The sequence below is a fragment of the Stegodyphus dumicola genome, chromosome 1, assembly GCF_044657685.1.
Source record: "Stegodyphus dumicola isolate Sdum_Otavi_A_Nest chromosome 1, ASM4465768v1".
NCBI lineage: Eukaryota > Metazoa > Arthropoda > Arachnida > Araneae > Eresidae > Stegodyphus > Stegodyphus dumicola.
The window spans coordinates 136,920,040-136,992,128 of NC_140768.1; the positions used below are offsets into that span (position 1 = coordinate 136,920,040).

Below are 72,089 nucleotides of genomic sequence, written 5' to 3' on the forward strand. Positions count from 1 at the left end.
CCAGAGTTGCACAAACTCTGCATTGCGCACCACATGGCTTTGCCCATGTGCACATCGATCTATTTTCACTTAAAAAACATCCCAGAATCAGTTTTTAAACATTATATATATATATTAAGAAAATAAAATCAGGCTCTAGTGTAGAATTCGGTGCCCCTTTGATTAGAGACATTTTTTTTTTTTTTGGCAATGAAACCTCGCTTCAGGTTACCATGATAGTTTTAACTTTGTTTTAGCTTCCTTATTTAAATGGAAATAGATTGATGTGTACATGGACAAATTTAAGGCAGTGTGCAATGCCTAGTTTGGGTAATTCTAGGATGCTTTTTTACGTGAAAACATATCGATGTGTACATGGACACAGAGTTCGTGCAATTCTTTTTTTTTTCCTTTTACTTATTACATGCTCCGCCTTTAGGCACTACAGGAAAAGGAGGAATGCCCCGTGGAGGTCTTGCTAAAATCCTAGTATACGGTGCAGCCTTGGTGCAATTTTGAAAATTATCGCCAACATCAAAATGACCTGTTTAACTGCTCATCGTATATGTCCCGTTTACTGCTCATCATAAAGTGGGCAAAAGTAGCCAAATCCCTTGTGCACCAGATACTAGGATTAAACTTTTAAAATCCTAGTATACGGTGCAGCCTTGGTGCGATTTTGAAACTTATCGCCAACACCAAAAATGACCCAAAGAACGTCTATGTATATACTATACACTATATACATAGTATATGCTATGTATAACTATATATATTCTTTGAATGACGCATTTACTACTCATCATATATGTCCCGTTTTTACTGCTCATCACAAAGTCGCCAAATCCTGTGTGCACCGGATACTAGGATTAAACCGAGGTCTTTTTAAGGTAAACTGGCTCATATCCAAGTTACACATGGGGAAAGCCACGAAAACGCCCATGCAGCCAGCCCATTTGCCGGGATTCGAACCCTGGACCGAACTACCAGTGTTCAGCGGCTTTTACCGCTTGCCCACTGGTGGGCTTGTGCTATTCTTTGACTTCTTATTTTGGTTTTGTATAGCGGCCATTTTGAAATTGTGCCTTCCTGATGCCAATCTTGGTGTCAAAAAAGAATCGCCAAAATACAAGGGACACCCAATTGTAAACTTTTACCTAAAATCACTACTCATCTTGACACTAAATTTTTTAAAATGAATTTAGATCAGTAAAATATTCAAGACTATGCAAATTGTAAACAAAAACCAATGCACGTATAAAGAATTCTTTATTTGATTGCAGTCTTAATGTGACATGTCAGAACACTTTTCATATTTCACATTTTATTTATTCATTAAAAATTATTATGCATTCAAGTTTGTTTTCATTTTAAACTTAGTTTTGAAAAGGCATAATAAATTATTTTCCAGAATATAATATCTGTTGTAATGTCCATAGATGGATTTATATTAAAATATAAAATTTTATTTGTTAGAAAATAATACAAATTTTCATAAATTCAACTGCTAAAGAAAAATACACAACAGTACATTTATAACAAATTTTATTACAGCATCTTTACACATATCATTATAACTGAAATCCGACACAATTTATTCTGTGTTGACACAAAAGAAATACAAAGCAAGAATATAAAACTCGATCATTATAAGAAATGAACATTCATAATATGAATCATTTATTATCTTCATAATAAATGGTTTTCTCTCCTTTTAATGCAATATTCAGGTATAGAATCCAGTACAGTTCTGTTATGGGGAAGCCATTGGCAAATTTTTTGCTAAACTCGCCAAGAGACTGGTTCATATGAAGTCACCAATGTTTACTTCTAAAGTCATTAGAATGTTAACTTTTTTAAGAAAATGTAAAAGAATGTCTTTTCAAAATTGGCAATGAGAATGCAAATTCCAAAGATGTAATGGTCACTTGTATTTCAATCAACAGGCCTCCAACACAAGTTTCCCATATTCTATTATAAAATCTCTGGTTTCAATGATAAATGTAAGAGAATACATGTCAATATAGAATAATGACAATACACCAATGGCATTTTAGGGGAAAAAAAAAAGTTTGCTTATTATCAATAATTAAATTTACAGTTATATGAAATAAAATAAACATACCCATTACATGTATCACAAGGTAATTTGTTTAAGAAATATTTTTCCATTCTTATGATACTCAGTTTCATAATATCCACAATTATCTGGGACATTTTTTTACTTCTTCAGCACATAAAGCTCTTGCAATAATCAAAGATCTTTCCATCTATTTTATAATACTGACGACTTGTTACACAAGACACCACACTGATAAGCACAAATGTATATTACCAAATGAAGAGTTTTTGTTGAAAATAAGGAGGATGAATTATTCCAATACTTATATTTGGAATTAAATCATGCACACAATCAAGTTCTAGATATTCCTTTGTTAATCATTTTCTTTATCATTCAGGACTGATCGATATTCTTGAACAGAGTGGTGTGACAATGGATATTGCACATATTTTTTAGTCCACAAAGCACCAATTCTTAACTTCAATAAATTAAGATATATCCTATGCATTTTTACACCTGAGAGCCATTTCATGATAAAAACACTCCTTTCTTTGTTATGAATACCTGAAACAAAGAAAGAAAAAACAGAACAAATTTATTTTTTAGTCTTTAAAATCATATATCATATAACTATTATACAGGTGAAATGTTATAAAGACCTATGTATGTAACTTTGTAAAGACTTATAAATTAATATCATAATATATTTATAGAGCTTGGGTCAAAATTATTATTATGAAATATAACTATTGCTGTATGTCTCTTTTTCTTTTTAATAAACAACAAGGTGTTAGCCGAGGTTTCCAAGCCTCGTTACCAAAGTGTACGTGGTAGAGCCTTATCATGTCAGGAAAAGTGCAATGACAGAAAAGGATACCGGATGTCCCTTGCAGTCACACTTCATCATTCTTTATTTAATTATTTCAATAACTTTTCAAACTTTTAGTCTGTTTGCTTATTTTTCATGTTCCAAAACGAAAAGTCCCTAGGCCATTTCCAAGTCGTTTTCCAGTAGAAGCAGTCCGGCTAATTCTATCTTTGGATTTCTTAACAGTGAGATTTTTTATGGGATGGGGTAGTTAGCCCCACACCCAACCCCCAACCTGGAGGACCAGTTCCCTGATATAATCCCCAGGGGCAGGGTGCCCGGCTATACCCCCAGACGCTGGGTACCCATTTTAGTCGCCTTTTACGACATATATGAGCTACATTGGGACTATTCTTTCATACCCGGTCACCACACGGGTATATTAGTAGATTGATTTGTGCTTATTCACTGTGAATAATGTGAAGAGCAAATATTACTTGAGCTGAACATGTAGTACTATCCAGAAAGAGTCCATACAATTATTGCATAAATAGAAATATTAGAGTTAGATTGTGCAGAAAGAAGACATTATGGAATTTGTCTTTTTTTTACACTACTACACTATGCCATGTAATATGTTCTTCCTACACTACTACACTATGACTACACTATGCCATGTAATTGCAGGATACAAAATCTTAAATAATGATGAACATTTTAAGAAACACAATTGAAATACAAAATAGAAACTTTGGGAACTTGAGAAGTAACTGAGTATAAAGAAAATTTTAAATAATATAAAATCTTCAGTAATACCAAAAACTTGGTTAAATAACTAAATAAGCAAAGAATAATATCTACAAGTCCAGAATAAATTATGATATTTAGCATTTAAATGTATAATAAATATGCTTCTTAAATCTCAGCTGCTCAGCAACGATGACACGTAGATATTTAGCAAAGGCGCTTGTAAATACAATATAGAAATTTCAGGACCTTGAGAAGTAACTTAGTATAAAGCAAATTAAAAATTATATAAAATCTTGAGTAATATTAAAAACTTTGTTAAATAAGCAAAGAATAATATATACAAGTCCAAAATAAATTTTGGCATAAAGCAATTTAAATGTATAACAAACATGCTTCTTAAATCTCAGCTGCTCACCAAAGATGACACGTAGATATTTAGCAAAGATGCAGTTTAAGAGAACTTTAAAAATTACTTTTAAAGACAGCATCAATGTTACTTTGCAAGTGTCTGAAGTTTTCTTTTTTTTTCTTTATTGGACTTAATATCGTCATTTTTCCTATTGCAAAGATTCTTGAGCGTGATATTTGTTGATATCCAAATTATCAGTTTGCTTATACTTTCACTTGTATGACCATTATCACAAATAATATCATCAAAGAGCATTTCTTTTAATTCTAAAATTTTAAAAGTCAAATTTGCAACAATTTTCCTCTGATTTTGTTCCAACAAAAAATCTTCATATTCTTCACTACACAGCTTATTTACAATTAAATAATTATACATAATTATATTTACAATAAATGGTTTTGGCCACCTGAGTCCACCACGATCAAGATTCTTTATAAGATCATACGTTTGATCATGATTAACTGTGGAATTTATTGTAATGTTTTGTTTGCAGGTACAGCATTTCACTTTCTTTAAAACTGCATGACAACAGTAACCACCCAAATAAGTCAGAACTGGCAGATGGCTACTAATGCCCTTCACATCACTCTCCGTAATATTTAATGATGGGTAATATACTGTATTATCTAATTCTATAATATCATGAAGATTATCATCATATTCAAATGATGTTAAAGGGACAGTAGTATTTTTAATAATCAATTCTAACTTAATACTTGATTGTATTCTTAATTTTTTTTCACATTCTAATAACTGTCTCATTGAAATATGATACTGAGAACCAGAAAGTTGTCTGTATTTACCAAACCGGGCTTCAAGAGCATCAGTCTGAATTTTTCCTGGAAGCATATATTTCATTCCAAGCTCTTCAACACAATATCTAGTCAACTCCAGTATATCATAAGTAGTTTGTTTGAGAGCTGCATGAGTTTCTTTTGTAAGCATGCCTGTTGAACATTTCATTGATTCCCATGCATCTAACCAGTTAAGAAACTGATTGAGGAAAATAACTTTTGGATCAGAATCATCTGCTGTTAATGGCTTCATAAATTCACTCTTTTGATGTATACCTTTAAACATAGTTTTAACATTCATAATATCCCACCATTTGCATATTATGGATATAAACTCAGATGTATCTGAATAGTGTGGTATTTCATGCAAAGGACCCAAATGAATCAGACCTTCAATAGTAAATTTATTGAAAATCTTAAGAACCAGTTTAATGTTTTGTTTCTCTAAATTAGAAGGTGAAAGATTTTTTAGAGTTAAACCATTAGAAAATGTAATCAGTTGGTCATTTTCAATTTCATGTAGCTTTCTCAAAGATATAAACGAAGCAGTTTTGAAGTGCTTCTTTGAAAGACCTTCAATATTTGGAAAAAACATACATGTACCAGGATTTTTCTGGTTCAGCCAATTGTTCCTTATATTTTTAAATAAATGAACTGCATCAATTATGTAGAAAAGAGGCCTATTCCCATTCATTGGATGTTTGTAAACAAATGAATTACGTGGTGGATTTGAAAACAAACTCATGGCTTTTCTATTTATTGCATTGTTGTCTGTAATAACACAAATAACAATAATTCCCATATTTTCAAGACCTCTAATCACTTTTTTAATTACATAATGTAATGTTTCAAAATTTATTGTGTTAACAGGCATAATATGTACTACCTCTTTGAATGAAGATTCCAAACTGGATATCATAAAAGCAAATGCACTGGTTGCCGGACTGGAAGAATCAAATGCAGCCCCAACGACAGAGCCTCCTTTGTAATCAAAATATGGCTGAACATAAATTTCATCTACCAAAAGAATCACTTTTCTTTCTCGATCCTCAAGGAAAGTTACACGATTTTTTATATATTTTAAAAAATTTTCATCAATAGTTTCTCTACATGGTGACAATACTAAATTGCTACAAATTTTTTTTAAAGTCGAAGGATGAGGCATAATAATACTGCTACTATCCTTTAAAAATTTAAATGCATGTGGTGATATAGTATTTAACAAGCATGCTAACACTAGTACATCAGGATTGTATCTAAAATTATTTTTAGGGCAAAGTAAAAGATTCATCTGGTCTTGCAAAAATTTAATAATGCTCTCATTTTTGTCATTAGAAATAGTTTGCGGTAATTCATTAATTATATCAATTGTTATGGTTAATTTTGAATTTAACTCTTTGGTTTGAAGATTAGCCAATTTATCTAAAACAGTCCTAATTTCATTAAAATTTGTAACTTTATGTGGGAATGTGTAGGGAGATAATTGCATAATAGATTTAATAAATACAGACATTTCTTGATTGTCATTCACAACTACAGAATAATCAATTGATGGCCCAGGACTAAAAACAATATGAATAAAGCAAACAGTTGAGGTATCTGGAACTGTGTATACATGCCAAAATGCTGATATTCCATAGCGATCAATACATGACAAAATATCATTAGAACAATTAATTTTCATATCATTATTATACATTTCATATTCTTTAAGGCTTTCACGCAATGCTTTCTGTAAATTATGGCACTCGCGGGCAGTTTTTTTTTTTTGCATCAGGATCTTCTCGTACAATGGTGCTACTTTTTGAACTGTATACAGATGGATAGTCCTTAAATATTGATGGCACTGTATTTTCTTTTAATCTACGCACCTGAAGTGGAGCAGAAATTAAAATTCCATTCTTAGAATCAAATGCTGAAGCTTCAACTTTAAAATCACTTTTCTTGAAATGCAATTCACAAACCTTTAGAGAAAATTAAAAAAAAAAACATTATGTTAATAGTAATAGTTTAAAAATCAGACGGTTCATTCTGAGCATTTGTAGTAAAGAATATTCATTTCACATATAGAACCAGAGAATATTTGCAGTGATTAAAGCTCTATTTCAATCCTTTATTTCTGTATATCCTGGTTTATGTAACAAAATATTATCAGTTAAAAATTTCTGAATGAACCCTTATATGTAATTAGAATCTACACTATTAATTAATAACTCTACTTTACTTACCTTTGAACTCTTTTTGGGTGAAAAGTCTTTCCGTTGGATTGCAGAAAGCCACTCTGTCTTCAAATCTTCATTTTTAGGAAAGGAGAATACAGACACTTTTGGTCCTGTTGAGTAGTTTCCCTTACATAATGGTACACAGCATCTACCCGGCATTTTAATAACTGAAATGTTTTTATTTAAATTAATATATAAAAGGGAGTAAATAGTTATGTATAAAATATAAATTAATTATTTCTAAATATAAAAGGGAGTAAAGAGTTATAGTGTATAGCTAATGGCATAAAATTTTAAGAATAAGCTGTGTTAGCTTATATTATAACATCAAATTTATACAGGTCCATAAAAAAATGTTTTATTCTGAAACAGATCAGGTAATATAATTATGCAAAGCCCGTTTATTCTACGATGGGCTGACACAACATTATTCAAAAAGAAATTATACATAGCACAGCAGCCTTGTCTCTACCAGAAATAACACATGTATACTAGAACATACGCCTAAAAACGTTGATATAATTAGAAAAATATAACTTTACAGAAGTAAAGTAATGTATTCTTACCTCTCTAAAATACATCCAACCTTAAAACCATAAAAAAATCAAAGTATTCTGCTTCAGCGTTCGCACAACGTAAGAAGCTAGCTTCAGCAATCAGCAAAGAGCCACTGCATGCGTTCCGAAGTTTATTATGACCAGAAGTCGTGACGTCACACGAATTTTCGAACCGCGCGCTTAGGCTTGAAGTAGAGTCGGTGTTGAAATAGCGCGATGCCCAAATTATCCCTCTCATCCCCAAATTTTCCCTCTCTCGAGATTCCTTAAGGGCTTTGTAAGTGTTGACAGACGTGAACTGATAACGCTGGCGTCTGTTTCGAGTTGATACACAAAGGAAGCCACAAGCAATGGCAATTTCAAGTATTTTTTAATGCTTTAAACTGATGAAAAATTAAGATTTATTGATTTAAAGGCACTTATTTATAGAAATTTGATTTAGTTTAGATGAAAGAAAAGTACTTATCTTAAAATTCCAGGCTTTTGGAGTATATCCTTACATTGTCCGCTGTTTTATTCTCGTCAACATCGGAGCCGAAATTCATTGGAATGATATAGGTTTTGTAGGAGAAAAATAAACATTTTTCAAAGAAATTTAATTGATAATCACCAAGAGGAAAGGAAAAATGTTCACTTTTTTACGGAGCGCAGCGATCGTGCTGCCGCTTGCCTCGGTGATCACACAGCCCTCCCTTCTTTGAATGAGCTACAATTCCGCAAATCGGAACCCGGAAGTGTGTTGTACGTCATCACCGGAAGTGTACCTACGTCATCGTTACATTATCTTTGCTGACCAATGGCATACGAGCAGGGTTAATATAGTTCTAACGGTGGTTGCCCTACTCTTTGATTTATCACTGCTTGGCAATTAGAATAGGTAAATAATATCGTAAACAAGCACAGCAGTTATCGGTAACAATTTGCTATCGCTGTTATATGGTATGCACTTGAACTTTAACGATATAGGAAAACTATTAAACTCTTGAGTTAACTATTGAACTCTTGAGTGTTTTTTAGGCAGAACATTTTTAAATTCACAGATATTGTTCTTAGTTTGTAAACATTCCCTATTACATATAATTCACAATGTTTGACAGAAAATTTACATATGATATTACTCTGTGTCTTATATTGAATTAAATTATTATAATTTGAATACTGTTGTTATTGTATTGATACGCATCTACTTGCACTCTAAGTGAAATAAATAACAGTAAGAAAAAGTAATTCAACGGCATAGAACAACATTTTGGGTCACAGTATATTTCATATTTCGGTTATTAGCAAAACAGTTATTTGTAATGAATGAAAAGGAATAGAAAATCGAACTAATTCTTAACAATATTTATATACCACATGTACGAACTGCTAGGACAATAATATTTGACTTTTATTTTTATGGATTAAAACTCTACAAGAAATTAAGAAATATTATTTATTTTTTCATAAAAAACGTACTGTTTTGCAAAAACTTATAAACATCTTCAAGTTGATTCTGTTGATATTTTCATTAGATCTCATCAAAGAGTTTCATATTTTTCTATCGGAATGTTTTAAAAATCATTTTTTCATCATAAAATGTCTGTATACATCTAGGTTCAGCAAAGAATTTTGTGTAGCTGGTACTCTTTTCATTCACACTTGGGATCTTTTGTATTCCAAACTTTTGTATACTGTAGTTCTAAATTTGATGTACTTTGAAGTAATTATCTCACAATTTTGTGCATTTATTGAATTATAATAAAATTACTGTATTATTATTTCAGTTACATTTTAATTAATATTTTCATTCTGGGATATACAGTCTCAAACCTTACCTAGTGGTGCAGTGTTCCAGATTTAGAAAACATTTTGAACAAATAAGATCTTACTTCAAAATAGCTTTCTGTCCATCTTATCAAAAGAATGTAATCTATCACTGAATAACAAATTTTCTAAAATTCCAGTCTTGTCATTTCATCCTTTCCTCTATATTCTAATTTATATTAATAACTTCTTACAATCCAAGGTACCCTTCTAATGTTTTAATCAGATGCTATACTGTAGGCTGTTTTCATATTTCAAATAAACTAATTTTCCTGTAATTCTATATATTCTTTTATTATAATTTGTCTTATCTTGATTCAGATTTATTAATTTGATTATATAATTTTATATTACTTGTCACAATACTAACAGTTTTGGCTCAGATAATTAGACTTTTTTAATTCTTTCCAGACATTGTTTAAATATTCATTGTATAACTGGAAAGCTGTAATACTAAAGGTAAATAAAGGAAGAAACTAAAGCATATTTCATGCATCTTCTTCTTGTCCCTCTTTTTTAATTCATGCAGTGTATATATTTCTCGTTGACTGTTCATTATTTGGCTCTAGTGTAGAATTGGGTGCCCCTTCGATTAGCGCAGGTGCGTAGCTAGAGGGAGCATCTATCCCCGGGCGCAGAATCCAAGGGGCTCCAAACTGATGTTGCGACATGTTAGAATTAAATGTTTTCCATCCTTGGCAAGCAGTAGGGGGCGCAAAATCTTCAGTTGTCCCTGGGCGCTGAAAACCCTAGCTATGGATTAGCGACAATTTTTTAAAAAATTTTGCCGATGAAACCTCACTTCTGGTTACCATGATAGTTTTAACTGTGTTTTAGCTTCCTGAATTTATTTAAATGAAAATAGATTGATGTGTACATGGACAAATTTAAGGCAGTGTGCAATGCCTAGTTTGTGCAATTCTAAGATGTTTTTTTTAAGTGAAAACAGATTGATGTGTACATGGACACAGAGTTTGTGCAATATTTTGACTTCTTATTTTGGTTTTGTGTAGCGGCCATCTTGAAATTGTGCCTTCCTGGCACCGATCTTGGCGTCAAAAAAGAATCCCCAAAAAACAAAGGGCACCCAATTGTAAACTTTTACCCATTATTTTTATAATTTGCATGTATTGATATGCATATTTTCGTAAATTTTGCATTGTTACTCATTTCATTCTCATATTCTGTTTATTTATTACATCAATTAATGGAAATTTATTTGTTTTGTCAAAGTTTAGTTATTGTTTATTAACTCCCAGTAAATTTAATGTGAAACAGAGTTTCTTTGAGTACTTTTCTCTAGTGCTGTAAATATTTATACATAGCTGTCTGTTTCTATACTTATTTAAGGATTTTGATTTTCCATTAAAAACAAGAATCAAAATTCAATTTTATAAAGCTAATTACTACAATTAAAATATTTGTTGCAAATAAATGCATTTAAATTTTTAAAATACTTAAAAACAGTTTAAGTAACTACAGTTTTAAGTTTGCTTGTTGGAATTTCAAATAAAAATGCAATTAATTTGAATATTTTTATGCTAACTTAATTAAAGAGTTTAAAGCATTCAATATAGTAGTATTACATTAAAAATTCTGCATTATTTAATTTCATCGAGAACACAATGAACCTTCATTACAATATTCAGTTCATTCAATATTTTCAGAAATGTACTTGTCCTAAAATTGAAAATATAATTATTTTTTAAGAAAAACTTCATTAAAAAATTTACTGATGGCTATTTTATTCATATTTCCCTAATTACTTATTTTATGAAGCTGTATTTTTTAGTCAATTTATGGCAAAGCACACAAAGGCTATCTGCTTAAGAGGAATCTTTCCTTCGTGAAAGATTATGTAACATTCATATTCACTGTGCACATGGGAAAAATTACGAAGACAAATTGTGCGCCAATAGTCTAACCTGGATTGAATTACCAATTCTTAGAGATTAATTTCGGGGTTCTTACTTTAAAGATAATTTCTGTACTAAAATTGTTGAGAACATAGGGGTTATTTAAATGTGCAGCTGTTATAAAGTAACACTTTTGTAATAAAATAGTAAAATTTATCTTTGAGATTCTTGTAAGAGATAACGTTCATCATTATTATTCTTAATGGAGGCTTTTCTTAAGTTTTAGTTAGAATCATTAATATGCATGAATCACATATATGCAGAAACCACACAAAATTTAATTTTCTTTCTGAATTTTGAATTAAAATTCTGAACAGATTTTATTTGTTTAACAACTAGTGAAGAACCTTTGGTATGTTTACAAAAATTATGCATTTTCTATATTAAGGTCTGATTAATAGATTTTTATTTTTTTTATATACTATGAGAAGTATAGACATAATTATTTCTTAAACCTGTTCATGATTTTAGCCATTAAACAAATCTATAATAATATTAGATTAGATATAACCACAGATTCTCGTAAAGTTCACTATGCGTTTCTTGTAATTATAAAAGTTGAGTTTTTTTTTTTTTTAATTTACTAGAATTTTATGTGTCAGATACCTAAAGATAAAAAATTATAGTTAATTAACTTCGAAAAATGGCAGCTCAGTATCCAAGCATGCAAAACTGAAGCATAAAAATATTTATTCATGAATACATGAAAAAATCCAAAAAGCAGTATCCATTTAGGAATAAAATATTTAAAAGAAAAAGATAGAGACTGTTAGTTTAGTAAAATCTTTTTATATTAAAAGTACCTAACCTTATATTAAAGGCAAACAGGCTGGCTGCTTGGGTGTTTTTGTGGTTTTCCCCATGTGTAATGTGTATACGAGCGAGTTTCCCTTAGAAATGCATGTCATCTCTTTCACCCAAGAACTTTCCATGTCACTGACTCAATTTTGAATTTTTAACAGGTCAACTTCATAAATTCCGTAATTTGATATTTAATTTCACATGAAAGAGTATTTCTAGCGAGTAAAAATCAAGCAGATGTCACTTCATATAAATAAGAACTTAAATTAGCACACATCATTGACTGATAATGGATGATTTTGATTGTCACTTGCTTATTGTTCAATCAATAGACTGGTGACAGAAGTACGAGGGCTATCCAGAAAGTAGATTACGTTTTGGAATAAAAAAATAAACAAAGTATAGGAAACAAATTTTATTATATACAGATGAAAGCCACACTCAAATACTACTTTTCTACATAGTCACCATACAAATTAAGGCATTTATCGTAGCGATGTACGAGCTTGGAAATTCCTTCGTCGAAAAATTCGGCCGCCTGCGCCTTCAACCACTTCGTTACCTCTTCTTGCAGCTGTGCGTCGTCATCAAAACGCTGCATAGCCAGCCACTTCTTCATTGCTGGGAATAGGTGGAAGTCGCTCGGTGCCAGGTCGGGACTGTACGGCGGATGAGGAAACAACTCCCACTTAAAAGATTCAAGAACTTTACGAGTGACATTTGCCGTGTGGGGCCGGGCGTTGTCGTGAATCAACAAGATCTTAGAGCTCAACATTCCTCTGCGCTTGTTTTGAATTGGTCTTCTGAGTTTTTGGAGAGTTTGGCAATACCTTTGAGAGTTTATTGTAGTGCCTCTTTCCAGGAAGTCCACCAAAATTACACCTTTTCTGTCCCAAAAAACAGTCGCCATCATTTTCCTTGCCGACATTGTTTGCATGCATTTCTTGGGTTTTTGGGGAGAACTTGTGTGCCCCCACTGCATTGATTGCAATTTTGTTTCACAGTTCACATGTTTCACCCATGTTTCGTCACCAGTAACGATGCGATCGAGTAAAGAGTCACCATCCTTATGGTAAGCGTCCAAAAAGTTCAACGCTGCAGCCATTCGCTGATTTTTGTGGTCCTCTGTCAAGATTTTTGGAATCCATCTTGCACAAAACTTGTGGTAACCAAGCTTTTCGCTGATGATTTCGTGCAACAAACTTCGCGAAATTTGTGGAAAACTCAAAGAAAGTTCCGTTATTGTGAAATTTCGATTTTCACGGACTTTAGCATCGACTTTTTCGAGAAGTTCGGCGGTCACTATGCTGGGTCTCCCACTTCGATCTTCGTCGTGAACATTGGTTCGGCCATTTTGAAATCTTATGACCCACTGACGCACTCCACCTTCAGTGATAATGTTGTCCCCATACACTTCACGAAGCTGCCGATAGATTTCTATCGGTTTACAGTTTTTTGCAGTCAGAAACCTTATTACTGAGCGCACCTCGCAGCTCGCGGGATTTTCAATTAACGCAGACATTTCAAACCGTCACAGTATCTGAACGGAGCACAGCACGAACCTCTCACTAGCACGGCTAGATGCAGACTGAGCTGCGCAACGCTCTGACCCTAAGATGGCCGCGCTAGCCCCGCCCCTAGCGGACACAGACGGAAACGTAATCTACTTCCTGGATGGCCCTCGTATGTTACAAAGTAGATATGAACTCTTGTCTCCCACTTCAATTAGTTGCTCAATACTATGAATGTTTATATGGAAAATAGCCTGGCTTATGCATTTTTAAAATTAAAATGTTTATTCAAATAAATTTTTCCATTCCTTTTTATTGTGAAATAGCTATAACATTTTGTGTATGGTATACAGTAAATTACATTAATGTTTTGCTCTTCATTTTGTATTCAACCAACTGTACACATACGTGTATTAATTTTCATAAATTTACTGAAAGGTCATCATTTATCATTACCCAGTAATAAAAAATTACCCATGTTTTACTGTATTAGAAAAAAAGGCTCATCATGGGTAGAATGTTGTCTGAAGCCATGGAATGCTATTAGTTTGTTCCAGATTCAATAACCAGTAGATAAATAGATTGGAAACACATGGTTTTCAAGGCTTTCCCATAAAAATACAAATTACTTAACTTCAAAAAAGCTGCATTTATTCCTAGAGAAATTTAGGCTAACTGTCTTTAAAAAATTTCTCATAAAGGTATATCTTTTATATAATTTGTCACAATAAATTATCTATCCACCTGCTTCATTCAGACTAATGCAAAAATGTGCTAAAAATCTCATAATTCATCATTAATATGGAAAAAAAAAAAAAAAACTAAATGGTTTTCTGCGAATTGCTGAAAGGTACTATGCGCAATGTCTATTTTTGAAATGACCTTTGTAAGGAAACTAGAGACACTGTTGAATGCATCATGAAAAAAATATTCAGCAAATTCTAACTATTGAGAGGGACTAGATGCTGTAGAAATAGAAGTCATTAAATTGTTTGTTTTATTTGTTCAAATATAGCAAATTACATTACAGCTATCTGCTTAAATGAAGGGATGCCTTTGTGGAGGAATTTCTAAAAGAAACTGTCTCATATTCATGTTGTATGTAGGAAACACTATGATCCCAGCTTTTACTTCTGGGTCCGAAAGGAAAGAACTGATTAGGCTAATTTTTTTTTTTTTTTTTTTTAGTATGACAAAATATATTGTTATTTGTTTATCAAGCAGAATGGCTTTGTGAAGATTTTTCTAAGAAAAACTAGCTGATACATCATTACACAAGATAAAATCTACAGAAATGCATGCAAGCAGTTTCTTCCAGCTACCAGAATAAACCTCAGGAAAAATTACAAGTGTTTGTGGCTTTAACTACTTGTCAGGCCAGTCTTCTGGTCTATAAACAACTGTAAGAAACTGATTTTTGTCATATACATATGGCAATACTCATCTGTCTCATATGCCATAATACATACGAGAATCTCATTTGTCATATACATATGAATACATATGGTTGTCTCTTTAAACAGTAACTTCAGATGAGCAGCAAGAAATTAAATAGCTGAAAGAGAATGTGGACATTAAGCTATCCCCCTTAGTGCATAAGAAATATTACATATTCCCAAATCACTCATGAATCAACTATAAAATGCTAACATTATTTTAAACCTCAAAGTCTTACAGCTGATTAACAACTAATTCGTCTCGTCGTTCAGAGCCGTATTTACACTGTCATCAAAATTTTAGGATAATGACAGAAATAAAAGTAGCTGATACTTAAAAATTATTAATAGAAATTTGTACAAAAGCATTAGTTAACATAAATTACAATATTTGGCAGTTGATTATTCGCAAAATATTTAAATTAAAAGCAAATTGATGGGAAAATTAAGCCCCTCTTGCAGAAAAATTTTTTCATTAATATGGTGTATGGTCACCTAGGGCAAGTTTGCACATCTGACATCTTGATTTCATAGACTTTACCAAAGTGTTGATGAAGTCTTGTAGAATTGTACGCCAATGATCTAAAAGTGGATTTGTCAGCTCTTGGAAGGTCCGTGGACGAATTCGGCGTGCTAAGGCATCCCACACATGCTCAAGTCGGGTGAGTAAAGTGGTCAATACATTTGAGTGATGTCTTCTGTTTACAAGTATTCTTACACCACATATACTCGACCAGGCCACAAATTTTCATCCATTAGCAAAACTTCTGGGCCAATAGCACTCCTAAACAGTCTAACTTGGGGTTCCAATAGCTCGTCAACATATCTCCGAGCGGTTACAGAACCTCCTTGAAAGATATGCTTGAAAGATTCCAATGCGGTCACTGGTCGTAATTCCTCCCCAAAGCATTAAATCGCGGAAACGGTATATTTCACGGACAAGAGAAGGGAAGTTGTGTGTTCCTTTCTCTTTCCAGATCAACACACGTCTAGAATCACTGTTTATACTACGTGTGGACTTCTCAGTAAACAATACTCGGGATCAGTCGTTTTGGCTCCACTGAACATGACGACGGTACCACTTTAAACGGGCCCCTCTGGAAGATGGAGTGAATGGGACACAAACCATTGGTTTTCTTGCATACAGTCCAACCTCGTTAAGCCTTCGTGCAGCAGCAGAACGGCTAATTCGAGTTCCTATCGCAGCATGAAGCTCTAAAACCAAATCCCTTGCAGTTTCTTCGCGTGAACAAGGATATAAAACACTCTTCTGATGCACTTGTTGCTCTTAGTCGCCGTTGACCAAGGCTGTCTGTCAACCGATTCATTGCTTAAAAAAGCAGCTCCAGATTCAAATCTTTTGCGACTTCCATTTGTATTTGACTTCTCTCGATTATACCAATTTTTCGCCACTTTTGACCTTCACTTAAATGATGCTTTGAGCCATAACTATAGAATACTGATCACTCTCAGAAACCATATTCCATTTAAACAGTACAACAGACCGGAATTCCAACATGCATCCATTGCGCACCACATTGTCAGTCACCGAATTTGCATATTTCTGGCGTTAACGTATGCGCGGAAATGCAATTTTGTGTTCAATTGTGTATAATTAATAGAGGCGTAGCTAAGGTTTTCAGCGCCCGGGGACACCTAAAGATTTTGCGCCCCTTTCTGTATTCCAAGAATGGAAAACATTTCATTCTGAAATGTATATCATCAATTTGCCGCCCCCTGGATGCTGAGCCCGGGGACGGATGTCCCCCTTGCCCCACCCTAGCTACGCCACTGTTAATTAACGTAAATAATTATAGCATCGGGCATTGGTTGCAACATTAACTTAGTAAGCATATTTTTTCCTCATTATCCTTTAATTTTGATAACCAGTGTATATGGTGCAGCACGTGTTCTGTAACAAAATTGGTCTTAGGGCTTCAAAAGCAAGTCAGCAGCAAGACGCGTTAGAAGCGTACTTGCTCATACTTAACGTATTATTTAAGCCATTTTTACAGTTTAAATATTTTTGAACTCAGGATTGAAATATCTACAAGTGCATGTAAGAAATATATCTATATAAGAATAAAATGAATTTAAATATTTATAGAAATTTGCAACAATTAATATTTATTTACCTACCACAGAAATGTAATCTTATAAACATGTCTGTCCGGTCATGTACTTACAGAAAAATACTTGTGTGTATTCAGAAATATTCATGAGCACTCACTGATCCATCTATATAATGTAAAAGAGATGACAGACCTCCTGAGGAACAGGATAGCTTATTTGAATACGGGAAAGCATACTAGTCTTATCTGCTGAGGGGAAATGAGGACTTTCTAAAGAAAACTGGATCAAATTCATGTTTCAGATGTAAATACTGTGAAAACCTATCATGCAACCAGCGTTCGCATGGGTTCGAACTTGGGTGATACTATTAGTATTCAGTAGTCTTAATCATTCAGCCTGTGAAAGTCTCATAAAACCTCCAAAGTATAGGTGGAAAGAACTGAGCACCTTTGTCGCCTCATCCGAATTTCAGCCCTCTGTTTTAGTGAAATTCTTAGTAACATGTTTCGTCTGATATTATTTCTTTATGCCTCTTGTTTTCATAAAGAGACAAATTAGTCCTTAACAATTTAGAATCAGCTATAATTTAAGTTTTAGAAGCTAGAAGTCATTTCTGGCCAATCATCCAAGATATAGGTTTTAATGTGGTTTTGCATGCGATTCTCATGGACTATCTTATAAGACCTACAAAAAACTTCCGAAATCTGTATTTATCTATCTTAAACTGCTCAGGTAGTTGAACTGTATAAACATCACATGTGACTGTGTGACACAGCAAGTCGCTTTTCAAAAGGTAGAACGGATCAGTCTAGGAATTTCGTACCGTTTTACACATATCCTAATTACCTCTTTGCCTGCTCCCTTTTTCTCATTGACCTATGTTCATCGCCTTTGCTTTCCTTTTCATAGTGGTGCAGTTTCCGAGATGAGATGTCTACTCCAAATCCTTTTGACATCCTCACCGTCCCTCTCTGTCTTCTGACATCTCGCGAAGACGGTACTACTCACGTATAAGAATTATTTGAAAAATAAATTAATTTTATTCATTGTAAATTCCCGAATTATTTAATTTACTATATTCTGTATGGTTGCTAAGGCAGGCTCCACAGATACACTACCTATCAATTCTTGCAGAACTGGACAGGCTGACTGACAGTACATTGTGCATTTCGATGTCCGACGAAAAATGCTTTCCTTCTGGAACATCTATGTGTTTGGCTCACTACTGTCTTCAACCTGTACAGACTGATATTATATATCTGGTATCGATTTTACCTGCCTTCTAATGGACTCATAGATAATATCAACCGAAAACGCTTAAGATAGCACTTATCCGCATCATTCGTTCTAACCGATGATTTTAATGACTCTTTGAGGAAGTAAGGATAAGAACTTAAATATATAAACAGAGCTACTAAGTATGTCACTGCGTATGCCTCCATAATGATAGATAGCAAACCCATATCTACAAACTTAAAAGGCTACTTCACAGAACTGATCTGGTTATATGTACGCCATTACATCTATCATTTTATACATTTAGAATCTAGAGTGATCCATTCCCAATATTTGCGTCTTTTAAAGGAATATGAATGTTGGACATATTTAGAGTTCCAAGGTTTCTTTAAAAGTGAGAGACTTAAACTTGTTTCCCTCTCTAGCTTTTCTTACGAATGAAAAAGTAAGGTGTGTAAAAATAGATGATACTGTGATGCCGTTACTGATCTGTTGTCCAGGCGTTCAGAAACCACAAATCTGTATTCCTACGTCATCAGACAGACTTCCTAGATACTTATCTAAAATCATAACAGAACCCTATGAAGAAAACTTTAGTTAAGACATATAAGGGAAACCCTAGTCTCAGAATATTAGCAATTCCATGCTGAAGCATTCGTTGACTAAGTCTTTTATTAGTTTCCCTTCTTACTCTTTGTAATAGAGGTTGTAGCAGGGCATTTAATGTTTGGCATTGAGAAATCCAAAAAACAAAACTTGGAAAAGTCAGAATTTCAATAATGTTCCGTTATATATTAAAAAATGCTTTTTACTATATTTGCCCATCAGCAGCCGAGCGGTAAAATCACTGAACACTGATAGTTCGGCCCGTGGTTCGAATCTCGGAGAATGGGCTGGCTGCATGGGTGTTTTCTTGATTTTCCCCATGTGTAACGTATATACGTGGCAGTTTCCTTTAAAGAGTCCTCCAAGAAGGCATCCATCCCTTTAGTCAGATAGCCCTTGAATGTTTAGCTGCAATCAAACAAAACGAACGAAATCGCCAGAATTTTGCACTAACGAATCACCTACGCAAACTTCTGGGGGAGGATAGCATACTGCAGCCTTGATCATTATTTAGAAGAAAATGATAATACCTTTTCTAATCACAATGGTTTTCTAGAAAAGGAGATCAATACTGAAAATGTACTTCTGTTCAGAGCTATATTTTCTGCTTTTTTTAAGAGGTATCACTTGATGTCAATATTTTTGTGACAAAGAAAAAAGTGTATGAATTAGAGTTCTCTAAAATCTCTTCATTGTTGTTTGCAGAGACCTTCCAAATTTTAAACAAAAATTTCTCGAAGAACTGGTTGTTTCTCATAAAAACTGGTACTTTGTTGTTTTAAGTCATTAACTCTTTCCAAAATTTTTGGAGTGTTATGTTATGTAGGTTATTAAATTATCTGCAGTATCTGAAACCTTTTGGCTGACTGCCAATAACCATCAATATTTTTAATGGGCACTGCTGTTCTTTAGTTTAGTTTTAAAATCTGTTCAGTCCTTTTTTCACTGTCTTACACCGGTAAACTAGGTAGGCGTTCATCTCCACTGGCTGCCAATTCATAGGCCAGTAGTGATCTTCATGGGTACAAGTATTCTTGGATTTAATTTTAAAAAGTATCTAAATTTATTGCAATATCACATATCAGGGATCTTTAACTTGTAGGTCTCTGGCGATGAACAACATTGGCAGGCATCCATGTTCTTTAATATAATTTTAATTAAAAATGCTATTTAAATTTAGTGCACTACTCTGTACTAGTGAATCTGTTTGTTAACAAGTGACAACCAAGCTTTAACTTTTTTTTGGATCGAATGTTATAAATTATGTAGGCTACCTTTCTCATGGAAACAGCCTCACATTAACTGAAGATTTGGAACATCTATTCACAGACTACGTGGTTTGCTTCTAGCAGTCACTGCACCTAAGGTACAAAAAGTTCTCTTTGATTTCAAAATTTTTTAGAAATCTGATCGTCCAGTGCTTAGTAACTACCATTCTTGGTACAAAATGCATCCATTCTGCACTCCTGCCTTCGGATCTCACGTCCAAAACGTAACACAACTATTATTATGCCTGAATAGAGGATCTAGAAATATCTCTCTGCACATATGTAACTTTTAAATTATTTCAGAATTTGATTAAAGATAACAGTCATGTTCTTAACTGTAGCATTTTTATGAATACAGACAAGAATATAATAATTATATCTATACAAATGTTTCTAGGTTCCCTAATCACATCTGTTTGGCTGTTATGTATAATACAACACTACTTTAAATACCTTATATGGCATTGAACCTATGGTAACGTTTTTAAAAAGTACAAAATCTTTTTTATAGATATATTAAGTTTGTGATGAAGCCACGGTTAATTTTTATACTCCATAAACACAACAACGTGGTTTAACATAGTAAAATCTAAATTTTTTTTTGTAGTTTTTTCAACAGTTCACAACAATTTTATTTATATGTAGTAGTATTTTAAAACTGTACTTGGACGTTTCTTGTCTTTACTTACCAGTTTAGAAAATCTGGAAAATGTTTGGTATGTACTTGATACTGTATAATGCATTTAATTTACACCAACAAAACCAATGCTTATTTTTGTTTCGCTCATACCTTGCAAAGTTCATAGGATATGTTTCATGTTTTGCAGGTGTAATCTTTGGCATGAAAATACAGTTATATCTCGAACAGATCACTTCCACATACACAAATGATATACCATAACACAAAATATTCTGGTGAAATCCTATCCGAAATGATCTAAATTTTTGTGTCATGTTTCTCAGTATAAATCATACACACCAATACAGAACAGTATCTCGTATCTAAAAAATATTTTTTGGTTCCTTACGTATATCATTACAGTATTCATTTATGAAACCTCTCATTTTCTAAAAATGCAGGTTTTATTCCATATACTTTTGACACTTTGACGTTTTCAATCTGTAATAGTGCTCAACTAGACCCAATATTTAAAATTGCTTGTTGTAGGCTTTTTACACCCCTATTCTGCATATCACAATATTAGTTGCTGTTATAATCAGTCACATTTATTCATGCTGTGAGAGAAAAACAGCACAGTTCAACATTGATGAAATAATTAACATTTAATTCCAAGAACCATTCCTACTATATTATGATACAAATTTAAGACATTTATGAATGTGTTAGAATTGTCAAGTTTTCCGTTTAATGAAAACATTAGGAAATGTGACTTCAAATGGTTGCTACAGAATATTACAAGTTTGAATTTAACTGCACACTTTTGCCCAATTCATGCACTATAGAACCTCATTATTTTGGTTTAGTAGATTAATAATTAGATATCAGATTAGCATTAAGTTTTATTTTCTCAGTCATAGAGCATCCAAGAATAGAAATGATAATTTAACACTTCAAAATATACTCATGTGCATGAAAATAACTGTAACCGATGCAAAATGGGAGAAAACATGGTCTTTGTAAAAGCAGTGTTTGTTCTTTAGTTATGAATGTTTAAATCAAATCTGGATTTTATGTATATGCTATTATTATTAAATTTAAATGAAATACATGTATATGCTTAGAGCAAATATTCACTTATTTTTAATGTGTCAAACAATTTATGGATATTAAGAGTTCTGCAGAAAATTCAACTCTTTGAAACCATCCATGCAAATGGAAAACAAAGAAATTTCAGCAAGTACTTCTGTAATGACAGGAAATAATAATAATAGGCATTATATAACTATTAAGTAACGATAAGACTTATTCTAGAATTAAAATTATTTAATTTCCTGAATGCTTTAATATAAGTCTGGCTACACTCTTCTGTGTGAAAGACCACAAGCCTTTGCCTGACACACAAACTTTTAAGCCTCCTTATTTTGCAATAAATAGTTAAAAATTAAAAAATGGGCTGTAACTTTAGCACTCATTTTTCATAATTATTATAAGACCAGTATATTCATTTTTTTGATTAGCAGCAAGTTCACTCCTATTTCTTTGTTTTTGAATGTTGAAAAATTAAAATATCTAATTATTGGTAGCTCTTTTGATATTGGAATAGGTGAAAGTTTAATTTGTATACAGCTTTACGTACTGAAACTTAACAAATATGCAAGTACTCTTATTAACCAGGGATAAAAAAAAAAAAAAAAAAAAAAAAAAAGTGTCCACATTTTTAAGTGACTATAGTGTTTTTTAATCTTAATCAATGAAAATCAATTGATATCATGGATGATGAAATAAAGAATGAAAATATATTTTATTTAAGAAGAAATTGGGATAATGTATTAGTCAATGTCTTGTAAGAAACACTACTTATATTACGCTTCATAGATATGACTAATTCCTAATATGTGGAGTAATTTTCAGTAAAAAATAATTCAACAATGGATAATTTTTTTCCCAGACTTTATTCAGAATACATAATAATTATTTTACAAAGTTTTTATTCATCTTTTATTTCTGAAAATAAAGACATATCAGATAAAATTCCTTGAATAGAGTATAAATATTATTATTCAACCATATTACTCAAAAATTTATGAGTTTCAGTTTCAGAAAATTCTCCTGGCAGAGCTTGCTCTTGACTTTTAAATACATACCAGATTCCTGCCAATCGTTTACTGAAAAATAAAGAAGACTAAATTCAATTGTGAAACAGCCAAGATCACTGAAAACAATGCACTATTCATTTTGCAAACATAAGCCTGAAATATTAAAAATGATCAGATTGAGATCAGATATGAGATTATTTATGAACAGAAAAATTTGCAGTACTTGCATACTATCCCATTGGCCATGAAAATTGGTGCAGAACCACTAATCATTCCTGAGGAAATCCTTCAGAGTCAACGGGATGAAGTGTTAAGTACAAATTCTCTGATTCCTCTTTAAAAATAAGAGAAAATTTTGGCATGTAGGTCCCCGAGAATGCATTGTTAACATAACATGAACTATTCTCTATTATCCACAATTGGGGGTATCACCCTGGCCAAAAGGGTTCATTGTTGCCTACTTTAACAATTTTCTCTTATACTACCAAGTTACATACAAACATAAGCATTTTTATTTGTTTATTGGCCATATAACATCATTACAAAATAATGCAAACTAAAAAAAAAAAAAAGTGTTTTTATAGAAACCGTATGGCAACAGATGAATTGCAAAATATTTGTCCATTATACTTTATATTTTTCAAGCATCACCAAAGGAATGGAATGCTGTCCTGAAAAACATTTCTTAATTTAAATTTCTTTAAATATATCAATCACTTAAAATTATATGCTTGTATATCAATTTCCGGAATTCAGTTATATTAACTGGCGTATTTAAACTTTGATTTTTAATCCTCTGATAAGCATAGTAGCATACTAAGACACCACAGCTCATATTATCAGTTTGCAAAATATGTGAAGGACAAATTATTTTCCATTTAGTGCTAGTAGCAAATATTTTAGCTAAAACCTCACACCATGTATGAATTAAAATTTGATACTCTTGCCCACATGATTTATTTTGTGGATCATAAAATTCAAAAACCATATCTGGAATATTTACTATTATTAATATCCAATGACAATTTAAATTTGCAGGGATAAAAAATAATTTCGCTGATTTCAATCTTGTTAGTAATGGATCTTTAATACAAAAATTTGGTTTAGGAATTTGTAAATTAGACTTAACAAAGGCAAAATCTTCATAACTGTTTAATATTTTAAATAAAAAAGCATCAATTATAGTATCATAGAGCCATCCTTTTCGAAAACACGAAGATACAGATTTAAACAAGTGTTCTTCTTCATTACTTATAAAAGGATCTATAGATTTTAACATATATGGTGTAATTTCAATATCATGTATTTTTAAACATGATTTGGTCAAATCTTTATTCATTCTAACATTTACTGAAAAGTTTTGCTCTCCTGATGATAAATTTATCTTTTCCTGTGTACAAGGTGGAACATTCTCAGTTAAAATATTATAAATAAATTTTCTAAATTGAAGGGTATCTAAAGGAAGATTTAAGGCTAATTTATTTACATGTTGAAATGCATAATAACAGATGAAGACCCCACAACTGCTTTCATCATTTTGTAAAGCACGCGGTGGACACTGAATATCCCATGAACCGTTAATTTGTAACTCACTGTTAATTACATTAGACCATTTATTAGTTATGTATTTTGGATTGCATGAATTTATTAACGAGTCATATAAATAAAAGGTATTTTTCTTTAAATCTGCTATGATCAGAACCCAATGAGAATCAATGCAAGCAGGAATCAATAAATATTTGAAAGATTTCAAAGAAACAGGAAAAACATTTCCAAGTGATAATGCATCAGATAAGATAAGCTGGGTAATCGAGGAATCAGCAAAAGTATATTGATCATCACTTTCTAAAATTTTGTATAAAAATGCATTTATGATTACATCAAATAACCACCCCCTAACAAAATCTGTACAAGCCGATTTTATAAAAAATTCTTCACTTTTACTGATATAAGAATCTAAAGACTTTAAAGCAATACGGTTGATACTATAGCAGCCAATTTGTAAAATTCTTTCAGAAATATCTTCGCTAGACTTTAATGGAAGGGAAAATGATTTATTTTGATCAACACTGGTTAAATCACATAGATATTTATCACTGTCATTTAAATCAAATACTACGGCTTTAAATTTAATTTTCTTTTCCACACATTCATTTATTTCTGGGTCATCTACATTATCATTAAAATCTTGATTCTTATTCTGCTGACATTTCTGTAATTTTCTCTTTTTAGAAGTTTTAAACAATTGTGGGTTAAGTTTTTGATTTGGTGCAACTGGACATGATGCACTTGAAACTGTTCTTGAATTTTCATTCGAGTTTAAAATTCCTCTACATTCTGAAACTAATGAATTTAATGTTGTATGAACACACTTTAACATGACATTTTGGACTTTTGGTTGTCTTATTAATTGCAGTAATTCTTCTACAAGCTTTTCACATGCATTTACTCTCTGTTCAATACTTTGTGGATTGTAATGATTAACAGAATTTACACATTTATTGATTTCATACTTTCATTGCATTTCTGATTCGATTCAAGATTAATCCCCGAGGGATTAAACACACAATCATTTTGTCTATTAAGGAATGAATGCACTTTATGTATATGTTTGCACAGCAATTTATCTAAGCAATTGCAGTGATACAAGTGACTACACAATGAGACACATGATACTTTAGGGCATCTATAAAAGCAAAAATCCTGACACGGACAAATTTCAAAAAGACGCTGCACAGTATATATTTTATTTTTTGTCTGAGAACAAACAGTCCAAGAAGTATCAGAGCATTTATTTACATCACTGTCCCTAATTTTTAGTCCTCTCTGATGCCTACTTAAATAAGAAATGGAATTTCTGGGAGATACATTAGTGTATAATTTATAGGTATGATTTAAATATTTATCTTTCTCAATTGTCAGAAGTGTAGAAATTAAAATATCTAATCGTCTATTATGTCTCCGCTTAAAATAAACAGTTTTCAACTGATTGTGAAAAGATTCACAGTACATGTTAGTATCAGTAAATGCATGTGGAAAGTTCCGATAACACAAAGCCCATTCCTCTAATCTATTTTTATAATTTTCAGAAAAATATTCAATAAAATCTCTACTTTTCCTAGAATAGTCATTCAAAAACTTACTTATTTGATCATGAAAAGGGATCTGGTTTCTTTCATGTAATATTTTTATTAATTCTCCTAGCATTTTTTGTCGCACTTCCTTATCTACCACTTTAGAATTTAGTTGCCGGAACCAACTTTGGCGTACGTGCCACGAACATAAAAGATGCTTAACATCTTGACCAAAAACCTTTGAAAATGCAGGATATGTAACTTTGTCATCATCTGTCATTACACAGTTTACATATAAATTTGGTACACGACACTTTAAACTATTAAATAAACAATAAAGAGTGTCAGCATCTAGAAAATTTGTAATAAAATGAGCAACTGGATAGCCACAACCAAATTCATCAGGTACTATAAGATTAAGAAGGTAAAAATCATACTAGTTAGTCTTATGTGTAGAATCGATACATAAAATCTCTGTACAACCTTTTATCATCATTTCTTTCTGTTCACGTGTCTGAAGACCAAGAGCAAACGATACTTTATGATTTGGAAGATTATCTAGATCAGTTGGACCGTACAAAGTTGAATTATTCTGAGGCTTATATAATAACACAGGATTGTATGCTTCACATTTTAAAGTTTCAATGATTGAATTAACAGAAACTGCATCACTACTTGGACGCAATGAATTGTTTAAATATCTAGAATAAGCAGAAATAGTTTTACGGGAGACAAAGCTTTCCTTTACAGGGAAATTATTTCTATTCTCGCGATTTCCTGATCCATCTTGTAAGATATCCCTTATTTTTTGTGGAGGCACAGATAAACGTAAATTTGCTTTTATCAAACATCGCGTACTTTGTTTCAATGGCTGATATTTACAATTTTCAAACTTTTGCTCATGATTATGTTTAGGAAAGTAAAAAACAGATTTTATTCATTTCTTCACAAGCCCATATTCTGACTGGACAACATACACTTTTTGAAATTGTACCTTTTTCATTTTTCCGACTAGTTTTTTTTTTCAAAATCAGAATAACCTTGCGTGGTAAACTGACAACAATAAGTTTTAGAATTTTTCGTTATTTTAGAAAACTTTCTGAATGAAGTAAATGTCGAGGTTCCTTCCAGTTCTAGCCAATCTTGAAAATAACTCATTGTTTCAAATGAATATTCTTTTAAGTTATTTAAATTATGTTCATCTGCTAAATGCTTATTAAAATTTAAAACACATGTAAAAGACTTATGGCAATCAGGTATGAAGCATACATACAATTTATTAACTTCTGTGCAAAAATTCTTATGTTTAAAAAATGATAATTTGCAAGGATAACATTTATTACAACTTAGACATTTCCGAGGGTAAACAGATGAAAAATTTTGTTTTAAATCAGGTACTTGTTTATTTGAACTTTTTTTTTTTTTTTTTTGTGGTTATAAAATGAATTCTTCGATTTATAAGTTTTCAAGCATATTTCACATTTACGAAGATAAGCCATTTCTATTTTATCACTAATACATTCTTTGGTTTCTAATTTTTTAGCACTCAATACATTATCAATGTTTATAAGAATATTACTCTGAGGAGAAGTTATTGAAAGTTTAAAATTTTCAGTTTCAAGTTTTTCTTTGCAATTTTTTTTATGATTATTAAAAGAATTTTTAGTTTTATAGTTTTTTTTACAAATACCACATTTTCTAGGATAAAGCGATGGTGCATTATAGTCAATTTCGGACCCCCCTCCAGTCAGAATAGGACACACAGACTTATTTTTCCTCACTTGACAATTAATTTCACTGCTTTCTACATGATCTTTTAGTAAACAAAATTTATTAAAGTGAAAGAAACTTAGGCCTGAACTACAAGAAGTGCTTTTTCTGGTCATAGAAATGTTCTTTTGCTGCAAAACATAACTAGAGGCAAAGTCAGAGTAAAAATCATCTTTTGTTGTACACAATTTAGGTTGTGAAATATCAAAATTTGTTGGATCATTTTTTAAACTCCCTTTGCCACTAACAGAAGCACAATACAATGGATAACAATCACTGAAAGAAACAGCACTTGCCTGCTGTACACTACAACCAACAGCAGTGACTGCATTCTTTAGTGATGATCCCATCTAGGCCATTACACTTCTTAGGCGCAAAACAGCTGAAGCAGCATTCTTCAGATGCAAACTGCCACTAACAGTCAAATCCCTCCTTGGACACAAACCATCACCAAAAGCACGAATTGGTTTCTTCTGAAAATGAATTCTTCTGAATTGGGACAGTAGTGTTCGTAGAAGAATTAACAGTGGAACTAGCACTGCTCCTCAGAAAACGGCCAGAACCATGGACTGCAACACGCCTGGAGGAGTCAACATCAGCAAGGATATCATTTCTATGACAGGAGCTGGGAGTGACGTTATTCCTTGAATGCAAACCAGAAGCAGCATTCTTCGGATGACAGCCAGTACCACGGACACCAACAAGTCTAGAATGACAGTCAACACCAGGAATGACAACATTCTCAGGACTTAGGCCAGGGATAGCAACATTCCTTGGACGCAAATCAGAACCAGAACGAGGGACGGCAGCATTCCTTGGACGTGAACTAAAACCATTGACATACTTAAAATGAGAGCCAACACTACATATGGCAACATTTCTAGGATGACATTTAGGTTTAGTCCCATTCCTTACATGCAAACCAGAACCAGTTCTATGGACAGAAGCGTTCCTTGGGCGAGATCCACCACCATGGCCAGCAATGCAAAGAGACCGAGAGCTAGCATCTGGGTTGGCAACGTTTTTCGGATGTGAGCCAGGGGTGGTATCATTTTGCAGATGCAAACTAAAACCATCTGTGTGGTTAACAGCATTCTTTGAATGAGAGTCACCACCATGGACAACACATTTAAAACGAGATCCAGCACCAGAAATAGCAACCCTTTTCAGCCGAGAGCCAGAAGCAACTTTAGCAGCATTTCTCAAATCAGAATTAGCCTTCTTAGTAGCATCTACAGCACAACCATGCTTTAAAACAGTTGAATAGAGAGGATAAGAAGGGCTTGCAGAAACAAAAGAATCACTCAGAGGTGGAAAATCCAATGTAGTAAATGAAACACAAGGCAATACAAAAGGACTTACCTTTGTAGAAACTGGCTTTGAAGTCAAAACAATCTTGATATTATCCAGGAAAACTGCCGCAAGTTTCTTGTTCCCCAGACGGTTTAGATGTAATCCATCCCTAGCCAATAACTTAGCTCCAAAATGATGAGACGACCTGCAAATAAAAAACGCTTCTCGATTTTGGCAGTACTTTTCAAGTTGAGAATTAATTTCTACAATCTTTCTATTAATTACCTGTAAACGGTTCAAAGCTGCTACTCGCTGATTTAAAGTTGTGAAAAAAATCTTCACCACGTGGTAGGATATCTGAAATGGTAACATTGATATTCGGGTTCAAACGTTTAATATCCTTAAAGAGGCAATCGTACTTTTTAAGAATATCTTCAACACTGTCATTCGAATTGTTGGTACCAACATGTACCAAAATCAAATGGTATCGATTGTCCAAAAAGGATATCTTACGTCTTAACCTTTCTATCGTTGCACCAGGAAAAGAATGTAAATCTACTTCATAATTCAGAAGATTCGCCGGTAAATATTCATCCAAATATTTAACCATTGAATCTCCAATTATAAGTAATTTCATCTTTTTTGGTTGCATATCGGCAAAACAAACAACTACAAATCGAAACACAGATCAATAATTATATATGCTGTAAATAAAATGCAACTATAAATTAAATGAAAATCAAACACTAATCATAAATATAACAAAATACAAATAATTATTAATAGAAAAAAAGAAAATAAATAGCTGAAGGAAAGCGAGAAAAATGGCGCAAAAAATACACACCTCACACTCGCTAATTAACACGTGAACTAAATTAGCGCCAATTCTTGACCTCGCGGAAAAATTTACGGGAAAAAAATAACGCCAAATGCTCGCCAAGCTTTGTTGCCAACGGAGATATCAAAGGTACTTATCCGGTGATGACAAGACAGACAAAGTAGACAGATGTCTTGTTTTGCACCCGCTAAGTCTTTCTGCACCGATGGGCGAAAAATCAAGCATAGGTGCGAAGGAAAGGTATATAGAAAGGGGGGCAATTTCGTAGAATCTGTCTGATATCTGAGACCCGACGAAGGAGGCTTACCCGGATATTTACCGGCCTCAGGGCAAATACTCTCGACACACGAGTGCTATTGACGAATGAAGGGTTATTGTAATTGGCTATTTATCGCCGTACTGGTTATTTTTTGTTATCATACTTTTACGTATGTTGTAATTGCCATGTGAATGAGTTTGGGGAAGTTTTTATAAAATATTTACGACTCTTCTCTTTAGTGGTATAGTTTGTAGCAAGAACTTAAGATTATCATTATATATACGCGTGCATTAAAACTAATCAGTCTGCTCAAAAAATGCATTAGATATGTGATTTTAATCATGCATTATTTCTTCGTACATACACAAATAGAAATATATATTTCTGGCATATATGTATATAATATTTGGAGTGTGCAGTAGTTTTTAAAATGCATGAAATTTATGAAATCAGATTGAAATCTGTGTTATATTTTATTATCTATTTAATGGAGAGATACTTATTTATTACTGATTTAATGGAGAGATACGTTTTATTATATTACGTTTTTATTGTCAAGTGGAGTAATCTTTGAAATATTATAAAAACTGTATAATGGATTGTTTTGCTAAGCAAGTTTTTTCCGAACATTACGCTCTGTTAACTCTTTGTTGAATATGTCCACTGTATTATGAAAAGAAACCTGACATTGTATTAAAAACATATTTCCCTAAAAGATTTAAGGAAGGCAATTATTATTCATTTTCTCAAATATTTGTTTTTATATATTATGTAATGAATGTGGATTATTTATGATTGCAACCTTTGAAATCAATCAAAAATAAATATTTAGGTCAAAAGAATTGTGTATGTAAAAAAACTTGTCCACATATATATTTTCATGTTAACAGAATTTGTTTTTATATATAATGAACAATTATGTGAGTTCATCAATGCAGAGATTCCTTATTGATTTCTACAATATTTGTCCTTGCAATCGTAAAACTGCATATTTGCAAAAAGTATAGATATATTTTCTTTGAAAATAAAAGTAAGACTGTTAAGTAGTGTCTTAGATATCAATTGTTTTATCTTTATTTAAAAATTAGGGCGTAATCGGCAAATTACTGAGAAAATTTAGATGACTAAAAACTAAAGAATTTTGAATGCAAGAATGTTAGATAATTTTAGATATAGATTTTATTGCTTATTACTATATTTAACTACACTTATTATTGCAGCTTATGTAAAATTTACTGTTTCTGTTTAAAAAGTTGTTCTTTTTTACATCCTTTCACTTTTATGAAGAAAGTTGGAAAGCAGAATTATGGTGCAACATTTATTTCATATAATGCCTGCTGAAAAGTAGGACCAATTATGATGTAACAGGAAAAACAAGGAAACCAACAGTTTTAAGGAAGTATCTGCAGATATCAATTTTAACAGCTAGTATCCTAAACATTAGTCAAAGTGTAACAAATTTTTAACTTTTTGACCCATTTGGGCACCTAAATTATAGACATAGTGATCTTATAGATTCAAATAATTAGATATTAATAAGTGGTCTTCAACCTGTCTCCTATATCTTGCACAATCAGATATTTCACAACTCACTTTACATTTTCACTGCCATCTCCTTTACAGTTTCCAATGGACTCATTTTTTTACACCGAATATACATGTACTTCTATCTACATAATCTATGTATTCATCATATGATTGTTTCTTTTATTTATGTTTTATTTCTTAAGAAATTAATATGATTTTAAAAAAGGACAACATTTATATTATAAGAAAATGATTTAATGAAGGTGACCCTTTTCTTTTTACAATGAAAAAGAGGACAAAAAGCGAACAAAGCAGGACATTTGCGTCTTTACAAAATTTTTTTAAAGCAGTCACACGAACCGTAAAACGACTAAAATACAAATAAATTGTTGTTATTATTACTTCTACATCAATTGGCATGGCAGATGATACCATGTTTATTGCATTTGACAAAATATGTGTATTACAACCTATGCCTAGTATTTTCTTTTAGAGTAAATCTGGTAATTTTTCATAGACATTATTTACTCCTTTTGCATCTTTTCCCACCAAAATTTGTATTTGTATTATCTGCTGTTAGTGCAACAACTTTATATTTCAAATTGTTTTCATTTATTACTCTGTATAGATGGTTCACCAAAATTTCTTCGCCCTCAATAGACTTTAAATTAAAAATTTTTATGTGAGTGCCATTGTTAACATTATAATATCTTACTATTATTGGATACAATTTTGTTTCATTATGATTCGATGCCTCAGATAAAACTGTTACAAATACTGCATTTTTCAAGTCTTCTGCAAGTATATTGTCACAATTATTATACTCAGAGTATAATAATTATACAGTGAAAGGAAATTTGTATTTGCATCAGATGTAAATGTGAACTATAATATTATAGACACATTAAAATAAACAAAGTAAAGTGCGCAAAAGTGTGAGGTGCATGACAAGTGTGGCTGCGTGATGTATTGATATGCCCAGAATGTGTCGTCTGTGCATTTTATAATCATGTTTCTTCGAACTGCACCATCACATGACCATTGATGTGTAACATTTCGAAGCAGCATCTTTAACTAATACAGAGATAAACAGATTAGTTGTAAAATATTGAAAAGGAAGACAGTTGGGAGGACACTTCTTGAAGAAGGACAGAGTCTACCAAATGAGGACAATTGGTCTCCTTGCATGGTGGTTCACATGTAACATTCTTTTCATTGTTACCTCCTGGGGCATAGCTAGAGGGGAGTGAGGGTGGACATCTGTCCCTTGCCCCCCCCAAGGGGAGCCAAACTGATGTTACTAATTTTATAATTAAATATTTTCCGTTCTTAGCAAACAAAAGGGGGTGCGAAAACTTCAGCTGGGCACTGAAAACCTTACCTATGACTTTAGTTACATTATCAGCTTTAAGATTTTCCCCAGGCAGATTATTATAATTCTCATACTGTCTTCGGACTAGTTGTAAGACATTTTAGCTCTGCGTATTCCTAAACATTCATGATTTCATTTGGATAAAATTTTCGCGGTGAATCATTTCCATAAGTTTCTTCAGAGTATCAGGTATGAGTCAACATTTCAGACATTAGCATCATGTTCTGAAACATAAGCACAGAAGCTAACCATACAGAAATAAATGCCAATGATGATTTAATAGCTGTCCTTTTAAAAAAAAAAAAGTATTCTATATAATATCCTTTAATAAAGGTTAGTTTTTCTATATAAATTCACCTTAGCTGCTGCATTACTTTTTACCATTTTGTCTTATTAAAGATTTTACAGCAGTGCTGTTCTTTTGCAAAGTGGAGATCTGTATTAAATTTCTATTTTTTTAGATATGTACTGTTAAATATAATTTAACAGAAATTCAATTATCCGTCATCCTCTCAACATCAGTTTTTACTATTCACTTATATATTCTGATGGACAGAATGAAACCCCTAAAAGGCGAAAAATAAAAATAAGTAATAATAATAAAAAAAGGATTTAAAATAAACCATATTGTGATAAATATGATTATTTTGTCATTTTATTTATAATAGAGGAATAAATTACTGTTTTAAAAACAAAACAGTACTATGGAATAAAATTACATAGAAAAAAATTTCCATAAAAAATAACAAATGGTCAAATCAATAGTCATGTTTTTCCTGAATATATAAACCTTCATATCCAGCATGTAAAATTTTAATAGAAATTTCTATCCAGCAGTAAGAAATAGTATTGACCTAAAATGGCAAGGATGAGTCATGTTAAAGATGTTTGATATTTATTGTATTTTGTGTAACGATTGTAAGTTATATATTTCTTAAATGCAACTGACTTATATCATAAGAGCTTGCTTTTGTTTGCATAAAGGCACAAATCCACATACTATTGGAATTTCACTTTGCCAAACAAATTCAAATTTTACACGTACATCCATTTTGATGTTTTCAATGAAAGCAAAAATACCAATCTGCAGTTTGAAAAATTAATCTGGCAATTTAATTATGATCTGTACATTACTTATAATAAGTATAACAAAAGTTAACATATAACACATATGAAATTTTATTATTGTACAAAATCTTTGGTAAAACAATTTTGGAAACTTCTGAAAGTTAATAGTAATTCTGAGAACATAAAAAAGCTTTATTATTGGGCATTAGTAATAGTTATTTTCTTGTTTGAGCAATCTAAAAGCTATTAAAAGAAAAAGAAATTGAAAAATCATCAGGAATCATATATGGTCATCTTAGGGAGATTTTATTACATTTAATATAACTTATGTAATAGTTTACTATTTATATATATATGTGTGCTATTTCATCACTGTGTGCTAACATAAGTTGTCAATAACAATTATTAAATGCAGTGGTTTGTGAAATGGGCAGAAGTTTTGATTTTACTGCTTACTTATTTATAATTATTGATCATTTTTAGCAGTTACAGTGAAATCATTGGGGCAACCACTTCCTGAAAATGAGTAATGTTTCTGAGATCATAAATCAAACTTCACAGAATTCGTTTTTAAATATTAAGCTTTAAATATATCTATAAGATGATGGATTCCATGAAAGATAAGAGCCATGGATGCCCTTCTTGCAGAGATTTCACTGTGTAGATATTTAGTTATTGCTATTTCATTACTCATTATTTGCTTCTGCTCTCTCACATAAACTATATGCATGATGCTTAAAAGATTTTCAGAAATATGTTTAATAAAAATTTATAATTTTAATCCAATAGTATATATTATTACATTTTTTTCACATTTCAGAAATGTTTAATATGGAATTTTTATTTACTTTCTCAAGGGGGAAAAAAAAACTTAGCATCTTGATGTGTTAATGAAATAAACATCCTGAATTTTTTATTCATACCTAATTTGTCAATGCATGATCTCATAAAAAATGTTCTCAGATTTAATATTTAAAAATTATGGAAATTTTTAACTTTTTTTAAAATAAAAATTCTTGTTTTTAATGTAATGATACTCATTGCTAATGTTGGAAATAAAGATAAAATTGTACCTAACAGATGGGAGATTTCACTGATATGAAGTTATGGCATTAAAAAATTATTCCTGTTAGCATAGAGCTTCTGATAATAGTATTCAGACTTACTAATACTATTTCTAGTATCTAATAATTTGAAAAGACAATAGAACTTTGTTAATTCAAAATTTGTGATAATTTAAATTTAGATATCTCTTTCCCTGATGAGTTGTTTTAAAAATGTATACTAACTTTTCTTCATAAATCAAACATAACTTTGATAATTCAAAATTTGTGATAATTTAAATTCCTCTTTCCCTGATGAGTTTGTAGAGGCATTAAGTTATTTTAAAACAAGAGACATGAAAAATGAGCAATGCCCTCTCCGGGAATCGAACCATGGACCTCTCGAAGACCCGCCAAGCATGCAGACCAATACACCACGAAGGCACGCTAAGAAGGTGGGAGAAATATGTTATATACTCCCCCTTTTAAAGGGCACTGTTGATTAATCACCAAACTCTAGTGGTGGAGAATCGTCATCAACCATCATTTTTAGTTCAGGCGGCACTATAGAGATATTGTTTGTTTCTTCTTCTTCTTCTTCTTTTTTTTTTTTTTTTTTTTATTTTTTTTATTTTTTTATGCAGTAGAAGTAAAAAATTAGCGACGCCTTCACAGGGAATCGAACCACGGACCTCTGGAATACGCGCCCAGCGTGCTGACCACTACACTACGAAAGCATGCTAAGAAGCTGGGAGAATTACCTTATACACTTCCCCTTTTAAAAGGTGACTGAGGTTTTATGGGACCCACCCGCCAAATCCTGGCTGTGGAGAATCATCATCCACCACTCTTTTAGTTTGAGTGCCACTTTAGAGACATTATGTATTTTTTTGGAAGCAGAAAAGATGAAAAATGAGCAATGCTCTCGCCGGGAATCCAACAACGGACCTCTGGAATACGCGCCCACTGTGTAGACCATTACATCATGAAGGCATGCCAAGAAAGTCGGAGAAATACCTTAAAAGTTTTATCAAAAATGGATACTAACTTTTCTTAATAAGTCAAATTTCCTTGGGTGCTGTAATCAAAATTTCAATCAAATTTTCAATTTACTCAAAATTCAGAATTTTGAGTAAGTTTATTTTTCCCCCTACTTTTTCCTATTTATCCTAAATTCATAGAAGTTGTTCTAACTTCTCAGGAGATTCTAATCAATTGAAACCTGGAATGTTAACAAATATGTAGAAGTCTTCGGTAAAAAACGAACTTCCCCTTTTCGTCCTGACAAGCAAATGAAATATTGTAACATGAATACAAGTCTGTATCTCAAAAATCGTCCAGAAAAGCATCCGTTCTCTTAGCAGATGTTCCTTACACACTTTGCTTTAAGTTAATTGAAACAAAATCTACCGTGGTATGTAATTTAAGTTCTTCGAAGGCAGTGTTTTGTCAATATTTAAATTTTTTACACATAACAGTAATATTTGTAATAAATATTTAGAGATATCATGTATCATACAGCATTATTTATTAGGAAAGAACACAATTCTTGGTTTAAGGATGCTAGCATATGAGAACACTGCAGCTTGGTTTCTTGATCAATGCTATATCTTTTGGTACCTCTAAATTTTAATAATAAATTATTAGTGCTATGTAACTCTTGATTACCTTGGCATTAATTAAATCACACTGTTTCCTTTGCTTGGTCCTAATACTTATATAATGTGCCGTATGTTACTTCAGAAAAAAATCCAAGCTGTTGTCAAACTAAAATGAGAAGCAATGATATAAGAAGCATGATTGCCAGTGCCCAACTTAGCCTAAATGGGGACTTTACCAAAAACTTTTTTGGGACCCTCCTATGCTTTACTGCTTCAAACATGCGAACTTTTTAGATATATTTAAATTTTTATAGTAATAAACTTTCTAGTCGATTAAGGGCCCTTCTGTGAAGTGGGGGCCTGGGGCAACTGCCCCGTATGCCCTTGCCTTAGTCAGGATCTGATGATTACATAACCTACAAAGTACATATTTGAGGACTATATTTCCCACCTATTTGAGTCCCTACTGTCATACTTTGCTTTCTTCCTTGAAATTGGTATTATACTGCTAGCTGCTAAACTTGCTATACCATGACTGCGGCATGCAACAAATGTCAAATTTGCCTAAAGTACTACATGGTGGGATGTGCAAATAGTTAATGATGAGCATTCTAGCGCATGCACACAAAGCAGGTATGAATAACATCTGTATTGTGTATAATTGTAAAGTCACACCGCGATTTTCATTTAGAAATCACAACTGAACATCGGTCGTTTGAGTATTACGCCTACATACTATTATAAACGAAAAGCTCCTACCAGCACCTGTCAGAAATCGACTGCTCCAGGATTGGAGGGTTTATCGGTCCACTAGCGCCTAGAGGACAGCCATTTCGTCTCGGCTTTTGCGGGATTGTACAATGACTTCACGTGCCCTGAGTCAGGAATTTGGCTCCTCATGTTCAGGACTACGAGTGTCTGCACAGACCGCGCTATGACGTCTGCAGCACCACGAACTGTTAGGACTGCGACCGTTATTGCGGTTTTCAATTGATGACGCAGCAGAGACAGGCGTACGTACCAGTAGATTGACGAACGACGATATTGGACACAAGAGTACCACCACATCCTCTTTGTAGAGGTTCTGCTTCAACATCATGATGAAACTCGGTTCTGCGTCAGCCATCATGATGGACGTATGGAAGTGTAGCAATTTTAACGCCCAAAAGCAGAGTACTTTAACCATCAGCTGTGTGCATTTAGAAAAATTATATGATCATCATGAAACATGCAAGAGGAATGAGAATACAGAAATGAAAATACGATGGAAGCCTATGAGTCTACGCTTAGTCACCATGCATAATTGGTCTCAAATTGATTGATGAGCATACTTCGGAACACAAACTACACTCTTTTGCAAAAAATCCAAGCACCATGAAGGAAGTGGTTGTTTTTGATGAAATTGAATATATGTATAACTCATACACAGGTAATAAACTGATTAAAAGGTCAAAGTTATAGTACCTGTTCATGGCTCACAATCACCCATTGAGTGTTCAAGTTAGTAGTTGGTCGAACCGCCTCTGGCGGCAATGCATGCTTTAATTCGTCGAGGCAAGGAATGGTAGAGGTTCCTAATGTCATCCTGCGACACATTCTGCCAAGCATTCATCAGTTGTCGCTACAGATCTGCGATATTTTGTTCTGCCAGAATCTGGCGGCCTACCATACCATAAAGATTAAAATAGTTCCGACCCGGCAATAAGCCATACAGCATTGAATGCTGTGACACCAAAGGGTGTCTAAAAACTATTTAGCGATCACTCAGCCCGAGTCAGACCTTGGTAGTATCATTACGAATCCCTACCGCGCCTGAGCGCGCACTGAACAGAACGGTGCTTATAGTTCTGTGAAGGCCGCTAATTTTCTCTATATTCCACTCCCAACGTATGCTCAGAATAAGTGAGCAGCGTGGGCGAGGTCAGGTCCGATTAACTCGCAAAAGTAGAGCAGCCAACTCATGCATTGCCGTCTCTTCCCTACGTCGACGAAGGACCCACGGAGAGGGACTGATAAACATGGCCCAAGATCCCTAAAAGTGAACTCCTGACGATTGAAAAAAAGACAACTGTAAAAGAGACAACTATTCACTGACGGCAATGAAATTATGCTCTCAGAAAACAGCTATTAGCACTACAGCTTACCACAATATCGCTGCCGATCACATTCACTCAGGACCAGGTTCGGAGCCTGTGCAGCCGTACCGGGCGGTAGCACTTAGGTAAGACAATTTTTTTAGAATTTAGGGAGGCACTGGGCGGCAGAAGTTAAGACAGCAAAGACTGCACCGTGGGGCAAAGAACCTACCATTGGCCCTGCGTACACTCCTTCATTGATGCTATTCCACCAGATGCTAATGTTAACTTTCAAGAGAACGATAGTCACCGTGCATAATTGATCTCATATTGGCTGAAGAGCATATTTCCGAACATAAATAGTGCCAATTCAATTCTTTGGTTTCAATCCTATAAGCACTTTCAGAAACAAAATTGAAACATAATTTCGAAACTTGATGACAAGAGTTTTTAATTGTTGATCAGGTTTATGCGCGTTGTCAAATGGTTGTAACTGTCGTCCTAACACGCCTCATGCATATCACTTTTGGGAAAAAAACTGAAGATCTGGCAAGCAAAAGGGACGTTGTAATATTAAACAGACATTCCTTGGAGGCGTTGGCCGCATGCAGCTGGCTATTATCTTGCTCAAGGATGATCGCTGACAAATGCCATAGTTTTGGCAATACAGAAGTTGGCAGGATCTTGTCCATAAATCATTGGGCTCTTAAAGTGCTGCGAAAGATCAGTACAAATTTGGTTATTATAGAATTTGGCTGCCTAGATAATAATGCCAGTATATACAGAGGTATGGTTGTTTTACGTTGACAAAGGGTACACAGCTCACTGGGACTTCTATGCTGAATTAAGGTAAGCCAATCTTCTTTCACGTATGAATCCCAAGCTAACGAAAATCATAATTTATCGCAGAACATGATCCAGATACATTCGAAAATTATCAGCCGCAACACCAGAATAAACGTTGCTCTCAATGCCCCCTCTCCGGGGATCTACGTCGGAAAATCGGGAAGCTACTGTCTAAGATCTATACATAAGCAGTTTCGGCCACGTATAATCAGTCTTTACAGGACTAGAACCTACGTTCATTCAGAGAATGTTTCAAGACCATATGGCATCATTCAGGACCTGCAGGGACCATATGGCACCATTCAGAACCTGCAGGGACCATATGGCACTGTCTTGTCTGCCTATTTACTGTAGGTCGCAACATGATTAGATATGAGGCGTTTTCATTGGGTCATTGGCTCTTCGGTCCTCTGGTGCACTTAGTAGATGGAACAACACATCAAATATAATCATTGAAACAGGACTGGTACCCAGCTGGAACTTTTATTGACTGAGCGTTATCTTTCGTCCAATGTTATATATATAAAGTCCGTAGGAGACCGCGTGAGTTACGTCCGCCTGAATGGTCTCCTGCAGATCTGAGGATTTTTTCTGAAAGTTAATCCAGGGCAGGAGCTCGTCTCCAGTGTTCTGTTCTGCTCTCCATGCCTAGGAGTTATGGATATTGCAACAGAAGCCGAAAATTCAAACCACCTTTCCTTACAACACTGTTTTTTAAAACTACACGTCTAGAGTTTGTAGGTAAGTGATGCTGAATGGTAGAAGCTTTCGCAGTAACTCTTGCTATCCCACGATCCTTCCCAGAAAGTGCCATTCTAGCTCTGCGTCTGTCCTTTTGGTGATTCTGAATGCCTTATTGTAATACTTAGTAACAATACAGTTCTAACTGTATTACACTCTTGTCAGAATTCTGGTTCTCAGGTCAGACGATGCATCAGTAAGATCAGTCCGTTCTCAGGTCAGACGATGCATCAGTAAGATCAGTCCGTTCCCATGAAAGTGGTAATGCAGTCACTGTCGAATTTATTCATTTGGATTATATTGAGTATTCGGATACATTCTCATTAGCTAATGCAAACAAAACTGTGAAATAAGTAGTCAAAGTTATAGAACGTTGACACGTTAGTCGATATGCTTAACTGAATAAATCTTGCTCAGGCAGTTTTAAGTAAGACAAGAGAAGGCTTATATAAGCACACTGTTTTTTCGGGAAATGAGCTTGTCCTCACCTACACTGCTGGCCATTAAAATTGCAACACCAGGAAGGAATGATGCGACGAACGGTAAAAGCACGTGAAAGGAAGAAGAGATTTGGTATGCAAATGGATTAGAATTTAAGCGCATGCAAGGAGGGAGAAAAGACATCTGACGTATTGCATAAAAAAAGTTGCATAGTGGATTTCTCATTCGGAACGCGCTTTGTACGGCCAGAGTTTTCTCAGAATATCGTGTTATGCCTCAAATATTAAGACGAAATTCTTACCAGCAAGAGTCGGAATATGGTAGAGGCAGGATTTTTTCCCATAGAGAGTGTGGATTATTGTTCCGCGATATCGCCCGTCGCACTGCTCGACATCCAATCACTGTCATGCGAATATATAATCAATGGGTTGCTGAGGGTCATACTGAACGGCATGCAGGATCTCAACGCCGTCTCCTGACTAACGCTCGAGAGGACAGACATATTGTGAGGTTAGCCTTGAAAAAAAAACCGCACAAACACATAACGAACCATTAGTTAGGAAATGGGTATGTTTGCAGTACGCCGAGTATCCGCTCGTACGGTGCTTCGACATTTGCAGCAGAGCAGTGCTTAAATTGCACCGGAGCCCAGCTCTGGTACTTCTCAGTTTTCAAGATAAATTACAATTCTAGCCGGAGTGCACCGGAGCCCTAAATAAGAAGGCTGCGGCTTAACTGAATAACAATTTCCGTCTCGAAAATTTTATTTTTAGCAATAAAATTATATTAAAAATCGCTTATGACATTTTAATTTGTCGCTTTACAATTATTTTAGTTTTAATTATTTCAATAAATAATAATTAATTATCTAATAATTATCAATTAAATTATAATGAGTTATATAATAATTGTTAATTGAATAAAATCTATAAACTTTAATTAAATAGCTATTAATTAATTTGATTATAATTAACTGTTTAATTTTAAAATTATTAATGAGTTTAATAGTCATTTAATTTATTTATTTACTTTTATTGCTCTTTGCTGGCGGTCTTCCATAGGGCTCCGGCACTTATAATTTTAAAATTTAAGCCCTGCAGCGGAGTGAACTATCAACACGATGACTGCTACTTTGGCTTCCCTTGAAAATGCAGCATAGAGAGAGACAGTGATTCTGGTGCACCAAACGACAAAGCTGGATAAAAGAATGTCACAATGTTGTCTTTTCAGACATGTCCCTGTTCAGCGTGTGATATTCTGATGGCCGTATATGTGTCTGGAGGCAGCGAGGAGACTGCACGTCATATGCCATACATATCTTTTTGCAATAAATATCTTTTTTGTATTTGCTTTTCTTCACAGTGTTGCTATTTTAATGGCCAACAGTGTACTACTGAAGTGTTCCTAACTGAAACATGTTTCGTTGAAAACTGCGTCTCGCCTAGCTAGCGAGATAATTTTATACTTAAACGAAAATGTTTCGTTTGAAGCACTGTTTCTCGTTTGATTTCTCCAAAGAACCAGTTTTCGCATAAGTCAACTGATCAAACAAAGATTATATATTCGACGTTGTATGCATAGACGTTCTTTCTGCACCTTCCCACGCATTGACTGTATTCTCAAATTGCACATTAATTCTTCTAACACTACATTTCCTGAATGTTTACGCCAGCCCAGAAATTTTACGAGTCATTCATTTTAAGTAATATAGTCTGCTTCTTATTCGATCTATTATTTTTCTTCCTGTCTTTTTTAAATTGCTAATTCTTCATCGATTTAATACATAGCACTGTTGATTTATGTTATAGTGAATGAACTTCATTGCGTTTTTCTGTGATTACATTTCGCTTATTTTGTGACATTGCATCCCCTTTTTTTTTACCAGAAACAATGAACTGTTTGTGTTTTCTGAAATATTAATGCTAGATAATTCATTGCTATGCAGCAACTTGATCAATATGGTTCAGAAGAACCAACTCACTTGTGCCAAGATTCGAACTTCAAATAAGCTATTTTTTTACTGTTATGCTTAAGGACACTTGAAATCTGTCAGTCCAAAAGTGCTCTGATGTGGATGATAGAAAGCAAACAAAAGGTGTAAACCACAGGAATCTGTCTTTTCGGGTTTTATGTATCGAATCTAAGAAATAATTACCTATACTGCTGCAACATAAACACCACAAGTAACAGGTATAAAGTTGCACTATTATGAATATTCAAGATCTTTCCGCATGTAAAGACTCAGAATAAGTTAACACCACACTTATTGATATGTATAATGTATAATATAAGCAAATGATAATCTCCTTTTCATCGAGTTAGAATGTCATACAATAAACAGTCCATGTTTAAAAGCATCTAGCTAATTTCCTGGTCTTAATCCCATATCAAGTAGAGTTATACCTGACTTACGCAACTTGAAGTTACATGTTTTTTTAAATCATTTTTTAAACTCCAATATATGCATACAACCAATGATTGCATAAGAACTCTGATGGACAAGTGGTATAAGCAATGTACTAACTTAAATTTCACAAAAATTTAGACCAGATTTTATGACAGCAATGTAACTAAGAATGCTTTAGATGTATGGAAAAAATTTAATGTTGTAAAGGGCAAAATTATATTGTTTCCCAGTTGCTTAATGATTTCACTCCTATATATATATACATATGCCAGTATTGGGCTCAAACACTACTCCTGCATGAGTAATGTCTACATGAGAGTGGAGTAGGTCAAACACTACTCCTGCATGTATATTTAGTTTATTAAATGAAAACTTTAGTTATTTTCCCTTTTTTTTAAGTGTATTATGTAAATATAAATAAATATATATATATTCAGAAACAGGTTTGAAACATATTCACATAGATATTAGATTTTTTTTATATGTACATATACAGTATTCTTTATTAGTTCAAAACTGAACTTCACAATATCATCTTCTAAGACACAGGTTCCAAAACTTTTCCATGTCTAGCAGTTCTAAAAAATTATATTCTTGCAGCCCCTAACAAAGTTTCTAAAGAGGGTGAGGAAAAAGAAAACAGTTATGTAATCAAATTTTAATAATAAACAAAAATAAAACATGGAACTAAAAAAAATATTACAAAATTTAATATTTGCATAAATTTTTCAAAACAATAATTAATAACTATTTCTATTCCTCTGTATTGGATATTTTTTTTCAAATTGTGGCACTTTATTGTTAATAGCAATTCGCATATCTGCTTGAGCATCCAAGCGATTTCTGAATTTTGTTTTGATTGACAAAAGAGTATACTTCACAAAGAATTCCTTCACATGCAGAAAGGCATCTTTTTCTTTTGTGATTGTTTTCATGTCTTCACAGAACAAGACATCTTCCATTATAGCAACACTATGCTGTAGCACCCAGACAGGATAGGATGACGCTGCCTACCATACCAAAAGGTTCGAGTTCAAATCCCAAAGAAGGCATGGATGTTGTAATGTAAGTGTGTAATGGTTGTTTAGCAAGGAGCATTAAAAGCAGAAGGTGAGGCGAAATCCTTGAGAGGTTGGTGGTAGGAGACTTTCTGACCACATTCAGAGCATTCTTCTTCAAAATTCCATTTTGGTGGAAGCTTAGTACTTAGCAAGGCCCAGCAATACCTACCCACTTAGATATACAGGTGCTGGTTTTCCTTCAATCTGTCAGGTACTAAAACAAGCTTATTTTTGTTGCCCATCAGTTATTATGAAGGGACAAACAAACATAAGTTTGATTTAGGTAATTCTGATTATAGATGCTAAAATATACATTATGAACATAAACTCTTTAGAACAAAACAATTTCAATAAATATCTATTTGATTTGAATATATTCAAACATCATATATACTAATATTTTCAGATTTTTTTACCATACAATGTTTACAAGAGAAGGATTCGGGAGACAATTACAAATTATTATTATTTTACAAATCTCTGAAAGCTTTTTATCAGTTTCAAAATTATTTGAATGAAACTATTTTGAATTTACTTAAAAAGTAATATTTTCATCCTTTAACTGAGATGCTCACACGTATGTATTCTGACTCAACACAAATTCAAACATTAAAATAAAAATAACACCAGAAACATATATTATAAAATTTAATTCAATCTAATACATTATTACTAGATGTAAATTAAAGAGTATTAAATTCTAAAATACATATGCAAAATCTGATGTGCACATCACATTACTTATTAAATTATACAAAAACTGCAGATTTTGAAATTTAAAACACTGCTCAGTGTTTGTCACATGGGAGTCAAACTTCTCATAATTTCATTTTTTATAATGAGTATAAAAATGTCCCAGATATTTTTGCAGACATAAGGAAGCTGGAGATCGCATTAAAATAGATTTCATTATTTGTCAAAATAATTTTAAAAAAAAGTTTTACATTGATAAAACACAACTATTTTCATCATTTAAAGCATTTCAATGATAATTGGGAGTATAGACTAGGGCCAATGATTGTGAAAATTAAGGCTAGGTAAAGGTGTGTGTGTGTATATATACACATTTGGTTCTGGCAATTACAATAAAAAGAGAGATGCACAACTATAGCAGTCCCATATACAATAAACATTCTACGGATAATCTTTTTTAGTTATGTGAGATAAATACATATGTATGTACAGAAATCATTGAAAAAATTCCTTTTGGAAAAGAAGTCGTTTATTCTGTGCATATATACAGATGTTATGCAAAATTATGCATGACTTTATGATAACTCTTATGACAATGCATAAATCGGCAGAGATTTTAAATAAAACTATTAATTTTTTGGGAATCTGACACAGGAGCCCCCCCAAAAAAAATTTTTTTTAGACAGCAATGTTCAAAAGTAGAGTTTTATTTAAAATTTTCTGTTAAAGGTTGTTCTCAAATTTTGTATTTTCTTAATACAATATTTTGATCTACGGTATAAAATGGGTTTATAACCAGAACATTTTAAAGTTCTTAGTCATTCTCAGTTTTACTTGGGACAACAAATTAACAAATGATATTAAAAAAAAAAATGTTATTGTAACTTTTTTAAGTTTATTTTTTAACAGTTTTAAGATATTAATATATATTTATTTGGTTTAATAAAAATATACAGTTTTAATTTAAATATTACAAAAGCCTGATGAACAAAACTGAATTAAGAGTATTAATGAACTATTAAAGCAACAGATTAATAACATATTTAATTTTATAGCATACTTCATTTAAAATCTTTCCTAAAGCAGTTTTGAATAATGAGAATAAATATGGCACTAGTTTCAATTCACTAAGCATCATCAATTTAAAATTTTTTTTCTCTCACAGTTTTCCTCAAAGCAGCTCTTTTACATAATAGGAATAATTATGCCTACGAACCTATTGGCCTTTCTATACATCTTAACTTTTAATTTTTCTATTTTGAAAGGGTCAACTTTGTGGTAAACTTCCGATTCGTATTCACGACGCGAACGACCTAATATTAATAATACGACTACGAACAAAGACAGATTGAACAAAAGCTTGGCTACTTTTGAACAATGCACTTGGCTCTAAAATTTATTCTGGTAACCTTACATTGCATCAGCGATTTCGAAAGGCATCATGGGAAAAAGTACACATTTTTCGGTAAACTTCCGGTATCAGGGACTCAGTTATCTGTAAAATTCAATTTCGTATTTGAGGAGAGTAAAAAGAAACTTCGTACATTTTTTACGAGTTCAAAAGGCCAGAAAGAAAAGATGGGACAAAATAAAATTTAAAATAAATGGCCCAGAAATAATAGAGGAAAAAAAAAAAAAAAAAAAAAAAAGGCCTAAAGAAAGAAAAGGAAAAGAAGTAGAAAATATCCTAAAATACGATTGTGTCCATGAGTGTAGTTAAGGAGTTCATCTGCAAAAATTAGTGTCTTTAAGAAGCAAACTTTAGCTAAGTTTAATAAAAAAAAATAATAAATGAATGAATTCCTACATGGTAATGTGTATGCCCTAATCTTGAGACCTAACTAGAAAAGACATATATCATCACAGAGATGTACATAATATTTTAACTAAAGTAACATTAACTATTGCCGTTCCCAAAAAATTCATGTATATTTCAGAAAAACAGTAATTAACAAAATCATAAATCCATACACAGTGTGAGAGCATATCAACAAAAATAAATTATACAGTTTATTTTTCTTAAATATTAGTTAAATATAAAATTAATTTATTAATTTAACAGTTGTAATTTATTATAGTACAAGTTTAATAAATTCCGTCACCCTGTATTTATATTTGATCATAATTCCAAGTTTGATACCTGAAAAAAAAAAAAAAAAAAAAGGTCGGGGATCTTAGTTACAAAAATCACAATCTATACTCATCGATGGTCAAGAGATCCCCATTTTTTCCCTCTCAAGAAATTCCTAAGCACGAAGAGGGGGCCTCCGAAGGGTGTGAATTGCTGATAAGAACAGACTACTGATAAGAAATGTGGCGTCTCTACGGAATAGTTACGAAGAAAAGAACCACATAACTTGCTACTATTACTAACTATTGTATAATGCTAGAATCTTATGAAAAATAATAAATAAAAAAAATTTAATTGCAGAAAACTTCAGATCAAGGAATAAGAAAGAATAGCAGTGCCTCGATGTGCTTAAAAACTACGAAGCATTCTGCAGACTTTCGTGCCAAAATCAAGGTTGACAAATGGATTAATACATTTTATTGTTTCTTTTAGTGTATATATTTCAAAATTATTAAAATAACTTGAACAGTTGTTTAATTGCTTAAAACAGCAATAAAGTTCATTTATAAAGATATATAAGGAACTTCATAATTCATTGCTTTGGTGAACAACTGAAATTTACCAAATTACCTAACTTTATAACATTAAATATCTTCGTAATGCTCTGTTTTATAAAAGCTTAACTACTTCTAAAAGCTAACTACTAACTAAAAGCTTAGCTACTTACTATTCATTTGTTATACATTAAAATATTTTCTGATTTATTTACTAAATGCATAATCAGTCATCAGGATTATTAAATGTATTAAGAATTTCATACCTGCTTGTGCAGTGTGAATGCATGTTTGTGTAATGAACTTTGATTTTCATGAACGAAAAAGAAATACAGGCTAATCTTTGGAATATGGTAACAGGTAGATTGGCGACATTTTGGTAAGGCGATAAAGGTTACTAGCTAGGACTTTAGCAGTGTACATGGATAAAGTCAAGAGTGTGCGCAATGCCATTTTTGTGCAATTCTGGGATGTTTTTTTAAGTGAAAATAGGTCGACGTGTACATGGATACCGCGTACGCGCAATTCTTAAAAACGCGCGAAGCAGTGGGCGATTCTGCACTTTCTCCCAATTTCGCACCTAATCTTCGTCAGTTTTGTTCCACAAAAAGTTCTAGCATAAGCGTAATTCGGCTAGCAGATTGTTGGATTAAAAAATGTTGAGTTAAAAAAAAAAAAGCCTTTACTTCGTGAAAACAAAAACTAGCAGGTTGCTGTAGCAGGGTTGGTCGCCAAAATATCGCCAAGTTACCATAATCCAAAGATTAACCGAAATACAATCTCCGAATAAATACTTTTTTGTTTTCCAGTTCCTGTGCTTAGCTGTAAAAGAAAATTCACTTCAAGTATGTGTCTGTGTAATTTTGACGATGTAAATGCTGAAATGTATGTATAGTAAAAACTCAACAAAAAAATATCCAGAAAGCTCTTGTAATTTTGGATAGCTGAGCATATAAAAAAATGAAATATTGTAATAAGTGAATGGAAGAATAAACTACTAGTCTAAAATCAAAAACAGTTCATCTTATTTGTATCAACTTTATTATCAAAAGCCAATATTTAATATTATGCACGATTTTGAAAAAAATGTATGCTGCTGATCTTTGGAATATGATAACCGGTGATTTTTACAATGGTTGTTATGTGGATTAAGATTGCGGTTTAATCCTAGTATCCGGTGCACACGGGATTTGGCTACTTTTGCCGACTTTATGATGAGCAATAAAAATGGGACATATACGATGAGTAGTAAACGGGTCATTCAAAGAATATATATAGTTATACATAGTATATATATAGATGTTGTTTGGGTATGTATATAGTGTATAGTACATATACGTTGTTTGGGTCATTTTTGGTGTTGGCGGTAATTTTCAAAATCGCGCCAAGGCTGCACCGTATACTAGGATTTTACCAAGATTGCAAGTTAAGACTTTAAATATGAACAATAGTTATCTGAAAATTTTAAGTAGTAATTTTATATCCAACAATCTCTGCCAAATAACTTCCATGTTTTAAGTAATTAAAAATATATTTTTAACCACTTATTATTAATTTTATAAAGTACATTCTATAATTTAAATTTTATTTACTTTCATATATTTTTAATGTTTGCCATTATAAATTTCATACTATGTACTTTTTTAAGATTTCATAGTTATTTTATGTAAGAAATGGATTTATGTGCAACAGATATACAATGAAAATCATTTAACACAAAATTTAGGGGACTGAAATATTTTTTCGTGTTAAAAAATATTGAAAAGAAAAGAATATATATATATATATATATATATGTATTCAAAAAAATTAAGCTTATTATAGTATGTTTTATTTACATAGATATGTATATATGCATGTATTTAATAAAAGCCAATGAAACAAAAACTTGCACAAGAACTTAATGGAATTCAATACAAAATTTTCAAGTTTTTGAAAAACAAAACATTTTTTGAGTTTTGAGAAAATAATCTGATATTTTTCCTTGCATTGTCTTTTTTAGCATTTTCGCCTAGCACGGGTTTCTTCCCTATATCGGGCTAAGAGGGAAATTTTGTAAAGCCTCTTTTCACGTCATTTCCCTCTTGGTGTCAAAAAAAATCCTTCCGAGGATTTGGCGATTGAAGATGGCGGAAAAAATTGCGCCAAGTGCCAGTTATCTGAGTCTTCCCAACTACTGCAACGAATTCTTCCGATAGTACAGTAGGACAGTTCATTAATACAGAAACTTTCTCAAACATTTCATTAAGTGTCAGCTCAGTTTCAATATCCTACTTCTCCATTTCTTTCGGCGCCGAAGAATCTGATACTTTTGAGAATCGTGTGTAATGAAAATAATTTTCATTCATCCTTGGAGTCGCTGAATTCTATGCAGTGCAACATATGAGCCAAACTCACTAATTTTTACTGACACTGCCATGTACTCATCACTGAATTCCAAAGCTAACTGATGAGAGATGAGATGTTTGTGTGGCGTTTGTAGACGTGGAAGGCGAAAGTACCGTACATAAACAAAACTGGCTCGTGTCACAGGCTATTCCGAGGGTATTTCAAAGCCAAATTAGCCTCTTTTCTACGAAACATGTGAAACCGCCTCTCTTTCATTTCACACCCCGTTTAAATCTCGCCAGCGATACCAGTGTTTTCTGTATTTTGTTCATTTCCAGAAAGGATATCTTTTCATGTTAAGCGATTTTTGTTTCGTGTTAAGAGAAACAAAATGCGTGAAAATACATAGTAGTTTGTCGGGACCGTTGCATTATTTCGTGTTCACCGATATTTCGCGTTAAACGTATTCCACTGTATACAGATGTGTTTGGACTATGTATATACAAATAATGTTTTAAAAGGAAAATTTATAATCCTTCCAAAAATTTTTGTGCATTATGCTGCTAAAAATTGATCAGTAAATATATAAAGAAAGAAATTTAGAACCAATTTTTCAGAAAGAATAAAAATTGAAATTAAAATTAACTTGATAAAATCCTGTTTAGACTAGTAAAATCTTTTTAAATTGGAAGATATTTTTAACTTTTGATTTTACTTCCCCCCTCCTTCCCCCATTTTCCTTTGCTACTGCTGTTTGATAAGAGGTTCTAGTAAAGTTTTGTGTTAAAATTATTTTGAACTTTCAAAGATTTTCCACTGAAGGATTTTAATTTTTTCTACATTTTTAAGGGCATGTTTTCTTTTTTTTTTTTTTTAGTCCAAAGGGATTTCAGTCCCGAAGGACTATTGCTTTCGTTTTGGCATTTTGCGTCGGTTCACTTTTCAAACTGTTGCCACAAAATGTTAGAGTCCTGCATTATATTTGAAGAAATTAAATAATGAAAAATCTGCATAAATGATTGTCTATTTCTCGCATTGTGATAAAACAATGGTACATAGAGCCATTGAATTTTGAATGACGAAATCCTACTGCGAATATGGGCATCTGAAATCCCAAATTTGGAATTTGTTTTATTATAGATTTTATATTTTGTAAAACTTTAACGAATTTTTGATTTACAAACTCAATATTTTAAAAGCGAGAAATGGCAACGTTATATAGAAAAAAAATACTTTTATCTCCAGCTCGCGAGACTGTGTATATCGGAAATTCTAAAGATATGCTTAATTTAACATTATTTTGCGATATTGCTCTTGAACTGAATTTTATGGTTTAAGTGCAAAGAACATGATATTTAATAAATAAAGGTAACACTCAAAACGTTAAAAAAATGCCCCTTTGGACATAATTTAAAATCTGAAAAATTTCAGATTTTTTTTTTTTTTTTTTTTTTGGTGAACTATTAAGATAAAAAAATATATTGAAATGGTTATCAGCTGATTCTGGATACAGAGAAGCAAGGATTTTGTTTTAAAAGGGGAAATGTAATTAAATTCGACATACCTCCTCTTGAGGATATTATGTTAAAGTTGGTTGGATTCCTCACCTTTCTTGTTCTTTTTATACTACTTTTTTGGTTTTTCTTGTGATGGTTTATTTTAACATGTTGACTGCCGTGGGGGTCACCGGTGACCTGCACTCGACTTGGCTACAGCGCCGTGGGTGCCACTGGCAACGCGACCAATAGTAAAATACATAACTAGAATAAATATTAATACTGATAAATTTTTAATTATTACCATTGTTACTATAATGGTTTGAAGAATAATAAACCGTAAAAATTTAAATTATAAATCACAAAAATGGTCTACAGATGTTTGGAGGTCGCTGGTGACCCCCAGCATGAAGCACAATTATATAACATTATTTTCTGTAGATAATATTTCGACATAATATATATCGCATAATAAAAATTTCAAGTTGCCGTCATGGGCAAATCACGTAAAATGCACGCGGCAGTCAACGTGTTAATTTTTACATTTTAAAGTATTCTTGTTCTACATTTATAAGATTTTATGAAGATCATTTGAACTTCAATTTTTAAGTCTTTGTGAAAAGTTGGTTCCAAATTTCTTTATATACTATATATAAGAACTCCTACACTCCTAGAAAAAACTAATTTATAAATTTATTTATCCCATATTTTCATTTTGAAACATTTTAGTACATGCTTTTCCTCAATATTTTAAAAGTTGATTTTTTGTTGAAGTGAAATATGTAATATGGAAAAATTCTATTAAAAAACATAACTCAGAATCAAAATAGGAGATAAATAGAGATAATAATAATGTGGGGTATTTGATTCTCTTTCCCTAATAGTCATTTGAAACATTTAGCGTGTTTTTCCATTCAGCTGAAACAGTAAAAATATAGAAAAATTCCCATAGAAACATAATTCGGCTGAGAAACAAAACAGGCAAAAAATTGGGTTGGCGTCAGGAAACTGATTGGTCTAAAACAGAGCTAAACGTTTTTTCAGTCGTGAGCCTTTTTTATCATAGATTTTTTTCATGACCCCAAAATATTTATGAAAATTTTGTGGGACCCTATAAGCATTGCGAAAATCTGACACATGTTCGAGTGAAAGTGTCAATTTTTTCACTTGTAAGATAGTATTGCAGTTTTAGGTCATATCTTTAATTTCTCATTTTAAGACAAAGAACAATGTGAAAATTTTAATTAATTAACAGACGAAATGACGGCATCACATACAAAGCAAGTAAAATGAACATTTATATTATAAACAGAATGCGTTTAAACATTTTTGTTTTTCTCTTTGTGTGTATTGTCTTATCTTATCTATTTTGAGATACATTGTGTAAAAATATTGGGTAATTGTAAAATTATTATATTAAGTTTAAGAAATACCAAAACTACTAAAATTTTTTGCAACCCCCTGCTGTAGATGGGGGTTGCGATCTACAGTTTAAGAAAGTCTAGTCTAAAATAACGTTACAATATTTGATTTTGTTGGAACATTGGATAACTGAGGCCACACCCAGTGCAGTTGTGGCAGGTGTGCAAATTTTGGAATTTACAGAGATATCAAGTAGCAAAATTTTTGGAATTTAGGAGTGGAAAAGTTTTTAGAATTTAGGACCCACAGAGATTGTATAGCACAACAAAATGTATCTGCTGGAGCTAGGACTCCAGTACATGGTTATATTCTTATAAAGAGTGTATGCCTGAATGCAAAGATGCATTTTGAGTCATCATCGCTAGGTCAGCAGCCTACACAGCATTGTGTGATACATCCTTCATGTAAATAAGAAATAAAATTGACAGCACTTTAGTTAAATAACATAACTCATTTTTTGTAAGTATTATGCAAGAGTATTATAATTGTTGAATAAGAATACAACACTTGCTTTCTGTTCATCTGAAATGGGATAGATATTCTAGCAGTTATTCCAGCAGAAATTTGCAAGAACAGATCATTCTTTATTTAGTTAGATAATCAAAATACACAAGCTATGAACATAACATATTAAACCGTAATTCACTTTTCACATTAGACAGCCAATGTTTATCAATTTTCACATAAGTCGTACTTTCCCGTAAATTTGAAAATACTCTATTGTATGCTGGTCTGTTCAAGACAAGCCTGAAATCATTTTTTTTTTTTTTCCAAAATGCAATTGATAACTTGTTTTTTTACAAAATTTTAACCTGGGAGTTATGAACAAATTTGTGGGAGGTCACCAAATTCAAAGAAATTTATTTGACAATAAAAGATATACGGAATTTGAAGAGAATTTTGGATGTTTTTTAACATTTGCAGGAATTTTAAATTAAACATTTCCATATTTTAATTCTGATTTTATTGCTTTTCACTTTATTTATGTGTTATGTTTGATGATTTTCAAACAGCTCGAAACAAATTTCAAAGCAATTGCATACGCGCAGCTAAGATTTAGTTTTTTCGGCTATCTTAGTAATATCTTGCATGCAATTTGTAATTGTAATACGCATCATTTATAAACTATGTTTCTTATTTCTAATCAAATTTGTTGTCAAGTAGGCGCATAACATTTCCTAAGCATAGGAAAATTAAGTAGTGTCTCAAAGGATAATAAAAACAATTTTGTTCATGATGGTTAAATGGCCCAAAATCTCTTGTAAGAGAAATGGGATGGATGCACCAACATCAAATAAACTTAGAGAAAAACTATTAATGAAAATGCAAACATTGGCTCTCTTTCTAACCAGTAACGATTCCGGAGCTTCGATTGGCGCTGCAAGACGAATGGGCAGCAATGCGTCAACTCATTGACACCCTCATTCTCAGCATAAGCAGACGCTGTGAAACTTGCCTAGCAGTCAGGGGAGATCATATTCCCTATTAAAGCCCAGATGTTTCTTGCTGGACACCCATCACAGGGATGTTTCGGCTTTCAGTCGCATTGCGCTCCATGCTACTTTTTCAATAAAGCTTCTTTTTATCCCTCTGATTTCTCTTTTAGTAAGTGTTGCTTACATTACTCATGTCCTTACGTATTGGGGATCATACGGTATTAAATGTGTTGATTTGGAAAGCTTTTGTACAAAGTCTCGTCCTTAATTTTTGCACACCAGTGTAGACTGCAATCACACCACTCACCCGAAGGCAAAATCAAGGGTTAAATTCATCAATTCTAATGAGAATGCAGTAGCGAAGTAAAGCACTGCGGTTTTTGCATAATTTCTGAGTAAGCTATTTGTACGAGTTGAAATAATTCTTGCATTTAAACTTGTATTCCAAATTAAGATTTAACTTGAAATTAATGTGGATAATTACTGAGAGAATTAGATTTTTGTAGCGTAGTTTACGTGCGATGAGATCACGTGATACGAACCGGCAAATCAGGATGTTGAACCATGAAAACATAGTAAATTCTTAATGTCTTTTTACAAATTTATTATCTTTATTTATTGGCTTTTTACAAAATTTTAAAAGATATTAAAATGTTTGTGCCTTCAAAATAAAAAATTCTTAGAACTAACAGTTGTTAAAATTTTTTATGTGTATATTGTACGTTGTCGTCAACAAAGTCTGCTTGGCGAGATTTGCGCCAGTGAAACTGAAAAGTACCTCAGAAACTAAACATAAAGATTAAATAAATAAATTTGAAGAATTTTTTTAAGGGATGAGCTGAGAGCATGAAAAATTAAAATGTGTTTTTGAAAAAATATACAACAGTTTCTGAGAAGGATTTACAGGCATCCTTAAAAGTTTCGTATTTAATTGCAAAAAATTTAAAACCTCATACAATTGGAGAATCACTCATTCTTCCTTCAGCAATTAACATGACATCATTTATGCATGCAGAAAAATATAGTAACGGTTTAAAAACAATAGCATTAAAAAAGATACTGTTTCTCACCAAATTTTTGTCATATCAGACACTATAGAATACAAAATTCAGTCTTTACTATAAAACTTGAAACTACCGACATTAATAAAATGTTTCAATTTATCGTTTATGTGAGATATGTTTTTGAAAACAATGCAGTAGAATATTTTTTATCTTGTAATATTTGGGAAGGAAAAGCAACTGGAGAGAAAATATTTGAAATTATTAACAGACATTTTGAAACAATGTTACCTAGACACACTGTGTCGCAGTTTGTACTAATGTAAGCTTTTAAAACTAAGACAATACTTTGGCAAGGAGAATTGAACAACAACAACAAAAAAAAAAAAAAACAGAAACATGCTTTTCACAATTTACTAAAAGTAATACAGATTTCTTGTTTAAAACGACATATGATAAAATTGACAGAAAGTCTTTTGAAAAATTTCCAAATAAGGAATTAGGTTGGATCTGTGACCCATTTTGCCTTTGGTGTTTTCAATTCCAATGTATCTCTAAATGAAAAAGAACAATTATTTGATATTTTAAGTGACGGAATACTGTGTGTTAAGTCTCTAACTTGCCAAAAATTTTAGTTGATTGGAAACTAATATGCCGATTTAAAAGGAATGAAAGTAAATTATTACGTTTCTTACGTAAAATTGTACAGTAAACCTTTAGCTTCTATTTAAAACTTCTAAAATGCTTATGTTACATTTTTCTGTTATATAAGCATTGAAAGTGGATTTCTCACTGAAATAGAAATAATTTTGCTATTGAATTAACATGGAGAACTTTTTGATTGAAATATTTTTTCTCTGCGACATTAGTTGCATCTACTACAAAATAAAGATGAACTGTTTTTAAAAATTTTGTATTCGTTGTCATATTGATCTATGAAGTACTAGATTAGTGAGTTTTTATTACATTATTGACAAATATAGTTTTTAAACAATCAAAAAATTTAAAGCGGAGATAATTATTTGTCAAATATGAATGTGTTTTCAAAGAGGAAATAAATAATAAGTGATAAAAAGAAAATTCAGTCAGAACATTCACATCTCTAACAAAGTAATTTGCTTTGATTTAATCTTTATAATACAATTTATTTTAAAATGATAAGGCAAAATCCAATGTGAAAGGTTATGCGAAGATTACGATAGTACTTAGAGTATTCAGCATTTCGTATAATCCTATAACCAGATAATAATAATATTAAAATAAATTTTATCTGAATGTTCTTATTACATAAACAGTAGTAAAATTATGCAATTACATAAACGAATACACTTTCGGACAACATACTTAATAGCAAGCCAAAGTTCTGTTTATGTTACATCTCGCCCTTCAGCGCATGCTCAAGAATTACCATCCAGGCGAAACTAGTCGATTTGATTATTATAGTATATTAAAGAACCTTGGATTTGACCATGACGTCAAAAATTCGAAAAGTGGGGTAGGGTAAGGCTTCTAGGGTAGGGTTTGGAAATACGCGGCAGGGAAGCTTGCTGGGACAGAGCTTTAAGAGATGCTCATCCGGTATTGTAGAATGGAGGTGGCTGAAAGACAGAATTTACGTGAGAATAGTCTCAAAGTTGGGTGAGAGGAAGGACCTGGAGAGAGGGAAGTATAGATGATGAGAAAGTGAAGGAAGAATAGGGTGGGAGAGGGGAGAGGAAGAGTCAGGTTGTCAAGGAGACTAGATACGTTAAGGATGGGAGTGTTAGGCAAGGTGGATTGGTAAAGGATAATAACGGATATTTGATATAAGGGAATTTTGTAAGAGGAGGTATATAAAAAATTTGTTAATAAATATAGTATATAAGATTAATGAGTAGTGTACATTTTGGGAACAGAATCACGCATTTACACGCACATACACACACTTATACATACACAAGTAAATAAGAAGGAGGAAAAAAAAAAAAGAAATAGGAGGGGAAAATTACGGAGAGGGAGGTGAGAGATCAGGATCCAGTGGGTGGGCCGAGATAGGGTGGAACTTCGGAGGTAGTAAAAGCTTGAAAAATGGGATAAAAGCTCGTAAGCATATAGAGAGGATAGAAGTATAGATATCCGTAGCATGCTAGATAAGTAAATGTATGTGTAAAGGCCAACTTCAATGAGGGCATTTCGACATCACTTCCATATTTGGTGATAAGAAAAAAAAAAAAAAAAAACTTCTACTAGTGGAAGGTATACGCAAAGGCAGTCCATGTGTGGAAGAATATGTAGGAGGTACGGTGGGTGGAGCTGAAAAAGGATTTAAGGGGGTGTGAGAGTGGTATGTAGATATTTTAGCAAGCTAAGACATGAGAAGAGTTTATCAAGGGCCGAATGGAGGTGTCTAGAGGATCGAAACGAAAAGATAGTAAGTGATAATTTATCGCACAATGTGTGACGAAACCAGCTTTACTGAAAATGTACCTTGAGAATTTTATTTTAGAGAAGCTACGTGAAGGGTGTAGTGTCCGTGCGAGTGGAGGATGAGAAATATGGACCTCAAGGGTGGCAGGCCAGCCCAGTGGGCGGAGCGAGCAACACCCACACAGCCGCAGAAGGAGAAGGGAGATTTGGCGTTTTTGTATACGGAGATGTAGGACATATGTTTCAAAAAGCTGTATTTGATAGCTCAAAGTGAAGCGAAGTAAATGTGAAGAGATAATGAAAGACACAGACGTTGCAAGTAGGAATAAATTAAATCTCCTAGTAGCGTTTGTTGTTGAATTTGGCGCATTTTTATTATTATTATTTCTTTTTTCATGAGGGTAATTTGTATCTTCATTTTACGTCAACGGCTAATCGGCCATGAGTTTAGCGGTGTACAGTTACGTTGCAAGATATTTAAAAAGGTTAACCGTAATACAAATTAAAGAAACATATAAAACGCATCTAAATTAGAGTTAGCCGCAGAAAAAAATTATCAAAAGTTTAAACATGATATTTAAAGCATAGAAATTAAGTTATATTATTATATATATTAAACAAACATATTGCAAGATAATTAAACGGGTGATCCGTGATGTTTAAAGCATATAAATTAAAAAAAACATATTAAACGCATCTAAATTTGTGTTAGCCGCAGAAAATATATCAAAAGGTTAAATATGATATTTAAAGCATAAAAATTATGAAGAAACATATTAAACACATATACATTAGAGTTAGCTGGCAAAAATAATATCAAACAGAGAAACATGATATTTAAAGGATAAAAATTAGACTCAGCAGGAATAGACATAATATTAATGAGTTAAACATTATAAAGCATATAAATTAAAGTATATATTGCAATATTCAAGATTAGCAATATGTCATATATCTTTTGTTAAATTTGTATAGCCCTGAAAAGGGCCTTTTTTTTTTTTTTTTTCTCTCCAATCCTTTACACAATCCTAAACAAGTCTTTTAACTGAAGACTAACTTTATATCTCTGGTCAATGCAAAGTTTTGTAAATGCCTATATTACAAATATTTTCAATAACACATTAAAAACACTTAAAAATAAATAACAATGTCTCCGTAAAATAATGAAACAAACATGAATGCCAAAGTGAAGACTAGATGTCATGCCATAGTCATTTGAAATAAATTGCATTGACACACATTTCACTTTGGAAAGAAGAAAGTCCATCTCTAAAAAGATGTTTGGAAACTTATAAGAAATTATCAGCAAATTTACCCTAAAATGGACGTAAATCAATGCTGTATACATTACTGCATTTTAGAATATCCGAAATGAGAATGAAAAAAGCAATATTTTCGTTGATTTTTAGGAAATAGCATATGCTGTTGACAAATTCATATGTAAACTAGGATAATTCTAGTTCCAGGATATCGCTGAAATTATTTCTCCTTATAACAGATGTGGGAAAAAAAAAGCACTTGTAGCATTCTAGACCTTTCATCAGGCCTGATGAAATTAAACGCAGCAACATCATTTTGTTCTGAATGATGCATTCAGGTGTATGAGAAAGGCAGATGAAACACTTCTCAGAATGTTGTATCATAAATGAGTCGTAAATGCTTTGCTTATATTATGCCAAGCAGTAATAGCTTTAGGAGCCATGACAGTGTGATGGCCCAAGATACTGAGTGCTGAAGATTCAAACTAGGGTCAAACTACTAGTATACAGCAACTGTATTGCTGAACTGCTTGTGAACTTGAACAAAAGTATGAATATCTTGTTAGTGAAACCCATAATGTAAGAAAAACGGCACACTTGATAAAATGTTCAAGATTAATGGTCGATTTTGTTATGAATCCCATGGTTCTGACATGTTTTAAATATACTCCTTCCACACGGATAGAAGCTGAATGATCATTGTCCTGCTTACTACAGATATAACCTTTCAATGTATAATCTGAAGGAAAGTTTAGGTTATTCGAATATGGCAAAGCATACCAGCTGTTGACCTGAAGAAGGATGCCTTTATGAATATTCTAAGGCAAACTGGCTTGTATTTGCATTACATATGAGGCAAACTAGAAAAATCAACCATGCAGCCAGCCCTTTAACCATGATATGAACACAGATCAAACTACCAGTATTCAATGGTCTTAACCACTAGTAGGAAAAATCTTAAAAAAATGCTTGCAATATCATGCAATCAGAAATTCACTAAATGTTGCACAGAATTACTTTTTCAAGTGTCGAGGATGAGAATACTTAATTTTGTTTTGTTTATATAGGTATTTGGTCATGGTATTATTCATTACATATATTCTCTGTTGTTCATACAGATACTAATATTTTAGTACATTTAAAAGTGTCTTTTTCATTAAGTGCTTTGCTTGTCAATATTCCCAAAATTGTGTTTCATATGTTAAGTGCTACTGTACATATAATAGATTAATGGATTCATTACAGAATAATACATTTCAAATATCCATTTTATGCAAGCAATTTTCAAAGTTTATTTTTTGAATTTACTTGCTGATAGCTTAAAATATTTTATTTTGAAACAACTGCCTTTTTCACAATAAACTGGACATTGCCAAGAATTTTCAATAATATTCAAATCCTTTAGAGTAGCATTGTAAATAAAACTATAAGAACATTATACATTTTGTTATCTTTCAAAAGTCAAACTTTGATTAATTACTCAAAGCAGTGGTTAACTAACTTTGATGATCAATAAAAAATCTTTAATTTTTTTTTAAATCTCATCTCAGAGAACCAATAATACTTTTTTTATTCATTATTACTTCTTTATTTCATTTTAATCATCTATCATATATAAACACCTAGCATCTTCTGAAAGGTAATTGCTAAGATACATTAAAAATATGTCAAATTTTTAAGTATGAAAAGTGATGTAATTCTTATAATTTTAGATAAAAATAAGAGTAATAAAAATAAAAACTTCAGTTAATTATTTAAACCTTATATTATTGCGGCCCAGGTTAATCATGTTTTAGGACTCGGGTACCCTATGGTTCTGAGTGTTTAGTCTTTTAATTATTAAGAACACAGTCATACTACTCTAAACAGGCGTGTTACCAATTATCAATAAGCCCCCCCTCCGCCGTAATTTCACCTGCTCATCCGGTAGTGATGCACCACCAGCCAGCGGCAAAACGGAGCACGCACAGAACATACGAGAACAGATTCGTTGTCTAAGCGTTTGAAGAATCAGGTTACTACCTACTACAAGCGAATTCGCCGGGTTACCAACTTTGCACTGTTATCGCCAATTTTGGCGATGTTTACATTTAACGGATCCTCTGCGGAAGTGCTTCCAACCCTTTTTTCACACATGTAATTAGTTGCCCATCGAGCACATACAATGAATTCAACTACAGAATTTACAGTCCACAAAGAATTCGGTTTGGAAATCTTCTGCAGACTTTCAGTCAACAGTGGAAATGTAAAATCCTTTTTAGTAGCGGCAACATTATCTGCAACCAATGGAGCATTCTTTTCGCAGGCACATTTCTTGCAGCAGGTGCTTTTCTTTTACGTGACGGTTTCGATAAATATGAAGGCAGATTTGGAAAGATTGAGGGTATTGCTCCTTCTTGGAGTCTAGGGCAGCCCATTTCCAACTTGAATATTGTCCCATCGAACAACTTCATCTCGTAAAATCGTTTTATATCACTTTCTGCAAAATGATGCTCGCATACAACATCGTTCTCTGAAAGTATTCGGTCGGCCCAAGGAATTGCATGTCTCTATTTGTCTAGCAGCACAGGATCCTGTAAAATATATTTCTACAAGCATGTATAAATATCAGAATTCAGTTACATACAAAATTAAAATACTCTTGTTGTATGCAATTTTTTTAACGTGACATTGATGCAAATTTAATATTTAATGATTAAAATTTAATTTGAAAATAGTAATGGCAAATTAAAATTTAATTGCAGCACTAACGCTTGAATAGTTTAACACATTCAAATTTAAAATCCTTGTGCATAATGGTTCTCACTGTGCAATGTATCAAGATTTAAATCTTAATTTTTAACAGCCATTCAATTATGTGATTAGGTGGCATGATTTTATAATACTCATAACTTATTTAATATGCTGAATTTAGCACATGGAAAATCAATTTTTCATTACACTTATCTGCTGTTATTGTTATGTTACGTAAGGCGTTACGTTCGAACAATGGCTAGCTCAGAAGGGATTCGTAAGTCCTCTCTCTACCCGATGAATTAACAGCTATCTTGTCATAAATGGAGTACTTCATTTAAACTTAAGCAAAAAGATTTATTTACACATAAAGACAAGTTAAAAGAATATGAAATATTTATCTAGCTACAATATCTATCTAGTCACATCATGCAAACATCGTTCTTAGCTAACTAAACCGGAACTGTTCGTTTTCCTCTGGCGTCCCATGACGTCAGTCTCTATCTGGCTTTTGATTCGTTGGCTTAGTGATGCCATTCCCAACATCCTCCCCCCTTTGAGTTGCTGGATAGCTACTCAAAATATTCAAGTCTATCAAGTTCAGTCTAAGTGGCATCTTAACAGTTCTACCAGCTCGTGTCTTTATAGTCTTAGAACTGTCACATACATCGGAAACATCAGTGGGGTCCGGAGATCGGGGTGACCCAGAAATTTCTCAATGATGAGAGGTACTCATGTCGTCTCCACGATGAGAATCTGAAGACTTTACAACAGATTGATGTTTTTGAGGATCACTTGGATGACATGAACCTGACAAATCATCATCTTGGATTTCTAGGGGAAACACTCGTTGTATCGGACGTACTAAATTGTTAGTTTGCGTTCTTAATCTAACTGTTCTCACTTTGCCGTCCTTTCCTGGAATCAGTTACGTAACCCTGACTAAAGGCCAATTCAATCTCTTTTTGATATCATCTCCTATCAACACAACGTCATTCACTCGAATATTTGGAAAGTGTGAATTTTGCTGTCGTTTCTGAATAAGTAGTCCTAAATATTCCTTTCGAAAACGTACTCGGAGATCTTCCATTAATTTTGCACGAAATCTGATTCTTTTCCTGAGATGATTGGTGTCTACTGTATCTATATCAGTTACATCTAAATTGGATCTTTCGGTCAGAAACATGGCAGGTGTAAGTGGAACTAAGTCTTCCGTATCTTCAGATACATACGTCAGGGGTCGCGAATTTACTACCCTTTCACATTCGCACATAACTGTTTCCAGTTCTTCATAGGTGTGGCGTTCCGACAGATACTTCAACTTCTATTCATGAGATGGCGCCACGTGTAAAATCCAGTTCTTATTCGGAGCAGCAAAGCGACGTCATTACTCACTCAGACTTCTCGCAAAACAACTGTACGCGACGGTAGCATGAACTGTGTTCCGAGCTCTGTGTTGATCTCTGCAATATAATTTAAATTGTAATTTAGTACTTCATATATTCTTTTGTTATAGGAGATTGTCTACTCTTATTTTCTTATTCACACGCGTTGCGGTGAAGCCACCGCCTTTCTGGAAAAATAATCCTTCATTGTGGTTCGCTCAGATCGAAGCACAATTTTCTATAGCTCGCATTAATGAGGATTCTACAAAATTCAACCATGTAGTTGCAGCAATTGAGTCTGATATTCTGAATTCAGTGCATGACTTAATTCTCAAACCACCTGATTGCGATAAATACAAACTGAAACAGCGGCTCATTGAAATATATTCAGAAAGTGAATCTTCAAAAATACGTACTTTACTACAAGGACTTGAACTTGGAGATCAGCGACCTTCATACTTGCTATCACGAATGCGTGATCTGGCAGGAAGCCATTTTAGTGACGACTTGTTGAAGTCACTATGGCTTTCGCGTCTCCCTAATAACATACAAATAATTCTTGCTGCTTCCAATGAAGATCTAACCCGTTTAGCAGCAATGGCTGACAAAATTAATGAACTTGTTACTCCAGCTTATGTCAGTGCTGCTAATGCTGCACCTTCCAGTTCATCCCTCGAACAAAAAGTGGCTGAATTGACCAAAAAAGTATCTGAACTCTCTACAAGTCTTCATGCTTCACGGAGATACAATCGATCAAATCAGGGCCTACGTAATAAATTTCGTGCCCGAAGCAGGAGTCAATCTCGTCATAATACTCGAACGCAGTACAAAGAACCCACAAGTGGCATATGTTTTTACCATATGCATTTTGGCTCTCAAGCTCGAGGGTGTGCCCCTCCATGCACTTTTGTACAAGCGGGAAACTAAATGGGCGGTCTTCTGCTGGCCAACAGAATGTCCGCCACATCGACAGAATAGTACTGGCTGATCGTTCAACTCAGTTATGTTTTCTAGTAGATACTGGAGCTGACATATCAGTGCTCCCAAGAACTAAAACAAATGCTCACCAACTTAATAAACTTGTACTGTATGCAGCCAATGGTACCCAAATTGCAACCTACGGAACCAAACTATTGACACTTGATTTAAACTTGCGCCGGACTTTCAACTGGCCTTTTATTATTGCGAATGTAACTCAAGCAATTATTGGTGTCGACTTCTTGACACATTTCCACCTTCTAGTGGATGTCAAGAATAATTGCTTAATTGATGCTACAACTCAGCTGACATCACAGGGCAAGCTTCTCACATATCGAACGTACCTACCAACATAAGTGTTGTATCGGGCAGCACACGGTTTCATCGGTTATTAGCAGAATTCCCTGACATTTAAACCCATCCAAATCAGGGCAGCATACTCATCAGCCAGTAGGGTATCATCACATTGAAACACATGGCCCACCTGTATTTTCCAAGCCTCGTCGTCTTTCTCCAGAGATGCTAAAAACTGCTCGCAAAGAATTTGAATTCATGCTAGCACAGGGAACCATTCGCCCATCTAAAAGTCCATGGGCCAGTCCACTTCACATGGTTAAAAAGTCTAATGGTGACTGGCGGCCTTGTGGAGATTATCGTTGACTTAATGCTGTCACAGTCCCTGACAGATATCCAGTCCCGCATATCCAAGACTACCCATCTTTTTCATGGAACAAACATATTTTCTACCCTAGATCTTGCCAGAGCATATCATCAGATCCCAGTGCATGCTGAAGATGTGTCCAAGACCGCAGTGACTATACCATTTGGTCTCTTTGAGTACTTATATATGCCATTTGGCCTTCGCAATGCTGGCCAAACATTTCAGCGTTTCATACACCAAGTACTGTCTGGCCTCGATTTCTGCATCCCATATTTTGATGATATTCTGGTTGCATCTACAGATGCGGAAGAACATTTTCAACATCTGCGTCAGATTTTCACTCGCCTTAAAGATCATGGATTAAAACTAAATCCATGGAAATGTGTACTTGGTGAACCCTCAGTCTCCTTTCTTGGATGTCTTATCACCCAGAATGGAGTCAAACCTTTACCGGAAAGAGTCAAAGCAATTAACGACCTACCGCAGCCCAAAAGCATCTCTGAACTGAAGCGTTTCCTAGCAATGTTAAATTTCTACCGATGCTTTCTGCCAAATGCCGCAAACACACAAGCCTGCCTACATGAGTTTTTGAAGAATAGCAAAAAAAAAAAAAAAAAAACGATCAACGAGCTGTCCCTTGGACTGAATCTGCATCTGCAGCATTCGTGCAATGCAAACACGTTCTGGCAAATGCACCCACACTTTCTTATCACTCACCTAGTGATCAGCTCTCTATAATGGTAGATGCATGTGACACGGCCATAGGAGCAGTGTTTCAAGCCCATACCATTAAAGGACTTTCCCCGATGGCATTCTTTTCCAGAAAACTTACTACTGCAGAAAGGAAATACAGCACATATGACAGAGAGCTACTTGCTGTGTACTGTGCTGTTAAATACTTCCGGCACAACTTGGAAGGACACGACTTCATCATTTTCACTGATCATCGACCATTAACCTTCGCTTTTAGAAAAAACTCTGACTCATGTTCTCCTCGTCAGCTTCGACATCTGGATTTCATCGCCCAGTTTAGTACAGATATCAGCTATGTCTCTGGTACTGATAATTGTGTCACTGATGCCTTGTCTCGGGTAAACAATATCAACCTCACTACCCCAGATTTCCCTGAAATTGCAAAAGCTCAATTGCATGATGAGGAACTCAAGAACCTAATCTCAAATCCATTAACCTCCCTTCAGTTACAACCGCTGCACATTGATCCTGTAAAAAAGGTTAGCTTTAAATATGTTCTTGGCCCATAGATGGCGCCACTGTTTTTATATTCTTCTATAACTGTGCACTCCAATAAAACTTTACTTGTGTTCCAAACTCCCAACAGTTATGTTGTGTATTATTTATTCTCATGCATGCAAGTAACCACTCTCTGCTATATTGAGTTTCTAATAGATTATGGGCCCAGGCCAGATTAAGAAATGAGGATAAATAATCTAGTGTATAGTTAAGTTAGTTTGTTTATTTAATTCTATTTCTAAATTTTTAGAATTACCTTAACCAAAATTGACCACATGGTTATGTTAGGGTTAGCTAAAGCACATGGTTGCAAAAACTTAACTAGTACAAATATTTTTGACTGTTAATTATTTGGGCAAATGTTTCTTTGAGAATAAAATTAATTCAATAGAAAATTTATTTGAATTTATCTCAAATTATAATTTTTTGTCTCTTGTTGATTAAAGTTAAAAAAGGGAAAAATGCCAGGGGGAGAAGGTTCATTTAGTCACAAACAATTGAGTGGAAGGGAAAATTACATGGATTGGAAATTTTCCATGAAAATGCATCTTATTAAATTAGATTTATGGGCTTATGTAGAGGGTACAAAAGAAGATCCAGTAAAGGATACCAAAGCTCTGACAAATATAGTTGAAGGGGTAAGTGAAATTATTTTCAATGATATAAGGGATTTAACAAGTGGAAAGTATTAGCTGAAACATATGAGGATAAGGGAATCACAAGAAAGGTTTCAATAATTAAAACATTAGTGAATACCCGTTATACTGATTGTAAGGATATGTCTGACTATTTACATAGGGTCATTTCATCTTATCAGCAGTTAAAATCTACTGGTGTTAAACCTGATGAAGAATTAATTGCAGGAATAATTTTAGCTAATTTACCTGATAGGTTTGAACCTCTTATAATGGCTTTGAAAAATTGTGGTGAGGCAATAACAGTTGACAATGTTAAAAATCGCTTGTTAGCTGAAGATTCAAAACCCCTAGTCAATGAAAGTAAGGAATACGCATTTGTTAATAAAAATATCGGAAGCAAAAGGTACTTTAAAGGAAAATGTTTTAAATGCTATTTGTTTGGCCACAAAAGCTCTGATTGTCAGAAGTCACCTCTCAAAGAGGATAGATATAATGAAAACAAGTTTAACAAAAAGTCTAATGTTGGATTAAAACATAAAAAGGGAGAAGAAGCTTATGTAGTGGAAATTAGTTTAGCTAATTCTAATCCACATCCCAATATTTGGTACATGGATTCTTGTGCTTCTTACCACATGACTCCACATAAAGAATTATTAGATGATTATCAGGATGCTAGTATTCATCAAATAAAAACAGGAAGTTCAGTAATAGAAGTAGAGGGTAAGGGTAAAATAACTTTCCTCTTATCTAGAAATAAAAAAAAGGGAGTCTGTAACTTTTAGTAATGTTTTACACGTTCCAAAGTTAACAGCCAATTTGCTGTCTATTAAGTATTTAAATAAAGTATTTGGAATGGTTAGTACTTTTACAAGTGAAAGATGTTTTGTGTATGATGGTAAACATTTAGTTGCTACTGGAACAGGTATGGGAGATAATTTGTATTCTCTTGATTTATGTAATGAGTGGGCTTTAATTACTGATAAAAATATTTCAAATGAATTATTACACAAAAGAGTGGGCCATTTAAGTGAAGGAGGAATGACCAGATTAAAAGATATGGTCGAAGGTTTTACATTGTTAAATTGTATGTCATGCATTAAAGGCAAAATGCATAGACAACCATTTCCCAAGGGAAAAGCTAAGCGTGCAAAAGAGTTATTAGGCATAGTACATAGTGACCTGTGTCGGCCTATGAATGTTACATCAATTGGTGGTTCTCGCTACTTTATTAGTTTTATTGATGATTTGTCACGAATGACTTTTGTTTATTTTTTGAAAAATAAATCTGAAGTTTTTGAAAAATTCAAAATATTTCAAGCATTTGTGGAAAGGCAAACTGGCAAATCAATCAAAATCTTACACTCAGATAATGGTACTGAGTATGTAAACAATGAGATGGATAACTATTTAGCATCAAATGGAATTCAGCATCAAAAATCTATTCCATTTACACCAGAGCAAATGAGTGTAGCTGAACGTAGTAACAGAACTCTTGTAGAGCGAGCACGATCAATGTTGGTGGATGCTCACCTTGATCAAAATTATTGGGCTGAAGCAGTGCAAACTGCAAATCACTGTAAAAATATATCTCCAACTATTGCAGTTGCAGGTATGACCCCTTATGAAAAATGGTATGGGGATAAGCCAAATTTAGAATACTTGAGAGTATTTGGATGTCGTGCATTTGCTCACATTCCAAAGCAAAAACGTAAAAAGTGGGATATAAAAGCAAAGGAATTAATGCTTGTTGGGTACTGTCAGGATAGAAAAGGCTATCGATTAATAGATCCCAAAACTTATGAAATAATAAATGCACGAGATGTACAATTTTTGGAAAATGAAATGTACTACAAAAAGGCAAGTAATATGCCAAAATTCTATGATGAATCCTCATTCAGTGGGAGCGTGATTACGACATTTTCAGATACTGAGAATGCAACAGCTGATGATCAGAACGGTGAATTGGAAGGGATGGTTAATGATAATACTCAGTCTGATTATGAATTAGTTAGTACTAGTATTAAATCTCATCACGATGAACATAATACTGCTCAAAATGATAGCCATGATAACAGTAGTGTAGTTGATGAGCTACCTACATTGACTAGAAACAGAAAACTTAGATTCCCAAATAGTTATACGGACTATGACACATACGGGATGCCAGAAATGCCAATGCCAAATTTAGATCGAATGTGCTTTGTTAAGGTGGTCTACTAGAGCAGCATTACAATACTAAAAATTTTTTTACACGCAGAATCGCTAATTAAGAAACTATGTTGCGTGCAATTTGGCAGAAATATAAAGCAATAGGTCAGTTTTCGAATCACAATGTTAGAATCAGGTTTGAAATGAAATTTACTTAAATATTATATTTTAAAAAAATTAGTTTGAAATACGTAATTTTAATGTGTAGTTTGGAAAGCCATCAATAGATGGCGCTACGAGTTAAAATTTAACATTGTAATCTTATTTCTGCAAAAATTCACGAAGTAATTGATTTTGATATCAGTTATAAATCATATTTTTTTCTAAATAATATTTAGAAGCGTTTCATATATTCCTTTATACACAGTTTTCACTAAACATTGTCAGCTGTCAGCAGAATGACGTTTACGGCAACCCTATTGCATTGCTATTCCGCACTCGTTTTGTTTACATTTATTTGTACTGTGGTCAGTTTGCAAAAAATATGCGAAAATATCAAGGACGACCGAAAAAACATCCTGGTTTTAATAAAAGATCCAGAATTCAGCGTAAACGTCGAGCTCAAGAAAAAAATATGAAATTAAATTCCCGAGATGTGGAAGATTCCGAACAAGCGGATGTTTTCGAAAGGTGAGAAATAATTTATTCTTTATATCGACTACTCCGTGTTTATGATTTCGTAGTAAGTTAATTCCGAAGTAAAATATGCGTATTTTTTTTATTGAAGGTCAGAAATTATTGATACAACTGCATCTGTGTCAAAGGAGAATCATTGCCCGGATGATTTTTTTTACAAAGTAAGTTTTTTTTTTTTTTTTTTTTTTTTTTTGTATGTGTGTGTATGAGGGGATGCTAATAATTGTTCAATTCTGTTATAAGAATTTATTCCTCCATTCACACTAAATTGTTGGGAAATATTGAAAGGGTAAATTCCAATTCACAAGGAATTGCTGAAATAATTGAATCTTTTCAAAAGTATGAGCATGTTCTTGCGATCTAAATTGAATTCACCATCATTACATGTATTATTGGAAATTTTATAGTCATATGTTTGCTACGAAATGCTTTGTCATTTACCTATGGTATATTTTAACAGGTGTATGCACATTTATTCATGTGCTCGCTGTTCAACTTGCTTTTTTTTATTATGTCATTTACTTGGATGTTAAAACTTTCTTTTAGCGTTGGAACATTTTATGATCATTTAGTAAAATTTATATATAAATATATATTATTGCTTGTTTATTTATGGTTCTGTGTATTTGTCATGTATGCATGTTGTGAAGTGTAGTTTTTGAAAAATATGTCACAAATGTTAAATTCCACCAAAAGCTGAATTGAATTGATATTGGGATGCAGGTAATTAGAAAATATCTGCTATGTATTTTGAGCGTAAACCAAACTAGTGCCAAGAATGGGACCAATACGCTCAGGCTTGCTTAGCCTTTTTGCCATTGTCCAAATTGAATTATCTCCAGTATAAAGGGAGTGAATGCTTTCTCTGTATAACATTAAAATATCCGTCTGATCAAAAATCTACCAATAAGAAACTTTTCATATGTTATGTGACAGACTTTCTGCAAACAGAAGTCCTCAGCTCTGTTCTTGTACATGTTTTTTAATTGTGGTTCAGATGTGTACTTCTCAAAGGAATTCTTCTCATAGGAAGATTATCTGAACATTTAAAAACTATTCTGCTTTTAGGGGCCTAATATTTTATGCCCCTAAAATTAATATTGAAATTTCTAAAATGTTGAAAAATATGTCATCTGGATTCTGTACAAAAAATATAATCCCCTTTTTCATTTCTGCATTTGCAATTCCTGCATTTTCTTTATTCCTACATTTTTTAATTGGAAGGAATTTCATTCGCAGAGCCCTCTAATTTATTCTTACAAATCATGTAGTAATGTACCATTTTAGATAGATATAAATAACACATTTTGTAATTTTTCTAAACTGTGGTTATACAGCATGATATAATAGCTACACAGGGTATGGCGAAACAGTATACAGCAATATCTGTCGCACTGTCTGAGATGGGTGGTAGTCATACATAGCTTAATGCTTAAATTTGTTATGTGTTATTTATTTATTCATGTTTTTTTTTTTTTTTTTTTTTTTTTTTTTTTTTTTTTTTTTTTAATTATGTTATAGCAGTTTATTTCTTTCATTCTTAGGTCCGGAAGTGAAAAATTTGACTTTTCTACGCCAGAAGTTACAGCTAATGTTCCTAAGACAAACCAGGCTTTCATGAGGTAAGTTGGTTTATTTTTAAAATAGATATTAGCTGTGCATGATATTACAGTTACTTAATTATGGTTAACTAATTATGTATTAATTTAGAAGTCAAGCAACCAAAATCAGCGTTATATTTTCAAATAGTGAATATTTCAAAATATGATGCTGATTTTTGTTGCTTGACTCTCAAATTAATACTTGGTCGGTGTGTTATTGTATCTTAATTAAACTAATTATGGTTCTTTTCTTCTCAGTTCTGATCTGGACATTTCAGTTATTGACTCTGACGTAGAAGGTAGAAATACAAGCTCTCTTTTGGGGTAAATATGTATTTCTCTATGCCAAAATTAAAATGTCATCATTTATGTTTTTCTTTTATGGTGTTACATTATGTTGTTTACATACTGATAGCTATTAAAACTGTTAAATATAATATTGTAGCTATCAAAAAGAGGGGGATGAATTTGATTTGTACCAAATTTGGACGTTTTGCATGAAAGAACTTGAAAATAAAAGATTTTTTTAAAAATATATTCATTGAAATCAGTGAAATTTTCAGTCGGGACACTGAAGCAAATGAAAATATTTTGGGGTTTGATTCTTTTGATGGGAGCCTCATCAATAAGCCTACTATCTTTTTTAAATATTGCTTCTTTTTCATTGTTTTCATGATGTTTTATGTTCCCTTCATGAAAGAGATTTTTAATAATTTAAATTTTGTTAATAAAATATAGCAAAATGAAATCTGTGATTATGTGGCTGTTATTTTTTCCATATATATTTATTTGAGGAAAACCACAAATTTTATTATTTTACAGAATTTTTAAGAAAAATATAAGGATAAAATTTTTTAAATAATTCTGATTACTACCTTTGCTTTCCTCTCATAATGTGCCTCAAATTAGAGCAATTAGACAACAAATTTAAGTCGTGATCTTTTTTTTCCAAGTTTTTTTTTTT

General features: G+C 32.8%; 2 protein-coding genes and 2 long non-coding RNA genes across 9 annotated transcripts in view; 1 reads left to right on the top strand and 3 right to left on the bottom strand.

The window, feature by feature from the left end:
- Nucleotides 1–1,507: 1,507 nt before the first annotated feature.
- On the bottom strand, nt 1,508–8,264 carry LOC118193383 (THAP domain-containing protein 2-like). Of its 2 annotated transcripts, XM_085821207.1 has the most exons (4): nt 7,591–8,264; nt 7,031–7,191; nt 6,674–6,766; nt 1,508–2,605 (listed from the first exon to the last, which is right to left on the bottom strand). In XM_085821207.1, exons 2-4 carry the CDS (start codon nt 7,181–7,183, stop codon nt 2,570–2,572), a joined length of 282 nt encoding a protein of 93 aa, XP_085677333.1. In that variant the 5' UTR covers nt 7,184–7,191; nt 7,591–8,264; the 3' UTR covers nt 1,508–2,569. The 2 variants fall into 2 exon arrangements, with proteins under 2 accessions (XP_085677333.1, XP_085677327.1); XM_085821201.1 differs by having other exon boundaries at nt 7,031–8,264.
- A 14,525-nt stretch (nt 8,265–22,789) lies between these two features.
- LOC146999265 (uncharacterized) lies at nt 22,790–30,054 on the bottom strand. Of its 4 annotated transcripts, XR_015042308.1 has the most exons (3): nt 29,934–30,054; nt 29,159–29,446; nt 22,790–23,286 (listed from the first exon to the last, which is right to left on the bottom strand). XR_015042308.1 is itself a non-coding variant. In XM_085821214.1 (2 exons), exons 1-2 carry the CDS (start codon nt 29,459–29,461, stop codon nt 22,913–22,915), a joined length of 429 nt encoding a protein of 142 aa, XP_085677340.1. In that variant the 5' UTR covers nt 29,462–29,926; the 3' UTR covers nt 22,790–22,912. The 4 variants fall into 4 exon arrangements, 1 of the variants encoding a protein (XP_085677340.1); XR_015042309.1 differs by lacking the exon at nt 29,934–30,054 and having other exon boundaries at nt 22,790–23,021; nt 29,159–29,926; XR_015042307.1 differs by lacking the exon at nt 29,934–30,054 and having other exon boundaries at nt 29,159–29,926.
- A 13,708-nt stretch (nt 30,055–43,762) lies between these two features.
- On the bottom strand, nt 43,763–46,321 carry LOC146999266 (uncharacterized). Of its 2 annotated transcripts, none has more exons than XR_015039598.1 (2): nt 46,278–46,321; nt 43,763–43,922 (listed from the first exon to the last, which is right to left on the bottom strand). It is a non-coding gene; the product is annotated as an uncharacterized LOC146999266 (long non-coding RNA). The 2 variants fall into 2 exon arrangements; XR_015039597.1 differs by lacking the exon at nt 46,278–46,321 and adding an exon at nt 46,122–46,271.
- A 23,002-nt stretch (nt 46,322–69,323) lies between these two features.
- Nucleotides 69,324–72,089, top strand: part of LOC146999267 (uncharacterized) — a 15,580-nt gene continuing 12,814 nt past the window's right edge. Inside the window, exons 1-4 of the long non-coding RNA XR_015042310.1 lie at nt 69,324–69,518; nt 69,616–69,685; nt 71,069–71,146; nt 71,384–71,449. This is a non-coding gene — a long non-coding RNA (uncharacterized LOC146999267). The remainder of the gene's footprint in view (nt 69,519–69,615; nt 69,686–71,068; nt 71,147–71,383; nt 71,450–72,089) is intronic.

Excerpts from the sequence above, each read along its gene's own strand:
- LOC146999265 (XM_085821214.1), bottom strand. The coding sequence starts at position 29,461 with ATGTTACCATTTCAGATATCCTACCACGTGGTGAAGATTTTTTTCACA. Across the intron at positions 23,039-29,158 it reads CAAAGCCAGTTTCTACAAAG|TCTTCTTTATTTTTCAGTAA; the intron begins GTAAGTCCTTTT and ends AATTGAATTTAG.
- LOC118193383 (XM_085821207.1), bottom strand. The coding sequence starts at position 7,183 with ATGCCGGGTAGATGCTGTGTACCATTATGTAAGGGAAACTACTCAACA. Across the intron at positions 6,767-7,030 it reads CACCCAAAAAGAGTTCAAAG|GTTTGTGAATTGCATTTCAA; the intron begins GTAAGTAAAGTA and ends TTTTCTCTAAAG. Across the intron at positions 2,606-6,673 it reads TAATTTCTGCTCCACTTCAG|GTATTCATAACAAAGAAAGG; the intron begins GTGCGTAGATTA and ends TCTTTGTTTCAG.